Source organism: Pristiophorus japonicus, chromosome 5 (genome assembly GCF_044704955.1).
Source record: "Pristiophorus japonicus isolate sPriJap1 chromosome 5, sPriJap1.hap1, whole genome shotgun sequence".
Taxonomy (NCBI): Eukaryota; Metazoa; Chordata; class Chondrichthyes; family Pristiophoridae; genus Pristiophorus; species Pristiophorus japonicus.
Genome location: NC_091981.1, coordinates 178,026,571 through 178,098,659, shown reverse-complemented (window position 1 = coordinate 178,098,659; position 72,089 = coordinate 178,026,571). Strand labels below are relative to the sequence as shown.

The window sequence follows — 72,089 nt, the reverse complement described above, 5'->3', positions numbered from 1 at the left end:
CTGAGTCTACTCCCACTGTGTAAAATGATCATTTCATGTCATTGCCTTTGTCACTGGAAGAAACTTGTTTTATACATAAATGCATACACTACACATCACAAACTGTAATAAATACTCTTTTAAAAGCACTATCTCCAATAAATTCTCCCTTTAACACACACTGCTGGCATTTTCTATTATTAATTGATCCAGTTAAAAAAAAATTGAATCTGATCTTTTGCCGCATTAAAATAAAACTTAATACATTGCCTTAATTATAATCAAGTTATTCAGTGACTAGTTTCATCTATTTGTGGGAATAATAAAGTTTAACAACACGCTAAAGAATGAACGTATTTTATAGCTGCCATCAAATGTGACATTTATTCAGTGTAATAAGGCTGGTTGGTAACGTAAAGATCTGCAGTACAAGTTTAACAGCAGTAACATGGGAACATAAGTGACAGAATAATTTTCTTTAACTTCCCATCAACTCTCTAGGCACTAGTAATGATTACTGTAATAAATACTTCTTTCAAAGGTTTGTATCCATTTTATTCCTTCTTTAACACTCCCCAGTGGCATTCGTTCTCCACTGTTGCGTTTTGTTTCAGTGTTGATGTACCTTGCACACTGTATGTTTCTGCCTTGGTAGCACATTTTCATCTTTTAGAAGAGTTTAGTTTGGACTTTATCTCCCTACCTAGTCCTTGGACTCAACAATCACCCCTATTCCATCATACGGCCTATTTGACATCAAGCCATGGATAAGCCTGAAGGTGGAAATGGTCGTGTTCAGCACTTATACAGAACCAGACCTGAGGACAGCACAGCCCTGGAATGAGTTGGCATCAGGGGCGGCAGTACTTAAACTGAGCGGGATCCAAGGACAGCACGGACTTGGAAACTTAACGAGATAAACTAATTAATATAACTATAAATAATCGTTTGAATAAAGACTTTAACTAAGAGAGCGGGAGAAGCGGCCAGAGATAAAGGTAGGCCCGAGTTTTAAGACTCTTACGGGGAGAAATTGACCTCCTTTGCACCTCCTGTTAGCGCCTTCAGGGGGCGATAATGGGGCCCTAACGGCTTTCCAACCGGGCGCGACGCAAGTACCGACGCCTTCAAATTTCTCTTGCAGGTTAGCGCTGGCGGTAAACCTTAACGCTTCAATCTCCTGCACCCAGAATCGTGATATTATTCAGTGCGCAGCGCCCTGTAAACGTCACAGATCCTTAATTCGCTTCCACCCCCTGCAGCATCGCCAGACATCAACAACAGCAGCTGCAATTCTGGGCACCACACTTTAGGAAGGATGTGAAGGCCTTAGAGATGGTAGAAAAGATTTACAAGAATGGTTCCAGGGATGAGGAACTTCAGTAATGTGGATAGACTAGAGAAGCTGGGGTTGTTCTCCTTGGAGCAGAGAAGTTTGAGAGAAGATTTGATGGAGATGTTCAAAATCATGAGGGGTCTAGACAGAGTAGATGGAGAGAAACTGTTCCCATTGGTGGAAGGATCGAGAACCAGAGGACACAGATTTAAGTTGAGAAAAAAAAATTTAACGCAGTGAGTGGTTAAAATCTGAAATGCACTGCCTGAAAGGGTGGTGGAGGCAGATTCAATCATGACTTTCAAAAGGGAATTGGATAAGTACCTAAAGGAAAACAATTATTCAGATCTCACCTTGCCCCAACCCCACCCACATCCCTGGCTGCTTTCTTAGCATTAACCAGACAGAATGCAACATGGGTGACCTGTTCAACCTTGAGCTGAGCGTCAAGCCCCATATCCTATCCATCACCAAGACCACTTAGTCCTATCTCCACAACATTGCCTCCCACTGTACCGACGTTGCCGCCATCTCTGCTGAAATCTGAATCCAAAGTTTTGTTATCTCATGATTTGACTTCAGTGCACTCCTTGTCGGTTTCCCAAGATTAGAACATAAGAACATAAGAAATAGGAGCAGGAGTAGGTCATTCGGTCCTTCGAGCCTGCTCCGCTATTCAATAAGATCATGGTTGATCTTCAACTTCAATTCCATCTTCCTGCATTTTTCCCATATCCCTTGGTTCTTTTAATATATATAAAAATCTATTGATCTCTGTCTTGAATATACTCAATGACTAGATACCAGGAACATGCTGGTAGCTCTCTAGGGTAGAGAATTCCAAAGGTTCACAACCCTTTGAATGAAGAAACATCTCATCAGTCCGAAGTGACTGACCCTTTATTCTGTGACTGTAAACCTTAGTTCTAGACTCCTCAACCAGAGGAAACATACTGTAAAGCTCCTTAAGAATTGTATATGTTTCAATAAGATCACCTCTCATTCTTCTAAACTCTAGGGAATATAGGCCTAGTTTATTCAATCTCTCCTCATAGGACATAGAAACATAGAAAATAGATGCAGAAGTAGGCCATTCTGCCCTTCGAGCCTGCACCACCATTCGATAAAATCATGGCTGATCATTCCCTCAGTACCCCTTTCCTGCTTTCTCTCCATACTCCTTGATCCCCTTAGCCGCAAGGGCCATATCAAAACTCCCTCTTGAATATATCTAATGAACTGGCATCAACAACTCTCTGCGGCAGGGAATTCCACAGGTTAACAACTCTCTGAGTGAAGAAGTTTCTCCTCTTCTCAGCCCTAAATGGCCTACCCCTTATCCTAAGACTGTGTCCTCTGGTTCTGGACTTCCTCAACATCGGGAACAATCTACCCACATCTAACCTGTCCCGTCCCATCAGAATCTTGTATGTTTCTATGAGATCCCCTCTCATCCTTCTAAACTCCAATGTATAAAGGCCCAGTTGATCCAGTCTCTCCTCATATGTCAGTCCAGCCATGCCGGGAATCAGTCTGGTGAATCTTTGCTGCACTCCCTCAATAGCAAGAACGTTCTTCCTCAGATTAGGAGACCAAAACTGAACACAATATTCCAGGTGAGGCCTCACCAAGGCCCTGTACAACTGCAGTAAGACTTCCCTGCTCCTATACTCAAATCCCTAGCTATGAAGGCCAACATACCATTTGCCTTCTTTACAGCCTGCTGTACCTGTATGCCAACATTCAATGACTGATGAACCATGACACCCAGGTCTCGTTGCACCTCCCGTTTTCCTAATCTGCCACCATTCAGGACAATCCCCCCATCCCAGGAATCAGCCTAGTGAATCTTCGTTGCAGTTCCTCTAAGGCAAGTGTATCCTTCCTTAGGTAAGGAGACCAAAACTGTACACACTACACCAGATGTGGTCTCACCAAGGTCCTATATAATTGCAGTAAGACGACTTTACACTTATACTTCAATCCTTTTGTTATAAAGGTTAACATACCATTTGCTTTCGTAATTGCTTGCTGTACCTTCATGTTAACTGTCTGTGATTTGTGTACAAGCACACCCAGATCCCTCTGCATACCAATCTCTCACCATTTAAAAAGAACTTCACATTTCTTTTCGTTATATTTCATCTCCCACTCACTTAACCTGTGTATATCCTTTTACAGCCTCTTTGCTTCCTCCTCACAACTTACTTTCCTTCTTGGCTTTGTATCATCAGCAAACTTGGATACATTACATTCGGTCACCTTATCTAAGTCATTAATATAGATTGTAAATAGCTGAGGCCCAAGCATTGATCCTTGCGGTACCCCACTATTTATAGCCTGCCAACCTGAAAATGTCCTGTTTATTCCTAATCTCTCTTTTCTGTCCATTAATGAATCATCAACCCATGCTAATCATCATCATAGGTAGTCCCTCGGAATCAAGGAAGACTTCTGAAGTGAGTTCTTTGGTGGCTGAACAGTCCAATACGAGAGCCACAGACTCTGTTACAGGTGGGACAGATAGTCGTTGAGGGAAGGGGTGGGTGGGACTGGTCTGCTGCACGCTCTTTCCGATGCCCGCGCTTGATTTCTGCACGCTCTCGGCGTTGAGACTCGAGGTGCTCAACGCCCTCCCGGATGCACTTTCTCCACTTAGGGCGGTATTCGGCCAGGGACTCCCAGGTGTCAGTGGTGATGTCATACTTTTTCAGGGAGGCTTTAAGGGTGTCCTTGTAACATTTCCGTGCCTACCTTTGGCTCGTTTGCCATGAAGGAACTCCGCATAGAGCACTTGCTTTGGGAGTCTCGTGTCTGGCATGCGAACTATGTGGCCTGCCCAGCGAAGCTGATCGATTATAGTCAGTGCTTCAATGCTGGGGATGTTAGCCTGGACGAGAACACTGATGTTGGTGCACCTGTCCTCCCAGGGGATTTATAGGATCTTGCAGAGACATTGTTGGTGAACATAAGAACATAAGAACATAAGAATTAGGAACAGGAGTAGGCCATCTAGCCCCTCGAGCCTGCTCCGCCATTCAACAAGATCATGGCTGATCTGGCCGTAGACTCAGCTCCACTTACCCGCCCACTCCCCGTAACCCTTAATTCCCTTATTGGTTAAAAATCTATCTATCTGTGATTTGAATACATTCAATGAGCTAGCCTCAACTGCTTCCCTGGGCAGAGAATTCTACAGATTCACAACCCTCTGGGAGAAGAAATTCCCTCTCAACTCGGTTTTAAATTGGCTCCCCTGTATTTTGAGGCTGTGCCCCCTAGTTCTAGTCTCCCCGACCAGTGGAAACAACCTCTCTGCCTCTATCTTGTCTATCCCTTTCATTATTTTAAATGTTTCTATAAGTTCACCCCTCACCCTTCTGAACTCCAACGAGTAAAGACCCAGTCTACTCAATCTATCATCATAAGGTAACCCCCTCATCTCCGGAATCAGCCTAGTGAATCGTCTCTGTACCCCCTCCAAAGCTAGTATATCCTTCCTTAAGTAAGGTGACCAAAACTGCACGCAGTACTCCAGGTGCAGCCTCACCAATACCCTGTACAGTTGCAGCAGGACCTCCCTGCTTTTGTACTCCATCCCTCTCGCAATGAAGGCCAACATTCCATTCGCCTTCCTGATTATCTGCTGCACCTGCAAACTAACTATTTGGGATTCATGCACAAGGACCCCCAGTCCCTCTGCACCGCAGCATGTTGTAATTTCTCCCCATTCAAATAATATTCCCTTTTTCTGTTTTTTTTTCCAAGGTGGATGACCTCACATTTTCCGACATTGTATTCCATCTGCCAAACCTTAGCCCATTCGCTTAACCTATCTAAATCTCTTTGCAGCCTCTCTGTGTCCTCCACACAACCCGCTTTCCCACTAATCTTTGTGTCATCTGCAAATTTTGTTACACTACACTCCGTCCCCTCTTCCAGATCATCTATGTATATTGTAAATAGTTGGGGTCCCAGCACCGATCCCTGTGGCACACCACTAACCACCGATTTCCAAACCGAAAAGGACCCATTTATGCCGACTCTCTGCTTTCTGTTAGCCAGCCAATTCTCTATCCATGATAATACATTTCCTCTGACTCCGCGTACCTTTATCTTCTGCAGTAACCTTTTGTGTGGCACCTTATCGAATGCCTTTTGGAAATCTAAATACACCACATCCATCAGTATACCTCTATCCACCATGCTCGTTATATCCTCAAAGAATTCCAGTAAATTAGTTAAACATGATTTCCCCTTCATGAATCCATGTTGCGTCTGCTTGATTGCACTATTCCTATCTAGATGTCCCGCTATTTCTTCCTTAATGATAGCTTCAAGCATTTTCCCCACGACAGATGTTAAACTAACCGGCCTATAGTTACCTGCCTTTTGTCTGCCCCCTTTTTTAGAGGCATTACTTTAGCTGCTTTCCAATCCGCTGGTACCTCCCCAGAGTCCAGAGAATTTTGGTAGATTATAACGAATGCATCTGCTATAACTTCCGCCATCTTTTTTAATACCCTGGGATGCATTTCATCAGGACCAGGGGACTTGTCTACCTTGAGATCCATTAGCCTGTCCGGCACTACCCCCCTAGTGATAGTGATTGTCTCAAGGTCCTCCCTTCCCACATTCCCGTGACCAGCAATTTTTGACATGGTTTTTGTGTCTTCCACTGTGAAGACCGAAGCAAAATAATTGTTTAAGGTCTCAGCCAGTTCCCATTATTAAATCCCCCTTCTCATCTTCTAAGGGACCAACATTTACTTTAGTCACTCTTTTCCGTTTTATATATCGGTAAAAGCTTTTACTATCTGTTTTTATGTTTTGCGCAAGTTTACTTTCGTAATCTATCTTTCCTTTCTTTATCGCTTTCTTAGTCATTCTTTGGTGATATATCTCCAACGACTTGAGGTGTCTTCTGTACATTATCCATGTCTCTGAGCCATACAGGAGGGCGGGTATTACCCCCAATCCCATGATTCCTAATTTTGTGTAATAACCTCTTGTGTGGCATCTTTTATCGAAATCCTTCTGAAAATCCAAATATACCACATCCTCCTAGTTACAACCACAAAAAACTCTTAACAGATTTGTCAAATACAATTTCCCTTTCATAAATCCGTATTGAGTCTGTCCAATCATATTATGATTTTTGAAGTCCCCTGTTACCACATTCCTAATGATTCTAGTATTATCCCTACTACTGATGTCAGGCTAACTGGTCTATAGTTACTTGTTTTCTCTCTCCCTCCTTTCTTGAGTAGCTAAGTGACATTTTCTATCTTCCAATCCGAGGATGTAGGCCATCAGGTCCAGGGGATTTGTCGGCTTTTAGTCCCTATTAATTTCTCCAGTACTATTTCTTTACTAATACTAATTATTTTAAGTTCCTCAATCTCATTAGACCCTTGGTCCCCCACTACTTCTAGAATTTTTTTTGTCTTCTTCTGTAAAGACAGATATAAAGTATTTTTTTAATGTTTCTTCCATTTCCTTATTCCCCATTCTAATTTCCTCTTTCTCTGCCTGTAAAGGACCCATGTTTACTTTCGCTAATCTCTTCGTTTTTACATACCTATAGAAGCTTTTACAATCCGTTTTTATGCCACTTGTTAGTTTACTGTCATATTCTCTTTACTCTCTTTATCAATTTCTTGGTCATCCTTTGCTGAAATCTAAAATCCTCCCACTCCTTAGGCTTACTATTCTTTTTGGCAACTTTATAAGCCTCTTTCTTAAATCTAATACTAACTTTAACTTCTCTTGTTGGACCAATTTTCCCATGGGTTTTTTATTCCTTAAGGAAATGTATATTCATTGCAAATTATGAATTGTTTCTTTAAATGTTTGCTATTGCCCTTTTAATCTAGTTTCCCAACTACATTAACTAACTTGCCTCTCATATCTACGTAGTTTGCCTTGTTCACATTTAAGACCCTAGTTTCAGACTTAACTAAATCATTCACAAACTCAATATAAAATTTTATTATGTTAAGATCATTCTTCTCCAGGGCTGTTTTACTACAAGATAATTAATTAACTCTGTCTAATTGCACAATACTAGATCTAAAATAGCCTGTTCCCTAGTGTGGGGGTAAAAGAAAGGCTTCTCTCCCTCGGGGAAGACTACCTGATATAGATAATCGTGTCCTCGCCCTTCTGTTGGGGTAAAAGGAAGGCTTCTCTTCCTCGGGGTGGATTACCTGATATAGACAATTGACACCTCGCCCTTCTCCTCTGTATAACGACCATGGAGGTAAACACATGAAACCTTAGGTTTAACCGGCTTTATTTCGAGCAATGCAAGGGAAGGTTCAGTCGTGGAACCTTCAAAATACATGAGGTTTCGAGTATAATTTATACAGGTTGTGGAGAGGAGCTACCCTCTTCCAAAATCATTGATAGGTGTATTGCTATCAGCGGAGTTATATTGATTTGTCGACTCTTATCAGACTGGCTCTGAGTGGTATATGCAACTATCCATCTCCCATCATTGTGTTGTTCCATTATTTGCCCTCTGCCCCAGTCTGCATGTCACCTAAAGTAACTGTTCCTCAAAATACTGGCTTTCTTGTCTCTTCCTCAGAGACTTCTAATGAAAATTGTAACTGCTGACTTGTATGTGCTACTAAGGTTAAGGATACAGTTTTAACATGTTCTAAGTGTGCTATACCTACATAAGCAAGTGTTGCATATATAGGCAATTTCTCAGACCCCCTAATACTGATTAGTTCACCACCTTCAGCATTGTGTTCTGACTACCTATTTATATCCCTTACACCTAGTTAGTTCCCCGACATACTGACCTAAAAAACTATCTTGAATGCATTCCATGAACTCGTTCTCCGCACTATTACTGCAAATTTGGTTTGCCCAGTCTATATGAAAATTAAAGTCTCTGTGATTACTGTATTACCCATGTTACATGCGCCGACACAACTACTATTACTATAAATTAAACTTACCAAATTTTCTGCCCCTTGTTGTTTCTTAGCTCCACCCAAAGTGATTCTACATCTTGATTTTCTTAGCTAATGTCCTTTCTCCCTACTGTTCTTATCAATCCTTTATTAGTAGGGCTACCACCGCCCCCCCACCCCCCCCCCGCTCCTTTTTCATTTTGCCTATCTCTTCTAAAAGTCAAGTATCCTGGAATATTTAATTCCCAACCTTGGTCACTCTGCAACCACATCTCTGTAATGGCTATTGGATCAAACCCATTTATTTCTATCTGCTCTAATAATTCATCTATTTTGTTTGGAACTCCCAGCCATGAATGCAGAGAACAGTATCTATCTCCCTGGCTACTCTGTCCCCTACCACTACAACATTCTTGTTCACTCCCCCCCACTTGAATGGCCTCTTGTGCCATGGTACCGTGGTCAGCTTGCTCATCCACCCTGCAGACTTTGACCTCATCCACACAGACAGCAAGAAACTCATACCTGTTGAATAAGGGCAAGGGCTGAAGCTCCTCCAGCACTGCACCTGGGGTCCCTTTACCTGCTTGAGTTGCAGTCACACCCTCCTGTCCCTGACCACTAACCAGACCTGTACCGCAACCTAATCTAAGGGGTGAGACTGCCTCCTGGATCAAAGTGTCCAGGTAACTCTCTCCCCCTCTCTGATGCCCCGCAGCATCTGCACCTCAGACTCCAGCTCAATAACTCTGAGCTGAAGTTCATCAAGATGCAGACACTTATTGCAGATGTAGTTGTTCGGGATTGCGGTGCTCTCCACAAACTCCTACATGCTGCAACTGTGGCTCACCTTCTGCACTGCCATCTCTATCTAACCTTGTTTTATTTATTTAATTCATTAAACAGGGATGCATATTTGGCTCCCTTGCGTCTCTGGTAGCGCTGCGGAGAAGCGGTAAAGGGTGTCTGAAGACATAACAGCTGGTGGGCAGCTTTTACCTTCGGCCGGAAAATTCGGCTCAGGGTTTGCGGCGACCCAAAAACTTACCGCCCCTCCCTCTAGTTTCAATGAGATCATGAGGTCAATCGTCGTGCAACGTTTCACTAGCGCCCCGGCTACAAAATTAGGCCCTAACATCACATTATACATCCATCCCAAGTGACGCCTGAAAAACCAGGCAGTCCCACAGTCGAGTAGGCGGTATTTGCTGCGTATTTAAATTGAGGGAGGAGGATCCAAAATTGCAGATTACATTGACTGCAGCATTTGCGCACATCACGCTGTGTTAGCTCTGATTTTAAAATGGTAGTTTTATCTGCCATCACATTTTCCTTACAACTTCAATGAAAGAATTTAATGGGGGCATTACTAGTTCACCAGCGTATCATGCTCCATGCTATTGCCAGGCGGCATCAAGCTAGAAGGGCTCTTGGCCATGTCAACTCATGGATGACGAGAGGCCAAAGACATTTGGGGAGGAGGCCTATGGGTTTACAGGCAGAAACGCTCATACCTCCAGCTCTCTAAGGATCAGTGTGTGACAAGGCTGCACTTCTGAAAGGAAGTGCTGACAGATATGCCATCTCCTACAAACAGACCTACAGCCTTACAGCGCCAATATGACTGCGCTGCCCATCGCAGTGAAGATGACTGTGGCACTGTTCTTCTATGCCTCCAGCTCCTTCCAAGTTGCATCAGGGGACATATGCAACATCTCTCAATACGCTGCACATTGCTGCATTCGCCATGTCACAAAGGCTCTGTATGTCCACAGAATGGACTTCATAAAGTTCCCAATGAGCAGAGAGAGCCAGAATGAGCGGGCGTGTGGGTTTGGCAGAATTGCGGACTTCCCAAGGGTTCAAGGAGCCACTGACTGCACACATTTGACCTGGTGAGCAACATTACACAATGCAGAGGTATTCAGAAACCGAAAAGGATACCACTCCCTAAACGTGCAATTGATGTGCGACAACATGCAGCGCATCCTCGCAGTGAATGCCCGCTATCCAGAGAGTGCACATGATGCTTTTATCTTGTGTGAGAACACTGTCTCACGATTGTTTCAGCCACCAAGGAAACGGCATGGCTGGCTGCTTTGGGACAAAGGATACGGCCTAGCTACCTGACCCCTCTCCACAACTCCACCACAGAAGCCGAGCAGCGCTACAATGAGAGCCATGCAGCCACCCGCAACATAATCAAATAGACAATTAGGGTGCTCAAGCAGTGATTCGGCTGCCTGGACCACTCTGGAGGCAGCCTTCAATACTCCCCTCAACAGGTGTCTGAATTGTTTGTGGTGTGCAGCATGTTGCCATCATGAGGGGCCAGGCATTGCCAGTGGGGATTGCAGGCCCACCTCAAGAGGAGGAGGATGACAAAGAGGAGCCTGGCAAGGCCCCGATTGGATAGCCACACCATCCACATGGGAGGCAGCATAGAGATGCTGTCATAAGAACATAAGAATTAGGAACAGGAGTAGGCCATCTAGCCCCTCGAGCCTGCTCCGCCATTCAACAAGATCATGGCTGATCTGGCCGTGGACTCAGCTCCACTTACACGCCCGCTCCCCATAACCCTTAATTCCCTTATTGGTTAAAAATCTATCTATCTGTGATTTGAATACATTCAATGAGCTAGCCTCAACTGCTTCCCTGGGCAGAGAATTCCACAGATTCACAACCCTCTGGGAGAAGAAATTCCTTCACAACTTGGTTTTAAATTGGCTCCCCATATTTTGAGGCTGTGTCTCCTAGTTCTAGTCTCCCCGACCAGTGGAAACAACCTCTCTGCCTCTATCTTGTCTATCCCTTTCATAATTTTAAATGTTTCTATAAGATCACCCCTCATCCTTCTGAACTCCAACGAGTAAAGACCCAGTCTACTCAATCTATCATCATAAGGTAACCCCCTCATCTCCGGAATCAGCCTAGTGAATCATCTCTGTACCCCCTCCAAAGCTAGTATATCCTTCCTTAAGTAAGGTGACCAAAACTGCATGCAGTACTCCAGGTGCGGCCTCACCAATACCCTGTACAGTTGCAGCAGGACTTCCCTGCTTTTTGTACTCCATCCCTCTCGCAATGAAGGCCAACATCAATGAATCGCCTTCCTGATTACCTGCTGCATCTGCAAACTAACTTTTTTGGGGATTCATGCACAAGGACCATCAGCCGGTCCAGGCAGTGGGCGGTCGAGGGGGTCGTTCAACCTGACTGCCTGCCTCTCTTCCGCTCTTACATCCGGTCCAGGGTGTCCTTGGAGATGGAGCACGAGGTGTCCACCGGTACGCTCGCGGCCTTCCGCGAGAGGTGGGCACCGGAGGGACTGAAGTGCATCATCACGCCCGCCAACCAAATTTTAATTTGATTTTACGTTTTAAAGTTTAATTTGTTTTAATTGCCGGTGCTTTTAGTGTCCCCCTCCCCTTTTATAGGGGGCACTTGGAAAAATGTGATTTTAGCGCCCAAAAAAAAACCCAAAAAAAAAGAAAAACACAAAAAAAAACACAAAAAAGGAAAAAAAAGGGCCTTGTAAATGTCTGCTGTGTCATCCAGGGCGGGTGGCATGGTTTAATGTTTTTTTATTTTACAGATAAACTCAAAAGAGTTTCATGCACAAGGACCAATTGTGGAGCAGTGGAGGCGTGTCCTGCACAGTTGGAGCTGAGCTGCTGAGAGAGGAGCAGCTACCAACCTTAGCTCCTGCCTGGAGAGCCTTGAGAAAGCCCAGGAAGAGAAGGAAGGAAGGGGCTTCACCACCAACTTTCACCCAGGGGGAGAGGAGGGAAGCAGAAAACTTTCAACAACTTTTACCATTTCTGCAAAGAGTTGGAGAGAGGGGGAAAGACCAACAACAACATCCAGTGTGGAAGGAGGGAGACTCTACCATTCGACAGGTGAGTGTGGGTGCATTCCCCAATAGACTTTGCTGTATCGGTGGGGGGAGGAAAGAAGACCACTGAGGGCCGGAACATCGCGGGGGGTGTGTGTGTGTGGAAGTGTGTGTGGGGGCCTTGCTTACAACTAGGCCCCACACACAATTGAACCTCCCCCGCAATTGCCTAGCCTGGGATAGCTGGAGCTACCAGGCTGAAGAATATTTACCACCTATTTAACATCGTTAGGAGTGTGTGCCTGGTGGTCTAGCTGCCCCAGGTGAAGACATCTTCTCCCCTCACCCGAAGACCACCCCAAAGACTATTTGTGTTTTGCCATCTGGGGATTGCACCCACTCACAGCTGCGAGGGGAGACCTGCCCTCGCAGTTCCCCCCCCTTCCCACCCACCTCTCTCTTTCTCTGTTGCTCTCTGTTTCTCCCCTCTCTCTCTGAGACCCCTTCCTCCTAATTTAAAAAAAAACAAACAAAAAAAAACACAACTGAGCAGAGGGAGCAAGGCCCCTCCCCAATTGCCAACTAGGGGAGGGTGTGCCTCATTAAGAGCTCCTCTGCTCAGTCTTATCAAACGAGGCCTAATTAAGACCATTAAGGCCTGTGACTTTGGGGTGGGTGTAGCCCTTAAAGGGACCCCGTGATGGCGACCCCATCCACGCCGGTGGCAGGGCCAGCGAAGACATATGCGCAGGTGACAACCGCTTCCACGGCACCTCCTGCGCCACCCGCTGCCCTGCCACCATTCAGACTTATCACGAAAAAACACGGGGTCAAGAGCTACACTCACCCCACAATGAGCATCGAGGAGTGCGTGTGGGCGATGGCTGGGGTAGTCGGCCCCTCGGCCATTGTCGCAGCCTCCAAGATGTCTGGGAAGGCCGTGTTCTTCCTGGGGTCGGAGCGGGCGGTGTCCCTGGCCCTCGAAAAGGGGCTCACGGTGGGCGGGACGTTCCTGCCGGTGGACCCTCTAGAGGCCACCGCGCACAGGGTCATCGTGTCAAACGTCCCGCCCTTTGTTCCCGCTGAGCTCCTCCTCCCTCACCTACACCAACTGGGGGAGGTAAGGTCGGGGATCAACCCCATACCGCTCGGCCTCAGGGAGAACAGCCTGCGCCACGTGTTCTCCTTCCGCCGCCAGCTCTTTGTCCGGCTGGCGCGGGAGGACACGACGGAAGGGCATTTTAATGTGGTGCATGAGGGGACTGCCTACCGCGTCTTCTGGACGTCGGACGGCGTGCGGTGCCATGCCTGCAGGGAGGTGGGGCATGTTCGTAAGAACTGCCCCGCCTCCAAGGCCGCCAAACCACCGAAGGCGGCCAAGGCTGGCGCCGCCGCCACCCCTCCCCCTAGTTGCGTCCGCGTGCCGGGAGCCGTAGGTGCGCGGGCATCGTCGGAGGCCTTTGTTTTCGAGGGACTCCTCGCTGGGCTGCGGAGGGAGCGGAGTTCAACAAAAGACTCCGCTCCCTCCCCCACAATAGGTTAAGGTAGAGGTTGCACTATGCTTTTGCCATGAAGATAACCATAGCCAGCCTCAACATCAACGGCGGCAGAGGGGCACGCCGTAGATTTGACAATTTTTCGCTCCTGCGGGAGGGGAAATATGCGGAGTGCTTCCTGCAAGAAACCCACACCGTTCCGGGAGACGAAGCCACGTGGCTCCTGGAATGGCAAGGAGAGGTCCGCATGAGCCACCTCACTGCCATTTCTAGTGGGGTGGCCATCTTGCTGGGCCCGCATTTTCAGCCGGAGATCTTGGGGGTCGAGGAGCCCGTGCCAGGCCGCTTGCTGCACGTAACGGTTTGCCTGGGGGACGTGCCGCTTCATCTCGTGAACGTGTACGCCCCTCAGCCCGGCCCGCAGCAAACGCGCTTCTTTGAAGAGGTGTCCGCTTTTCTTGGCTCCGTCGACGTCGGCGACTGCATTGTCCTCGGGGGGGATTTTAACTGCACCCTCGAGGCGAGGGACCGCTCCGGTGCCCCGCAGTGCATGACGGCGATGGAGAAGTTGAGGGACCTGGTCGGGTCCTTCGACTTGGTGGACGTCTGGCGAAATCTCCACCCCGACTCCAGCGCCTTTACTTGGGTGAGGCCTGGAGTGGGATGGTCCAGAGTCGACCGCCTTTACGTGTCTCGGGCGTACGTTTCCTGCGTCCCGGCGGCCTCCATGTGGCCAGTGCCGTGTTCGGACCACCACCTGGTGTGGGCGGAGCTCGCTTCGCTCCGCGCGAGGACGGGATCCGCGTACTGGCACTTTAACAACCGGCTGCTGGAGGACGTGCGGTTCCAGGACTCGTTCCGTCGATTCTGGTCCGACTGGAGAAGGAAGCAGGGGGGCTTCCCCTCCTTGAGGCTATGGTGGGATGTGGGCAAGGCTCACGTCCGCGTCTTCTGTCAAGAGTACGCGAGGGGGTCGACCAAGAGGCGGGCGGCCAGGGTCGGGCGCCTAGAAAAAGAGGTGCTCGACCTGGAATCCCGTCTCGGTCAAGTCGTCCAGGACCCGGCCCTGCGGACGGTGTACGAAGCGAAGAAGGCCGCGCTGAAGGACCTGCGGCTCGTTGGGTCCCGAGGCGCGTTCGTGAGGTCGCGGATCCGGTTCCTGCGGGATCTGGACCGCGGCTCCCCCTTCTTCTACTCGCTGGAAAAAAGGCAGAGTGTCCGTAAGCAGCTCTTGACGCTGCTGGCCGACGACGGCTCTCTCGTCTCGGATCCGGAGGGCGTCAACAACAGGGCCCGTGAATATTACGGGGCTCTGTTCTCTCCGGATCCGTCCAGCGAGGAAGCGCGTAGAGTTTTGTGGGAGGACCTGCCGAAGGTCAGCCCGGAGGGCGCCGAAAATTTGGAAGCTCCGCTAAGCCTGGCGGAGCTGACCGGTGCCCTCGACCGGCTATCGAGGGGAAAATCCCCGGGGCTGGACGGGCTGACCGTGGAGTTCCACAGGGCGTTCTGGGACGTCCTGGGGGGCGACTACGCACGGGTCCTGGGGGAAAGTCTGGCGACCGGGGAGATGCCCCTCTCTTGGCGCAGGGCAGTCATCGTCCTGCTGCCTAAGAAGGGCGATCTCCGCCTCCTTAAGAACTGGCGGCCGGTCTCCCTCCTCAGCACGGACTACAAAATCTTCGCCAGGGCGATGTCTGCTCGCCTTGGTGCCGTGCTGGACCACATGATCCACCTCGACCAGTCCTACACGGTCCCGGGCCGGACAATCCACGACAACATCCATCTGGTCTGGGACCTCATCCATTGTTCCCAGGAGGCTGGTCTGTCAGTCGCCTTCCTATCCCTCGACCAAGAGAAGGCGTTCGACAGGGTGGATCACGACTATCTGCTCGGAACTCTGCGCGCTTTCGGGTTCGGGATGCATTTCGTCGCCCGGATCCGACTTTTGTACGCCGCCGCGGAGTGTCTGATTAAGGTTAACAGGTCCTTGACGGCGCCCCTTCGCTTTAGGAGAGGGGTGCGCCAGGGATGCCCCATGTCCGGCCAGTTATACGCCGTTTGCGTGGAGCCTTTCCTGCGCCTCTTGCGGACGAGGTTGACGGGACTGGCTCTGCAAGGGCCGGGCGTGGAGGTCGTCCTCTCGGCTTACGCCGATGACGTGCTCCTCGCGGTAGAGGATCCCGCTGACCTGCGGAGGATGCGTGAGTGCCAAGAGATTTACTCGGCCGCATCCTCCGCCAGAATCAACTGGGAGAAATGTTCCGGACTCCTGGTGGATCAGTGGCGGGTGGACTCCCTGCCGGAGGAGCTCAGGCCTTTTGCCTGGAGCACGACCCATCTCCTCTATCTGGGAGTCTACCTTAGCGCAGACGAGGGAGCCTGGCCGGCGAACTGGCAGGAGCTGGAGGCCAAGGTCGCCGCTCGCCTAGGGCGCTGGACAGGACTGCTCCGAGTGCTGTCCTACAGGGGTCGAGCGCTAGTCATAAACCAGCTGGTGGCCGCAATGTTGTGGTACCGGCTGGTCACTTTGACCCCTCCCCCTGCGTTTGTCGCCAAAATACAGAAGAAGCTGGTGGACTTCTTCTGGAACAACAGGAAGCACTGGGTCTCTGCCGCGGTCTTGAGTCTCCCGCTTGAGGAGGGCGGTCAGTCGTTGGTGTGCGTCAGCGCCCAGCTCGCGACTTTCCATCTTCAGACCCTGCAGAGATACCTTTACGTCGAGCCCCCTCCTAGGTGGTGTGCTCTGGCGACGTATTTCTTCCGCCAGCAGCGCGACCTGAATTACGACACGCAGCTCCTGTTTGTGAACTTGGGGGGTGTCAGGACCGCCCTCCGGGAGCTGCCTGTCTTTTACAAGGAACTCATCAGGGTCTGGAACAAAGTCTCCACCAAGCGCAGCTCTCCGCCGGCTGGAGTGGCGGCCGTCCTGCAGGAGCCGCTGCTCGGGAATCCGTACCTCCACGACCGAGGTTTTATGTGGCGGTCGGAAGAGAGGGCTGTGGCTGGTGAGGTGACCAGGGTCAGGGACCTGCTCGATGGCGGAGGAGCGGGCTGCATGGTGCCAGACACGCTGGCGCGGCGCCTAAATTCTGCCAACGTCCGCCACACGGCCGATGCCATCGAGTCGCTAAAAACAGCTCTGGGCCCTGACCCCGTTAGGTGCATCGAGGAGGCTCAAGCACGTGGGGAGATCCCGTCCGAACTGACCCCCGTCCGGACGGAATTCCTCATCGGCGCCAAACCCCGGAACCTCCCTCGGGGGCCGGCGCCTCACAACTTGAGCCGCCTCGGGGAAATCCCCTCCATGCCTTTCAGTTCCGCGCGGAGGGGTTTCCTGTACGGGCTGCTCCTGCACACTCTCAACTTTGCCATCCTCGCCGGCCGTCCGGACACGCCATGGCGTACCATCTTGCCATCCGGAGGAGGCGGGGGTCCCTGATGGAGGGCACTCTACGCAGGGGTCCTCCCACTATTCATCGGGGACTTGGCCTGGAGGGTGGTGCACGGAGCAGTGCCGTGCAACAAATTTTTAAGCCGGTTCATGGACTCCCAGGCCGCCTGCAATTTCTGCGCTCTGGAAGAGTCCGTGTTCCATGTTTTTATGGAATGCACAAGGTTGCAGCCCCTGTTTTATTATTTGAAGGGGCTGCTCCTGAAATTCTGGCTGCACTTCAGTCCCACTCTCCTGATCTTTGGGCACCCTGTGCGGAGGGGAGCGGGTAGGTCCGAAGGCCTCCTCGTAGGACTGCTTCTGGACACGGCCAAGGGTGCCATCAGCCGGTCCAGGCAGCGGGCAGTCGAGGGGGTCGTTCAACCTGACTGCCTGCCTCTCTTCCGCTCTTACATCCAGTCCAGGGTGTCCTTGGAGATGGAGCATGCGGTGTCCACCGGTACGCTCGCGGCCTTCCGCGAGAGGTGGGCACCGGAGGGACTGGAGTGCATCATCACGCCCGGCAACCAAATTTTAATTTGATTTTACGTTTTAAAGTTTAATTTGTTTTAATTGCCGGTGCTTTTAGTGTCCCCCTCCCCTTTTATAGGGGGCACTTGGAAAAATGTGATTTTAGCGCCCAAAATAAAAAAAAACAAAAAAAGAAAAACAAAAAAAACACAAAAAAAGGAAGAAAAAAAAAGGGGCCTTGAAAATGTCTGCTGTGTCACCCAGGCGGGTGGCACGGTTTAATGTTTATGTTTTTTTTCAGGTAAACTCAAAAGAGTTTCATGCACAAGGACCCCCAGGTCCCTCTGCACTGCAGAATGTTGTAATTTCTCCCCATTCAAATAATATTCCCTTTTACTGTTTTTTTTTTCCCAAGGTGGATGACCGCACATTTTCCGACATTGTATTCCATCTGCCAAACCTTAGCCCATTCGCTTAACCTATCTAAATCTCTTTGCAGCCTCTCTGTGTCCTCTACACAACCCGCTTTCCCATTAATCTTTGTGTCATCTGCAAATTTTGTTACATTACACTCCGTCCCCTCTTCCAGGTCATCTATGTATATTATAAACAGTTGTGGTCCCTGCACCGATCCCTGTGGCACACCACTAACCACCGATTTCCAACCCGAAAAGGACCCATTTATCCCGACTTTCTGCTTTCTGTTAGCCAGCCAATTCTCGATCCATGCTAATACATTTCCTCTGACTCCGCGTACCTTTATCTTTTTCAGACCAAGACCCGCACGTCGGCAGCTGTTGGATCGGTTCTCTTGAATGGAGGAAACTGAGGGATGGAGCTAATCTTGGCCACGCCATGTGCCACCATAAAGGAACATCTCCGGTGAACTTTGTAATGATACACAAGACATCAATGGCAAAGGATCAAAGTCACATTTTACTGGAACAAACTAACAAACACTCCCCCCCCACCCCCCACAAGAAAACATACAATATACAACGTTCTGTTGCAACGCACTCAACAACAATGAAGTGCATCAATTCACTTTAACTATTTACAGGCGGCATAAAGAAAAATCACTGCACCTCTCCATAGTTGTCCTGCACCTTAATCGGACTTGGCCTGAGTTTTGACCCCTCCCATGCCTGCTGCTCCTCCTCAATGCCTACAGCAAGGCTACTTGAGGGCTGCTTTGTTCGTGGGCCAGACAGTGCAGACAGCCTTGCCTTGCTGCATGCAGGCATGGACTGCTTCATTTTCTGAGGAGTTGCGAATGGCACTGAACACTGTGCAATCAACAGCGAACATTCCCACTTCTGACCTTCTGACCCATTGTACCGGCTGTGGTTCAGTGGGTAGAACGCTCACCTCGGAGTTAGAAGGTTGTGGGTCCAAGTCCCACTCCAGGGTCTTGAGCACATAAATCTAGGCTGACACTCCAGTGCAGTGCTGAGGGAGTGTTGCACTGTCAGAGGTACCATCTTTCAGATGAGCCGTTAAAACCGAGGCGCCGCCTGCCCTCTCAGGTGGACGTAAAAGATCCCATGGCATTATTTCGAAAAAGAGCAGAGGAGTTAACCCCGGTATCCAGGCCAATATTTATCCCTCAATCAACATAACAAAAACAGATTGTAAATTGCTGTGTGGGAGTTTACTGTGTGCAAGTTGGCTGCCGTGTTTCCCACATTACTACACTCCAAAAGTACTTCATTGGCCGTAAAGCGCTTTGGGTCGTCTGGTGTCATGAAAGGCGCTATATAAATGCAAGTCTTTTTTTCTTTTCTTTGTTGCCCCTTAAGCCCTATGTTATTATACCCTTGAGTCTACTGACTCTGAACTCCCCCCTCCTGAGATACCTTCATCAGTTACAGCACCTCTGACAGTGTTGCATTTCATTAGTACTACACCAAAGGGTCAGCCTAGTTTATATAATCACATCTCTGGAGTTGGGTTTGTGCCCACAACCTTCTGATTCAGAAGCAAGAGTTCTACCAACTGAGCCAAGGCTGACACATTGATGATGACACCTAGATGGATAAACTGAGAATAATTGAGTGGTCATCCTCATCTGTATCCATCTTCTGACCTCGTGACCAAGATATGGTCAGTACACTTTATGAAATCACTGAGCAAAATCTTATTTTGATAAAATCATGACTTAAAAGGTAGAATAACAACTTGTTGGAAGTTTGACTGCATCATTAAAGGCCACAGTGATTACTGTGTGAATGAGGCTAATCTTTCCAATATATTGGTCAGGATTTTCAAATTTGGAAAAAATTCAGTGTAAAGTTGATTTGTATCCACCTGACTTTATCACTAACAGCCTTGTGGATTTTACAGGGTCAGTCTAATTATCAATGGGTCAATCTAATTATCATTGTTACAGCAAGCTTCTGGCAAGCATTTAAAATTTTCGAACTTCTCCTGCTAATGCAATGCTGGATACCACGAACATGCTGGCATCCCCTGAATCAATTATTCCTATAATAATGATCAAAATTTTGATGTATGATATTACACCAATCCATTTTGGGTCAACGTATACTTAAGCTCATCCAAAATTCTGCTGCCTGTATCTTAACTCACACCAAGTCCCATTCACCCATCACCCTTGTACTCGCTGACTTACAATAGGTCCTGGTCTGGCAATGCCTCATTTTAAAATTCTCATCCTTGTTTTCATATCCTCGCCCCTCCCTATCACTGTACTCTCCTCCAACCCTACAACCCAGCTGATTGTGCTCCTGATTCATGGGCCTCAATAATAACACCCCCACAATGGGCAGGAGAGGATCAGGGGCGGTCGATTCAAGACATAAATATGGGGAACGTATCCCCATCCCACCACACACATGCCCCCCACCTTTTTTCTGGCGGCAGATATCGAGATGTCTGAGTGTCCCGTCGTGGACAGGCGGGAAAATGCATTAACAAATTTAAATTGGGCTCACATAGTGCAATTGGCAGCCCAATTTAAAAAACACTATCACTGAATGAGTATCCCTGGAAACCTGGCAGTGAAGGGGAGGCCAAGGTAAGCGCCCTCCTCAGCACCCCTTGTGGGCCGGAAAGGGCAGGAGTGCTCCTGCGGCCACTCAAGGAAACCTTTGGCCCTACCCACGGCCAATCGCTGACCTCTCTTCCCCCCACCCGAATCTTGGCCTTTCTCCCTCTCCACATTCTCTTCCCCGCCTCCCGATTGCCTGGACTGTCCACAATTGTTTCATGTTGTTGGTGTTCCCGCCCAGCAGCTGGCTAGACTGTCAATTTGGCCAGCGGCCAGGTGGGAAATGGAACAAAAGAATGTGAAGTTCAGCAAGACTCCACCTTCGGCCGTTTTCGTCCTCCCCCGCACCCTCCCCACAAATATTGTCTCTAAAGGAGTAGTAGGCTGTTCAATCTGTGACAGAGGGCCAGCTCATATTGAGTTTAAGTTGCATCCCTATTAGTAAAAAGAAAAAGAACTGCATTTATATGGTGCTCTATCATGTTCTCCACATAGCCAATGAAGTATACTTGAAGTGTCGTCATTGTTGTTACATAGGCAAACACAAAAGTCAATTAATGCACAGCAAGGTTTTACAAACACCAAATAAGATGAATTACCAAATAATCTGTTTTGGTGATGTTGGTGAGAGCCTCAGTTTGATGTGTCATCCAAATACTTTGACAATGCAGGAATCCCTCAACAGGGCATTGAACTGTCAGTCTAGATTAGGTGCTTAACTCCTGGAGAGGGGTTTGAACCATAGCCTTCTCACTCATGTGAGAGTGCCACCACTGAGCTAAGCTGAGACTTAAGTTCCAGCTTTGTATACACAGCAAAATCAGGCTGCGCTTGCTTGTGGTGTGGATAGACTCATGCAGTGAAGACTGGCTCTGAGCCCAGGGACACCTCAATCAATTTTAACATGCCTACCACAGCCCCAACTTCCCCACTTTGCTAGCATTGTGCAAAACTCCAGAAATAGGAAATACCTGAATCCAGTATGCTGATCTTCAGTACATAAAAATAGAACATATTAGAAATCTCAGCAGTCAGGCAACATCTATGGAGAGAAAAACAGAGTCAATGTTTCAGGTTGATGGCCCTTCGTCAGAACTGGTGAATGTTTGAAATGAACAGATTCTTAAGGAGCATTGAAAGGGGGAGAGGAAGAAAGAACAAAAGGGAAGGTCTGTGATAGGGTGGAAGACAGGAGAGATTAGAGAGACAGAGGGGATGATGAGCTGACTTGTGATGGTAATGCCAGAAGTTAGAAAATGATTAGTCTAGATAGGGTCTGAATGGCAGAATAATTACAAGCTATCATGGGAGACAGAGAGAAAAAAATTACGTAAGATCGGAGGGAGGGGGGGCGGGCGGGGGAGGGGTTCTTTAAAAAAAAGGAGGGAAGAGAGCAAAATATGGGCAGAGGTTATGGTCTGAAATTGTTGAACTTGATGTTGATTCCAGAAGGCTGTAAAGTGCCTAAACAAAAGATCAGGTGCTGTTCCTTGAGCTTGCGTTGAGCTTCGTTGGAACAGTGTAGGAGGCCGAGGACGGAGCGATCAGAGTGGGAGTGGAGTGAGGAATTAAAGTGACAGGCGACAGGAAGCTCAGGGTCACGCTTACGGACTGAATGGAGGTGTTCCACAAAGCAGTCACCCAATCTGCGTTTAGTCTCCCCGATGTAGAGGAGACCACATCGTGAGCAGCGAATACAGTATACTAAATTGAAAGAAGTACAAGTAAATCGCTGTTTCACCTGGAAGGAGTATTTGAGGCCCTGGACAGTGGGAAGTGAGGAGCTAAAAGGGCAGGTGTTGCATCTCCTGTGTTTGCATGGGAAGGTGCTGTAGGAAGGGGAGGGGGTGCTGGGGGTGGCTTTGGAATAGACCAGGATGTTGCGGACGGAGCGGTCCCTTCAGAATGCTGAGAGGGGAGGAGAGGGGAGGGGATGATGTAATTGGTGGTGGGATCACACTGGAGATGGCGGAAATGGCAGAGGATGATCCGTTTAATATGGAGGCTGGTGAGGTGAAAGGTGAGGACCCTGTTGTGTTTCTAAGAGGGAAGGGAAAGGGTGGGAGCAGAGGTGTGAGAAATAGAATGGGCCATGTTAACCATGGCGGAGGGCAATCCTCGATTGAGGAAAAAGGAAGACACCTCAGAGGAAGAACATAAGTAGAAGGTGACATCACCAGAGCAGATGCGACGGAGACAGAGAAACTGGGAGAATGGAATGGTGTCCTTACAAGATATGGGGTGACAAGAAGTGCAGTCCAGGTAGCTGTGTGAGTCAGTGGGCTTATAGCGGATACTGGTCAATAGCCTATCCCCAGAAATGGAGACAGAGAAGTCAAGGAAGGGAAGAGAAGAGTCGGAGATGGACCATATGAAGGTGAGGGAAGGGTGGAAATTGGATACAAAGTGAATGAAATTTTCAAATTCAGGGCGAGAGCAGGAAACAACACCAATAGTCATCAATGTACCGGAAAAAGAGGTGAGGGAGGGGACCCAAGTAGGACTGGAACAAAGAATATTCCACATATCGCACGAAAAGGCAGGCATAGCTACGACCCATGCGGGTTCCCATAGCAACACCTTTAATTTGGAGGAAGTGAGTGAAGTTAAAGGAATAGTTGTTCAATGTGAGAACAAGTTCAGCCACCCAGAGGAAGATGGTGGATGGGGACTGGTTGGGCCTCTGCTCAAGGAAGAAGCGGAGCGTCCTCAGGCCATCCTGGTGGGGGATGGAGGTGTAGAGGGATTGAACGTCCATAGTGAAAAGGAGATGGTTGGGGCCAGGAAATTGTAAACTGTTAAAGTGATGGAGGGCATTGGAAGAGTCTCGGATGTAGGTGGAAAGAGAGTGGACAAGGGGAGAAAAAAATAGAGTCAAGATAGGAAGAAATAAGTTCCGTGGGGCAAGAACAGGCTGAAACAATGGATCTACCTGGGCAGTCCTGTTTGTGGAACTTGGGAAAGAGATAGAAGAAGACTGTGCAGCGTTGGGGAACTATGAGGTTGGTGGCTATGGATGGAAGATCTCCAGAGGAGATGAGGTCAGTGACGGTCTGGGAAATTATGGCTTGATGTTCAGTAGTGGGGTCATGGTCCAGGGGGAGGTAGGAGGAGGTGTCAGAGAGTTGGCGATCAGCCTCTGCAAGGTAGAGGTCGGTTCGCCAAACAACAACAGCGTCACCCTTGTCAGTAGGATTAATGAGAAAGTTGGGGTTGGGTCTGAGCGAGCGGAGTGCTGCAAGTTCAGAGAGAGGTCGGTTGGAGTGAGTGAGGGAAGCAGAGAAATTGAGACGGCCGATGTCCCATCGGCAATTTGCAATGAAGAGGTCTAGAGAGGGTAAGAGGCCAGAGGGAGGGGTCCAGGTAGAGTGAGAATTCTGAAAATGGGAGAAAGGGTCAGCTGTGCAGGGGAAAGACTCCCGGCTGAAGAAATGGGCACGGAGGCGAAGGCAGTGGAAAAAGAGCTCAGCATCGTGCCGAGGTCAAAACTCATTGAGGTGGGGGTGTAAGGGGTTGAAGCTCAGGCCTTTGCTGAGGACTGATTGTTTGGGATCAGAGAGGGGAAGGTCAGAGGGGATAGTGAAAACACGGCAGGGGATGAGATTGGAAGGAATGGGATCAGAGGGAAGTGAAGGGGAAGAAGGTTCCAGAAGGGCGTTGGGGTCCAAGAGTTGTTGGAGCTTACATTCCTTTACACCTGAAAGGAAGGAAAAAAGTTTTTGTTAAAGCGTCGGATGAGGCGAAGGATTAAATGGAACTGCAGGTCAGGACAGCTTAGAGATAGAGTGAGTTGGTGAGGCCTATAAAGGCTCAGCGGCAGCGAGAGGCGGCGGCAGTCCGAGAGGCGGGAGTTCCTGGCGTTGGTGAGGCCTATAAAGGCTCAGCGGCAGCGAGAGGCGGCGGCAGTCCGAGAGGTGGGAGTTCCTGGCGTTGGTGAGGCCTATAAAGGCTCAGCGGCAGCGAGAGGTGGCGGCAGTCCGAGAGGCGGGAGTTCCTGGCGTTGGTGAGGCCTATAAAGGCTCAGCGGCAGCGAGAGGCGGCGGCAGTCCGAGAGGTGGGAGTTCCTGGCGTTGGTGAGGCCTATAAAGGCTCAGCGGCAGCGAGAGGCGGCGGCAGTCTGAGAGGCGTACCTGTGCAGCTGCAGCGGGGAGAGAAGGCAAAAAAGAAGTCGAAAGAAATCAAAAGGTGACGTCACAGCCAAGGGGGTAAGTGATTGGCTGGTGATTGGTGAGTAGTTTTTCTTTTTTCTCTTCTATAACAGTGAGTAAACTTTAACATTGTTGTTGCCTATCTAAGGGTTAAGTCATGACAGGAGAGCTCAGTCGGGTGTTATGCTTCTCCTGCACCATGTGGGAACTCAGGGACGACTCCAGTGTCCCTGACGACTACGTGTGCGGGAAGTGTATCCTCCTCCAGCTCCTGACGGACCGCGTTGCGGAGTTGGAGCTGAGGGTGGATTCACTCTGGAGCATCCACGATGCTGAGAATGACGTGAGTAGCACGTGTAGCGAGTTGGTCGTACCGCAGGGAAAGGGTCCACAGCCAGATAGGGAATGGAAGACCAACAGGAAGAGCAGTGCAAGGAAGGTAGTGCAGGGGTCCCCTGTGGTCATCCCCCTGCAAAACAGATACACTGCTTTGGGTACTGTTGAGGGGGATGACTCATCAGGGGAGGGCAGCAGCAGCCAAGTTCATGGCACCGTGGCTGGCTCTGTTGCACAGGAGGGCAGGAAAAAGAGTGGGAGAGCGATAGTGATAGGGGATTCAATTGTAAGGGGAATAGATAGGCATTTCTGCGGCCGCAACCGTGACTCCAGGATGGTATGTTGCCTCCCTGTGCAAGGGTCAAGGATGTCTTGGTGCAGGACATTCTAAAAATGGAGGGAGATCAGCCAGTTGTCGTGGTGCACATTGGTACCAACGACATCGGTAAAAAAAGAGATGAGGTCCTACGAAACAAATTTAAGGAGCTAGGAGCTAAATTAAAAAGTAGGACCTCAAACAGTAATCTCGGGATTGCTACCAGTGCCACGTGCTAGTCAGAGTAGGAATCGCAGGATAGCGCAGATGAATACGTGGCTTGAGCAGTGGTGCAGCAGGGAGGGATTCAAATTCCTGGGGCATTGGAACCAGTTCTGGGGGAGGTGGGACCGTACAGACCGGACGGTCTGCACCTGGGCAGGACCGGAACCAATGTCCTAGGGGGAGTGTTTGCTAGTGTTGTTGGGGAGGAGTTAAACTAATATGGCAGGGGGATGGGAACCAATGCAGGGAGACAGAGGGAAACAAAAAGGAGGCAAAAGCAAGACAGAAAGGAGATGAGGAAAAGTGGAGGGCAGAGAAACCCAAGGCAAAGAACAAAAAGGGCCATTGTACAGCAAAATTCTAAAAGGACAAAGGGTGTTAAAAAAACAAGCCTGAAGGCTTTGTGTCTTAATGCAAGGAGTATCTGCAATAAGGTGGATGAATTAACTGTGCAAATAGATGTTAACAAATATGATGTGGCTCCAGGATGATCAGGGCTGGGAACTCAACATCCAGGGGTATTCAACATTCAGGAAGGATAGAATAAAAGGAAAAGGAGGTGGGGTAGCATTGCTGGTTAAGGAGGAGATTAAGGCAATAGTTAGGAAGGACATTAGCTTGGATGATGTGAAATCTATATGGGTAGAGCTGCAGAACATCAAAGGGCAAAAAACGTTAGTGAGAGTTGTGTACAGACCTCCAAACAGTAGTAGTGATGTTGGGGAGGGCATCAAACAGGAAATTAGGGGTGCATGCAATAAAGATGCAGCAGTTATAATGGGTGACTTTAATATGCACATAGATTGGGCTAACCAAACTGGAAGCAATACGGTGGAGGAGGATTTCCTGGAGTGCATAAGGGATGGTTTTTTAGACCAATATGTCGAGGAACCAACTAGAGGGGAGGCCATCTTAGACTGGGTGTTTTGTAATGAGAGAGGATTAATTAGCAATCTCGTTGTGTGAGGCCCCTTGGGGAAGAGTGACCATAATATGGTGGAATTCTGCATTAGGATGGAGAATGAAACAGTTAATTCAGAGACCATGGTCCAGAACTTAAAGAAGGGTAACTTTGAAGGTATGAGGTGTGAATTGGCTAGGATAGATTGGCGAATGATACTTAAGCGGTTGACTGTGAATGGGCAATGGCAGACATTTAGAGACCGCATGGATGAACTACAACAATTGTACATTCCTGTCTGGCGTAAAAATAAAAAAGGGAAGGTGGCTCAACCGTGGCTATCAAGGGAAATCAGGGATAGTATTAAAGCCAAGGAAGTGGCATACAAATTGGCCAGAAATAGCAGCGAACCCGGGGACTGGGAGAAATTTAGAACTCAGCAGAGGAGGACAAACGGTTTGATTAGGGCAGGGAAAATGGAGTACGAGAAGAAGCTTGCAGGGAACATTAAGACGGATTGCAAAAGTTTCTATAGATATGTAAAGAGAAAAAGGTTAGTAAAGACAAACGTAGGTCCCCTGTAGTCAGAATCAGGGGAAGTCATAACGGGGAACAAAGAAATGGCGGACCAATTGAACAAGTACTTTGGTTCGGTATTCACGAAGGAGGACACAAACAACCTTCCGGATATAAAAGGGGTCGGAGGGTCTAGTAAGGAGGAGGAACTGAGGGAAATCCTTATTAGTCGGGAAATTGTGTTGGGGAAATTGATGGAATTGAAGGCCGATAAATCCCCAGGGCCTGATGGACTGCATCCCAGAGTACTTAAGGAAGTGGCCTTGGAAATAGTGGATGCATTGACAGTCATTTTCCAACATTCCATTGACTCTGGATCAGTTCCTATGGAGTGGAGGGTAGCCAATGTAACCCCACTTTTTAAAAAAGGAGGGAGAGATAACCGGGAATTATAGACCAGTCAGCCTGACATCGGTAGTGGGTAAAATAATGGAATCAATTATTAAGGATGTCATAGCAGTGCATTTGGAAAAAGGTGACATGATAGGTCCAAGTCAGCATGGATTTGTGAAAGGGAAATCATGCTTGACAAATCTTCTGGAATTTTTTGAGGATGTTTCCAGTAGAGTGGACAAGGGAGAACCAGTTGATGTGGTATATTTGGACTTTCAGAAGGCATTCGACAAGGTCCACACAAGAGATTAATGTGCAAAGTTAAAGCTCATGGGATTGGGGGTAGTGTGCTGACATGGATTGAGAACTGGTTGGCAGACAGGAAGCAAAGAGTAGGAGTAAATGGGGACTTTTCAGAATGGCAGGCAGCAACTAGTGGGGTACCGCAAGGTTCTGTGCTGGGGCCCCAGCTGTTTACACTGTATATTAATGATTTAGACGAGGGGATTAAATGTAGTATCTCCAAATTTGCGGATGACACTAAGTTGGGTGGCAGTGTGAGCTGCGAGGAGGATGCTATGAGGCTGCAGAGCGACTTGGATAGGTTAGGTGAGCGGGCAAATGCATGGCAGATGAAGTATAATGTGGATAAATGTGAGGTTATCCACTTTGGTGGTAAAAACAGAGAGACAGACTATTATCTGAATGGTGACAGATTAGGAAAAGGGGAGGTGCAACGAGACCTGGGTGTCATGGTACATCAGTCATTGAAGGTTGGCATGCAGGTGCAGCAGGCGGTTAAGAAAGCAAATGGCATGTTGGCCTTCATAGCAAGGGAATTTAGTACAGGGGCAGGGAGGTGTTACTACAGTTGTACAGGGCCTTGGTGAGGCCACACCTGGAGTATTGTGTACAGTTTTGGTCTCCTAACCTGAGGAAGGACATTCTTGCTATTGAAGGAGTGCAGCGAAGGTTCACCAGACTGATTCCCGGGGTGGCGGGACTGACCTATCAAGAAAGACTGGTTCAACTGGGCTTGTATTCACTGGAGTTCAGAAGAATGAGAGGGGACCTCATAGAAACATTTAAAATTCTGACGGGGTTAGACAGGTTAGATGCAGGAAGAATGTTCCCAATGTTGGGGAAGTCCAGAACCAGGGGACACAGTCTAAGGATAAGGGGTAAGCCATTTAGGACCGAGATGAGGAGGAACTTCTTCACCCAGAGAGTGGTGAACCTGTGGAATTCTCTACCACAGAACGTTGTTGAGGCCAATTCACTAGATATATTCAAAAAGGAGTTAGATGAAGTCCTTACTACTAGGGGGATGAAGGGGTATGGCGAGAAAGCAGGAATGGGGTACTGAAGTTGCATGTTCAGCCATGAACTCATTGAATGGCGGTGCAGGCTAGAAGGGTCGAATGGCCTACTCCTGCACCTATTTTCTATGTTTCTATGTATGAGTCAGTGCTGCTGAAGGGAGAGGTCGAAAGCGTGCACATGGCGACACATAGCATTGAGTGTGGATCCCAGGATGCAGCGAGATCCAGACCTGATTGGCTCTCCATACTGGCACTTCCATCAAGTGAGACGCCACACCAGCAGCAAAATCTTGCTAAATTGATCCTATTGCCTGTAAATGTTGCAGTGTGATATTATCATACAATTGCTTAGCACATTCGGATAAAATTCATCTGTCTAATGTTTTAAGCAGATTAAAACCTTTGTTCAAATAGCAGAAAAAGGAACTTGATATAACCGAGTCAAGTATTCGCGTGATAATATACCACAGGGTAATTGCCAGGCTTATATTCATATATTCAGGCATCCAGAAACACTTAATAAAAATGTATGTGTGATAGGTATTATTTTATTTACATGTTGCAACATTGCGACTGTCACATGGTACGCTCAATAAAAAAATTCTAAAGCACTCAGGTAAAATCTACTTTTCATATAAAAATCTTTACTAGAACACCAAATGAAGCAATCTCCAGAGGTTGCGAGACACAATTTCTCCAGTCAGCAGACAAGCTGTAAATGAATGAAGAATTTTGGCTAGTATTTCCTTTGCCAACAAAAAACTACACTGTCTGCTGAATACATTTTGCCTTATCTACATGAATTAGAAACACAAGAACCTGGTTGTGTTCAGTAAGCATATCACCAGTGGAATAAGAAGGGGCTTATTTGCATGAATTAAATAAAACAAAAGTAATTCCTGTTCTGGTCTTTGTTATACAACCTCTCTAATCCTAATGTAATTTACTATTTAAAATTCACTGTGTGCACTGACTTGGAAGAGATATGTGTTGCATATTTGCAAATGATAAATTTAACATTTTGGTGTAAACTCAAGTCAAAACCAATTCTAAAAATGTAGTTAGTCTAAGCCCGACAATTCTTCACACAGCAGGTTCTAATCTGAATCTAGTGTCAGAGAATTGCTGTGTGACGGCCAGGCAATGGAGGAAAGTTAGAGAACAATTGAATCTGTGCTACTCTTGCCCAGCTCAGTAGTCAGTTCTAGAGTAACATTGGTGGCGATCTGGGAGCAGAGTAATTGCCTGCCTTTTTCATTAGTGAATGTTGAGGGGAAGGGGAACTACTTCGGCAATGAGTGCATCCCCAGCTCTGCACTGCAGAGACAGTCACTAATAAATCCAATAGGGAATTTAGGAGCAATGTCTTTACCCATAGAGTGGTGAGAATGTGGAACTTGCTACCAGATGGAGTCGGTGAGGCAAATAGCATAGATCCATGTAATGGAAGGTTAGATAAACACATGAGGGAGAAAGGAATGAGGGTTATGCTGATAGGATTAGATGAAGTCAGGTGGGAGGGGGCACATGTGGAGCATAAACACCGGCATGGACCAGTTGGGCTGAATGGCCTGTTTCTGTGCTGTAAATTCTATGTAATTTTATGCATACAATCAAAAAAAGTCAATCCACATGTAGTTATTTAATGATAGCTGACATCAGTTCAACACCTCTATTGCAAGTTTGAAATTCACAATAACATTACTGCAGTCTGTACAATTAATGTTAAAGTTCTGAGCCTGGATACTCTGGTGGTGCCTATCGCTGCATACAGAAGCACCTGCTCCACAGAGACATCAGAATCTCCATCTGAGAGAGTCAGAGGCCCATCAAGCTGAAGAAGATACATTAGAAATAATTTTATTCATTTAAATCCAGAAATAACAGGTCCTTCTTCCAATGGCATTCTATCCTTTTGTTTGTTTTGGTGACTGCGATATCCAGAATGCAATCTATGCCTGCTTTCAGCAGACATAGGTTCTACTGGGCCAATCTGGCAGGATTCCCAGGGTACTCCAGAATTGGTACCAAACTGCTGCCAGTATGTAAGGGTTGTGGGTTGAAATAAACTAAATATTGGGAAGACCGAAGCGACTGTCTTTGGTCCCCGCCACAAACTCTGTTCCCTAGCCACCGACTCCATCCCTCTCCCTGTCCACTGTCTGTAGCTGAACCAGCCCGTTCGAAACCTTGGCGTCTTATTTGATCCTGAGATGAGTTTCCGACCCCATAGCCGCTCCATCACCAAGATTGCCTATTTACATCTCCATAACATTGCCTGTCTCCAGCCCTGCCTCAGCTCATCTGTTCCTAAAACTTACATCCTTGCCTTTGTTACTGACGCTATCTATGTTGAAATTCATTTTCCAATTACATGCCCAATTTTCCAATTACACGCCCAATTTTCCAATTACACGCCCAATTGATAATTTTGTAGAAACCATTGGTTAAGCTGCAGTTTTTAAAAATTCATTTTATTATTCATTCTTGGGATATAGGCTTCACTGGCAAGGCCAGCATTTATTGCACATCCCTAATTAGCCTTGAGAAGATGGTGGTGAGCAGCCTGCTTGAACTGCTGCAGTTCATGTGGTAAAGAGACTCCCAGTGCTTGTTCGGTAGGGAGTTCCAAAAGTTTGACCCAGCGACAACAAAGGGACAGTGATGTATGTCCAAGTTGATATGGTGTGTAACTTGAAAGTGATAGCATTTCCATGCGCCTGCTGCCTTGTCCTTCTAGGTGGTGGAGGTCGCAGGTTTAGGGGTACTGTTGAAGAAGCCATGGTGAGTTGCTGTTGTGCAACCTGTAGGTAGCACACACTTCAGCTATGGTGCACCGATGGTCGAAGGAATGGATGCTTAAGGTAGTGGATGAGCTGCCGATCAAGCACACTGCTTTGTCCTGGATGGTAAAGAGCTTCTCGAGTGTTGTTGGAGCTGAACCCGCCCAGGCAAGTGCAATATTCCATCACGCTCCTGACTTGTGCCTTAAGCGTACTGTGTACAGTTTAGGGTGCCCCATTATAGAAAGGACATTAAAGCCATAGATCATAAAGGAGTAGATTCACCAGGTTGATGCCATTTATAAAAACATAGAACATAAGAAATAGGAACAGGAGTAGGCCATAAGGCCCCTCGAGCCTGCTCCGCCATTCAATAAGATCATGCCTGATCTGATCATGGACTCAGCTCCACTTCCCCGCCTGTTCTCCATAACCCCTCATCCCCCCATCGCTCAAGAAACTGTCTATTTCGGTCTTAAATTTATTTAATGTCCCAGCTTCCACAGATCTCTGAGGCAGTGAATTCCAGATTCGCAACCCTCTGAGAGAAGAAATTTTTCCTCATCTCAGTTTTAAATGGGCGGCCTCTTATTCTAAGATCATGCCCTCTAGTTCTAGTCTCCTCCATCAGTGGAAACATCCTCTCTGCATCCACCTTGTCAAGCCCCCTCATAATCTTGTACTTTGCGATAAGATCACCCCTCATTCTTCTTAATTCCAATGAGCAGAGGCCCAACCTACTCAACCTTTCCTCATAAGTCAACCCCCTCATTCCCGGAATCAACCTAGTGAACCTTCTCTGAATTGCTTCCAAAGCAAGTATATCCTTTCGTAAATATGGAAACCAAAACTGCACGCAGTATTCCAGGTGTGGCCTCACCAATACCCTGTACAGCTGTAACAAGACTTCCTTGCTTTTATACTCCATCCCCTTTGCAATAAGAAGAAACTTATTGGAATAATTTCCTGGGGAATAAAGGCTGAGGTTTAATCAAGGTTTCTAAAATTGTGAAGAGGTTTAATAGTGACTAAAGAGATTATTTCCTATGGTTGAGTCGGTGATGAGAGTTCAACAATTCAAAATTGTTACTAATAGAGGTTAGGAGAAATTTCTTTACATGGGTTGTTGGAGTATGGAATGCTTTTCCACAAGAGGCAGAGACGATTGTATCTTTTCAGGGAAAATTAGATAAACATTTGTTAGAGAATGAAATACAGGACTATGAGGAGAGGGTGGTGCAGTGGGATTAGTTTTGGATTTCTCTCAAAAAGATCCAGCACTCATTCATGATGAGGCTAATAGCTTAATTTTGTGCTATAAACTTCTATGGTTCTTCTTTAATTCTACAATATTCCAAAAATGCCTGCCAGATATGTACATAAGTAGGTGATTTTGAGAATTAATGCTCATTGTTAGGGAATGGAGAATTCAGTTTGATTCCCTCATTCCACTCAGTTTCTGATCTGTGCTATTGTGAGTGGAGAGTGCCCCAGGGAAGGGAATGTGGATGTGAGTGCATCACCAGGTTGCTGTTGCATGCCTCCTGGCAGCCAGTTAAGGTGGATATTGGTGGAGTTTTGTAAACAGCCCACGTTCCTGTCCTTTCAATGACAAAGGCCCAGAACCCAGGTGAGATATGTACCAAGGGAAAAGATGAGGGTGCATACCCTTAGAAGGTGGGTAACTTTCACAAAATCCAGGAAGATTTCTTTGACCGCCCATAATGCACTTTACAGTCAAGAGCCCAGCACAAATTGGTGTCAATGACTGGGATATAGATGGATCGCAGCTACAAATCAGATTTCACCCTGTTTAATTATGCTAGGTAGGTTTACAAGAGAGGATAGTGATAGTTTTATGTTGAGTTTAATTTTAAATGACATTCCTATTGCCAAGACTAATAAAATATTGAAGCTTCTCTACTTCTTAGGCAGTAGAAGTTTTATTTTGCCAACAGTTGGAAGGTTCCATACATCCATCAACATTCTGGGGATTTTTTGCCCCTTTCGGGGGCCTTGCATTAATACACCAACAGAACTGTGGTGCCTACCATTGAATGTAAGTGAATCTTTAAAATTAACAGGTTTGCTTGATTGACAACAATGAAGGCAAAGGTTGGTCAAGGATGTTCAACAAGAACAGCTGGGAGCCAGTCACCTCAACAAATGTAAGAATTTAGATGAGATAATTATAATAGTGTTGAATAACATATAATTGAATAAGCCACAAAGATTCATTGAGTGGAAAACAATAATAGCACCTCTGCTGGGTTAAGGAAGAGTGACTTTGCTATGGTCTGGCACTAACCCAACTTATTCCTAGAAAAATTCATTAAAGTTGGATGAATTCTCAACAGGCGTGCTTCTAACTCAGCCAAAATAAACAGTGGCATCTGGTTGAATCCATGTTTTTTTTAAAGTGAGTTCACGATTGTAAGACAGAAATTGTAGCTTAAGTAAGAATTGAAGCACTTGTGATTGTTCCTATGCTTTAAAGTAATGACAGGTTTTGTATAACAGTACAGTTGACACATTTCAAGACAAGTACTGACAAAAATATCACACTACTGCATGTCCATGGAATTCTTCAGCTTACAAAACATCTCAGAAAATTTCTTGTTTACTATTTGTATTGAAATCTTAAATGTTTGCATTAAGAATTCTCATCTTTCCAGATAATTTGCCAACATTTTTGCCACTTACAACACGAGTAAACCAGGAGGCACATCTCCACCTTCCCTCACCTCCACTTTCCAGAGGGACCATTTCCTGTGACACTCTGGTTCATTCTTCCTGATCCCAACTTCCCTTTTCCTGGTACCTTCCCATACAACATCCTTCCATGCAAGACAGTAATTTACATGTACCTATCTATATTCGTAAATATAGAAAACAATTAAAAACTATGTTTTTTCCGCAGTCACGTTGTCAGATTTCACGTTGTATTGTACAAAAAAATCGGCAGTTAACATTCCCGCTGTTATTCTACACTGTAGTGATTTTCATTGTGTTAATTTGCATATATACTGATATAACTGTTCTTCAAAGGCATCTGTAGAAAATGTTCGAAGAACTCGACTTCTTCCAGCGTCTCCCATTTTTGCCCGTAAATCGGGATTCCTGACAATTGTCTCCATGGCTTCACCGAAAGAGTCTGGCGACGGCTGCCTAAGAAACCCGGTGACTCGGTCGACCACGGACTCGAGAGGTCCGCCTGAATTCACGGCGATGACCGGACAACGGGTGTACATGGCCTCCAAGGGCACGATCCCGAAGTGTTCGTTGCTCGGTGTGTACAACACGCAGCCACTCCGGCGGAGCAGGGAAATCTTCTGCTGGTCCGTGAATGACCTGACAAAAGTCACGGTGTCGGACAGCTGCAGTCGGCTCGCCATCTCCTCCAGCTCCCTGTAATGCTCGACATTCTCCACCACCCTTTCGTCGTAGCCTCCGGCCATGACCAGGTGGACCTGCTCCCAGTCCGCACAGGCCAGCCGGCCGCGGAGGTCGTGCAAAGCCTCCAGCGCCAGGGGCAGATTCTTCTTCCTCTCGAATCGGTTGATGGACAGAAAGACAAACTTCTTGCCGGGCGGGACCGAGTCACTGCCGCCCGCGGGCTCGCTGTCGAAGGCGGTGAAGTTGAGAGACGGATAAAGAACATCAGGCTCCAGGTGGGACAAGGACTTGAAAGTCCGCTTGAAGACGCCGGCCGTGAACTTGCTGTTGACCACGACCAGATCGGCCAGGCCGGTCGTGTACTCCTCCAGCCAGTCAATGGGCAGCCGGTACAGCCGCTTGACGGCCGTCAGCCTGTGGGTGAGCAGCTGGTCGGGGAAGTGGCAGTAGAACAGCACCCGCTTGGCTCTGCGGCACAACTTGAACACGGGGATGCAGGCCGAGACCTGGTCGCAGAACACCACGTCGAACTCCTCGCCGCTGAGGAAGACCAGGTAGCAGGCGACGTACAACATGCGCAGGTAGGCGCACAAGGCCAGGCCGCGGCCCAGCACGGCGCGCGGCAGCCAGCCGCCCACACTGCGCACGCCCAGGCCCGGCTCGCGGCTCTCGGCGAAGCAGCGCGCGGGGTCGTGGTGAGCTGTCCAGATCTGCACCTGGCAACCGCGCCTGCGCAGCGCTGCCGCCGCGTCCAACACCAGCCGCTCGGCGCCGCCGATCCCCAAATCCGGGTGTAGGAACACCACCTTCACCATTATTGCTGCCGCCGCGCTCAGGCCACTCCGCACCACGGACCGTGTCCCGGCCGGTTAGAGAGCGCGGCCCACACTCACCGGAGCCCCGGCACCAACACAGTGGCGCGTCATCGCCACCCGGTCAGGCTGCCCTCAGCGGGGCCTGAGTGCAAAATCCCTCTAATTGTGTGCATGATAGCAGCTTGAGAAAAATATATGCGATCACCGTTAAAAATTTAACGGGGTGCGGATTTTTTTTTTTACAATGCTTGACTATTTCTTGGTGTTTTGTTGTTGATTTCTGCCAGGCGGCGTAAGGGCGCAACGCTGTCGGAGGGGTCCTGAGTTGTGTGTCGTGGCTACATTAGGGCTGGTCAGCAGCAGGCAATCGTTGTTCAGCTGTCGGGCGGCGGACCTGGGGAGTGAGAGAGTGAAGGACTGAGGCTTGACAGAACAACGGCGCTAACATGGTAACGGCCCTGTCCCTGGTGTTCCACCGCGCGGGAACCTCCAGGGACAACTCGCTCGCAATGGGACACAGTTCCAGGGAGGGGAGGGGAGGGCGAGGCCGGCTGGCAATTTAGAGACTAGTACAAACCAATGGAGACCTGGCAGCCGCATCAAGGCCTTCAGTGTCTGACTGCTGCAAATTCAATATTTCAACTTAATTGTGTATCTTCCAGGATGGAATGATTCCCCCCCCCCCCCCGTTTGTTATGCATGGGATAAACCTGCACGCTCCAGCTGGCATTTCAGTTTGTTTGTTTGAACTCATCATAAGATTTCGGGGTTGCAATAAAGCCACGTCAGCAATAACCAAAATAGGTTATATTTGTTTATAGTACACTATATATTCTGCAGTGCGACTTTTTTTGTTTGAATACTCCTTGAGGTGAAACGGGCTTACAACATATTGAACAATATAGTATGATTTTATTATTGTAAATGTGGTTGTGGTTATTTGAATTATCAGAATTTTGTGTTTGGAAAATGCTATTTTGTTTGTAGCTATTTATAACAGTGAAATTCTCTGCTTTTGTTACCTTCACAGAGTTATGGAAATAAAAAGGTCGGATAGGGAGAGAGACAGATGTGAGATGGAGAGAAGTCTGAATCTTGTTTTGAGCTCCATAATTTGCATGTGATAGATTCCCAAGTTTGCCAAATAATGAATTGGATGATTTATTTGAAAGCATACAGGAGAGGGACACTTGACTCAGTTTTGCTCTACTATAGTCTTGAGTACATAATCTAGGCTGATATTTCAGTGCAGTACTGAAGGGGTGCTACATTATTAGACATGCTATCTTTCAGATGATTCATTGAGACATCTTCAAACACCCCACAGCACTATTTGAAGAGCTGGGGCATCATTGTCCACATTCCTTACACTCGCAACACCACCATAAACAGATTGTCCTATCGTTCATTGTTTGTCAGAAATTAGTTGACATATAATAGTGACTACTTAGAATCATTAGAAATTTACAGCATGGATGGAGGCCATTTTGGCCTATCGTATCCACGCCGGCTGACAGCTATCCAGCCTAATCCCACTTTCCAGCTCTTCGTCAACATAAGAAATAGGAACAGGAGTAGGCCACTTGGCCCCTCGAGCCTGCCCATTTAATAAGATTATGGCTGATCTGATCATAGACTCAACTCCACTTCCCTGTTCTCCCCAACCCTTTATTCTCATCGCTCAAAAATCTGTCTATTGCCGCCTTAAATATGTTCAATGATCTATTGCGCTCCAGGGCAGAGAATTCTGTAGATTTACAACCCTCAGAGAAGAAATTCCTTATCTCAATTTTAAATGGGTGGCCCCTTATTCGAAGACTATGTCGCCTAATTTTAGTTTCCCCGATGAGTGGAAATATCCTCTCTGCATCCACCTTGTCGAGCCCCCTCATTATCTTATATGTTTCGATAAGATCACCTCTCATTCTTCTTAACTCCAATGAGTATAGGCTCAACCTATCTTCATAAGTCAACCCCCTCATCTCCAGAATCACCCTAGTGAACCTTCTCTTAACAGCCTCCAATGCAAGTATATCCTTCCTTTAAATATGGAGACCAAAACTGTATGCAGTACTCCAGGTATGGCCTTACCAATACCCTGTACAGTTGTAGCAGGACTTCTCTGCTTTTACACTCTCTTTCCCCTTGCAATAAGGCCAACATTCCATTTGCCTTCTTGATTACTTGCTGTACCTGCATACTCACTTTTTGTGTTTCATGCACAGGGACCCCCAGGTCCCTCTGTACTGTAGCTCTTTGCAATTTTTCTCCATTTAAATTATAATTTGCTTTTCTATTTTTTCTGCCAAAGTGGATAACCTCATTTTCCCGCATTATCCTCTATCTGCCAAGACTTGACGTCTCGACGCTGAGCACCTCGAGTCTCGTCGCCGAGAGCATGCAGAAAGCAAGCGGAAGGAGCGTGTGGCAAACCAGACTCTTTACCCACCCTTTCCTTCAATGACTGTCTGTCCCACCTGTGACCGAGACTAATTCCCATATTGGATTGTTCAGTCACCTAAGAACTCACTTTGAGTGGAAGCAAGTCTTACTCGATTTCAAGGGACTGCCTATGATGATGACTCTATCTGCCAAATTTTTGCCCACTCACTTAGCCTGTCGATCGCCCTTTGCAGATTTTTTGTGTTCTCACAATTTACTTTCCCAACCCATCTTTGTATCATCAGCAAACTTGGCAACATTACACTCAGTCCCTTCATCCAAGTCATTAATATAGATTGTAAATAGTTGAGGCCCCAGCACCGATCCCTGCGGCACCCCACTAGTTAGTGTTTGCCAACCGGAAAATTACCCATTTATCCCGATACTCTGTTTTCTGTTAGTTAGCCAATCCTCTATCCATGCCAATATATTACCCCCAACCCCGTCCACTTTTATCTTGTGCAGTAACCTTATTGAATGCCTTAAGGAATCCAAATACACCACATCCACTGGTTCCTCCTTATCCACTCTGCTCATTACATCCTCAAAGAACTCCAGCAAATTTGTCAAACAAGATTTCCCTTTCATAAAATCATACTGACTCTGCTTAATTGAAGTATGCTTTTCCAAATGCTCCGCTACTGCTTCCTTAATAATAGACTCCAGCATTTTCCCACGACAGATATTAGGCTAACTGGTCCATAGTTTCCTGCCTTTTGTCTGCCTCCTTTTTTTAAATAGGGGCATTACATTTGCGGTTTTCCAATCTGCTGGGACCGCCCCAGAATCCAGCGAATTTTGGTAGATCACAACCAATGCATCCACTATCTCTGCAGCCACTTTTAAGACCCTAGGATGTAAGCCATCAGGTCCAGGAAACTTGTCCGCCTTTAGTCATTATTTTACTGAGTACTACTACTTTAGTGATGGTTGTATTAAGTTCCTCCCTATAGCCCCTTGATTATCCGCTATTGGAATGTTTTTTAGTATCTTTTACTGTGAAGACCGATACAAAATATTTGTTCAACGTCTCTGCCATTTCCCTGTTCTCCATTATTAATTCCCCAGTCTCATCCTCTAGAGGACCAACATTTACTTTAGCCACTCTTCCTTTTTTATGTACTTGTAGAAACTCTTACTATCTGTTTTTATATTTCATACCTAATCTATCTTCCCTCTCTTTATCATTTTTTTAGTCGTTCTTTGCTGGCCTTTAAAAGTTTCCCAATCCTCAGGCCTCTCACTGGTCTTGGCCACATTGTATGCCATTGTTTTCAATTTGATACCATCCCTTATTTCCTTAGTTAGCCATGGATGGTTATCCCTTCTTAGTCTTTCCTTCTCCATTGGGATATATTTTTGTTGAGAGTTCTGAAATATCTCCTTAAATGTCTGCCACTGCTCATCAACTGTCCCATACCTTAATCTATTTTCCCAGTCCACTTTAACCAACTCTGCCTTCATACCTTTGTAGTTTCCTTTTATTTAAGCTTAGGATTCTGGTTTGAGATCCAACTTTCTCACCCTCCAACTGAATTTGAAATTCAACCATGTTATGGTAACTCATTCCTAGAGGATCCTTTACTAGGAGATCGTTTATTAATCCTGTCTCATTACACAGTACCAGATCTAAGAGAGCCTGCTCCCTGGTTGGTTCCGCAATGTACTGTTCAAGGAAACTATCCTGGATACACTCTGAACTCTTCCTCAAGGCTACCCTTGTCAACTTGCTTTGTCCAATCAATATGAAGGTTAAAATTGCCCATGATTATTGCCATCCCTTTTTTACAAGCCTCCATTATTTCTTGATTTATACTTTGTCCAACAGTGTAGCTACTATTAGGGGGCCTATAGACTACAGCCACCAGTGACTTTTCCCCCTTATTATTCCTTATCTCCACCCAAACTGATTCAACATCTTGATCTTCTGAGCTAATAGCGTTTCTCACTAACACACTGATCTTATCCTTTATTAACAGTGCTGCCCCACCTCCTTTTCCTTTCTGTCTGTCCTTCCAAATTGTCAAATATCCCTGAATATTTAGTTCCCAGTCCAGGTCACCTAGCAACCACATCTCTAGTGGCTATCAGATCATACCCATTTTCATCTATTTGTGACGTCAACTCATCTATTTTGTTACGAATGCTATGTGCATTCAGATTAATATAGCTTTTAAATTTATTTTTTCCAACCATCTTTTTTTCCTGCGTTGATCCTACTTTCTGATTCACCTTGATGTTTATACATTGTGTCCCTTCCTTCCTGTCATGCTCTGGTTTTCATTTCCCCCAGTGCTGCCCTGCTCCATTGCCTTCTCCTTATTAGTTGACTTTTTAAATTTTCGCTCGCCTGAATCCTCTTTCTCCTCCCCACCGCCCCCATTAATTAGTTTAGTCTGTTGCCTTGTAGGTTACAGCACTTCAAGTGCACATCCAGGTACTTTTTAAATGTGGTGACGGTTTCTGCTCTACCACCCTTTCAGACAGTGAGTTCCAGACCCCCACCATCCTCTGGGTGAAACCATTTCCCCTCAAATCCTCTCTAAACTTCCTACCAATTACTTTAAATCTATGCCCCCTGATTGTTGATCCCCTCTGCTAAGGAAAATAGATCCTTCCTATCCAATCTATTTGGGCCCCTCATAATTTTATACACCTCATTAAGGTTTCCCTTCAATCTCCTCTGTTCCAAAGAAAACAAACTCAGCCTATCCAATCTTTCCTCATAACTAAAATTCTCCAGTCCAGACAACATAGTCGTAAATCTCCTCTGTACCCTCTCTAGTGTAGTCACATCTTGTAATGTGACCAGAACTACATACAGTACTCTAGCTGTGGCCTAACTAGTGTTTTAAACAGTTCAAGCATAACCTCCTTGCTCTTGTATTCTATGCCTCGGCTAATAAAGGCAAATATTCCATATGCCGCCTTAACCACTTTATCAACCCTCAAAACCTCCTTGATAAAGTGCAATTTCCCCATCGACACCTGGGAATTCCTGGCCAAAGACCACCCTAATTGGAGGAAGAGCATCCGGGAGGGCACTGAGAACCTTGAGTCTTGTTGCCAAGAGCATGCAGAAGCGCAGGCAGCAGATGGAACGTGCGGCAAACCAAACTCCACACTCGCTCTTTTCTCCAATGACTGTCCCACTTGTGACAGAGACTGTCATTTTTATATTGGACTGTTCAGTCACCTGAGAGCTCACTTTTTGAGTGGAAGCAAGTCTTCCTCGATTTTGAGGGACTGCCTATGATGATGATAATTATCTACCTGGCCTGTTACCGTCAGGGATCTGTGGGCATGCATTGCAAGGTCCCTTTGTTTCTCTACACTTCTCCATGACCCTTGCCTCACACTTCTCCAGATTGAATTCCATTTGCCACTGTTCTGCCCACCTGACCATTTTATTGATATCTTCCTGCATTCTACAGCTTTTTTCTTCATTATCAATTTTTGGTAATTCACAGTCAATTTTTGTATCATCTGCAAACTTCTTAATTATATCCCCTACATTCAAGTCTAAATCATTGATATATATCACAAAAAGCAAGGGATCTAGTACTGAGCCCTCCAGAATCCCATGGAAATGTTCTTCTAGTCACAAAAACGCCCATCAACCATTACCCTTTGCTTCTTGCCTCTAAGCCAATTTTGGATCCAACCTACCACTTTGCCTTGGATCCCATGGACTTTTACTTTCGTGACCATATGGGACCGTATCAAAAATCCATATTTACTACATCAAATGCACTAGCATCATCGACCCTCCTTGTTACCTCCCCTCAAAATTTAATCAAGTTAGTCAGATGCAACCACCCCATAACAAATCCATGCTGACTGTCCTTGATTAATCCAGGTCTTTCCAAATTAAGATTTATCCTGTCATTCAGAATTTTCTCCAATAAATTTTCCACCACCGGGGTTCGGCTGACCGGCCTGTAACTTTTTCCCTTGTAAACAAAGATACAATGTTAGCAATCCTCCGGCACCACACCTGTAGCCAGAGAGGATTGGAAAATGATGGTCAGGGCCTCTGCTATTTCCTCTTGTGCTTCTTTTAACAGCCTGGGGGATACATTTTATCTGGTTCTGGGGATTTATCCACTTTCAAAGCTGCTAAACCCCTTAATACTTCGTCTCTCTCTCTGTTTATTTCAACTAATATTTCACACTCCTCCCTGATTGCAGTGTCTGCATTGCCCCTCTCTTGTGAAAACAGATGCAAAGTATTCATTAAGAACCATACCCACATCTTCCGCCTTCACACACACATTACCTTTATGGTCTCTAATAGGCCCTACCCTATCTTTAGTTATCCTCTTGCTCTTAATGTATTTATAAAACATGTTTGGGTTTTCCTTGATTTTATTTACCAAAATTTTTTTCATGCTCTTTCTTTGCTTTCCTAATTTCCTTCTTAATGTCACCCCTGCATTTCCTATACTCCTCTTGGCTTTCTGCAGTATTGAGACCTCGGTATCTGTCATAAGCCTCCCTTTTTTTACATAACATAAGAAATCTGAGCAGGAGTAGGCCAGTTGGCCCCTCCTCGAGCCTGCTCCGCCATTCTATAAGATCATGGCTGATCTGATCCTGGCCTCATCTCCACTTTCCTACCCGCTCCCCATAACCCTTGACTGCCTTATAATTCAAAAATCTGTCTATCTCCACCTTAAATATATTCAAAGACCCAGCCTCAACAACTCCCTGGGGTAGAAAATTCCAAAAATTCATGACCCTCCTGAGAGAAAACAATTCTCCTAATTTCCATTTTAAATGGGTGACCCCTTATTCTGAAACTATGCCCCTTTGTTTCTTTATCCTACTTTATGGTGATGGTAGTTACCCCATTTTGTTTCATTACTGTTTTCTTTTAAGACCCAAAATCAAGAAACCATTTCATTCACAACTCCTGTACTGATATCATGTCCTGTGTGTGTAATATATTGCTCAAATTCAATGTACTTTTGGAACCAAAATGATCAGTCCCAATTGATAATACTTTGGATGTGCACTTTTATCTGTGGTATTGGTAGGTTGTGCTTCATACTTTGGGTTTCTGTGATGTTTACTGCTTATAATGTATGAAAAGAGCATTTTATTCCCTTTGTGCTAATATCTTGTTTTGCCCTTTTTAGCCTGGACCTGCTGCAAGTGCAACAAATGTCGGTGCCTCTAGCCGATCGCCCAGTAAAGCTGTGGCACCCCGAGCTGCTGGTGGTGGATCCACAGTAAGACAGAGGTAAATAATTTGGAGCAGGCACCACATCAAAGTGATGTAGTACTTGGAGGCATTGTTGCCTGGCATTTGTTCTTTGTAATATCCAACATGATACGGGACTGCAAGTTGGATACAGTTAGATCTTTACATTGATAATATGATTACTACTGGTAATATAGCTTGGGTTATTCTCAGCAATTAACAACTGCTCATTTCGCTGAGCAAGGCAATGCCTGTTAAAAGATGGCCTTTAAACCCTTTGAAGGTCGAGAGTTATGGTTGAGCCAAACAAGTACAAAATAATCTGCACAATCTACTGTACTTGAATTGCAGTACATTTCACCCATTTTTTTATTTTACTAATTTTAATGCAAATGTGGGGTTAGGAGATCATTAGGTTGAGTATTATAAAGTAAAGTTTAACTTCAAAGTCATCTCTTGCATGCAAGTGATTGTTAATTATGTTACTGATAATTTAGATTTTTTTTCTTGCGTTGTGATTGCAATTGCCTTTTTGCAAGACAAAATTAACGGAAAGATATCAACAATGTAGCAACAGAAAAATATGGGAAATGAACAGGGCAGGCAGCATCTGGAAAAAGGAACAAAATTAATGTTTTGGGTGTAACTTCGTTCGATCTGATGTAGTTTAGTGTTTGGTTTGAATAAATATTATTGTAATGAGCAATTACTATTTCCTCTTATGACAGTGAGAAGTAGGGGCTAAAATTAATATACTTGATGGCAGTGTGGAATATGTTTCTCTTTTACTAGTTATGTGAAATGAGGAGACCAAATGTTTTTATATGAAAGTATTAGGTTCCCTAATTGCATAAGGTATAAAAACATTGTTCAACGTAGTAGTAAGCCACGCAGAGCAGAAGATCTTTGGTTTGAGTCTTGGGCTGTGCTAAGTGAAGCAGTTTCAGCAGTTGGGGTGGTACAATTGGCTTCTACCTGCGTGCCAGAGAAGTGGGTAAAAAATCAGGGGTTCCATTTATGATTGCCATCATGTAAGTCGAGCGGAAATTATGCATGTGGACATCTGATGAAGGAAAGGTTGGGTTTGCTTATGGCACACCACAGTCTGCTGACAAATCATTATGTAGGCTCACATGTGAAGAATGTATATTTGCGCTCAGTGATGGAGTTTTGCTGGCATCTGTGGAACCACACCGCTTTTAGGAAAAACAAAAAAAGTAGATTTGTGGACTCTTCCTGTTTAGAAAGCAGTTGCTACTTTGAGCTTTTTAGTATGTATACATGAGGTGGGCTATTGGACACAACGATGTGCATTGAACTTATTAAGATCATGTGTATGTTGGAGTCAGGTTGGATTCATAGAAAATAGGTGCAGGAGTAGGCCATTCGGACCCTCGAGCCTGCACCACCATTCAACAAGATCATGGCTGATCATTCACCTCAGTACCCATTTCCTGCTTTCTCTCCATACCTCTTGATCCCTTTAGCCGTAAGGGCCATATCTAACTCCCTTTTAAATATATCCAATGAACTGGCATCAACAACTCTCTGGAGTAGAGAATTCCACAGGTTAACAACTCTGAGTGAAGAAGTTTCTCCTCATCTTGGTCCTAAATGGCTTACCCCTTATCCTTAGACTGTGATCCCTGGTTCTGGACTTCCCCAACATCGGGAACATTCTTCCTGCATCTAACCTGTCCAGTCCCGTCAGAATTTTATATTTTTCTATGAGATCCCCTCTCATCCTTCAAAATTCCAGTGAATACAGGCCCAGTCGATCCAGTCTCTCCTCATATGTCAGTCCTACCATCCCGGGAATCAGTCTGGTGAACCTTCGCTGCACTCCCTCCATAGCAAGAATGTCCTTCCTCAGATTAGGAGACCAAAACTGAACAATATTCCAGGTGAGGCCTCACCAAGGCTCTGTACAACTGCAGTAAGACCTCCCTGCTCCTATACTCAAATCCCCTAGCTATGAAGGCCAACATGCCATTTACCACCTTCACCGCCTGCTGTACCTGCATGACCGCTTTCAATGACTGATGAACCATGACACCCAGGTCTCGTTGCACCTCCCCTTTTCCTAATCTGCCGCCATTCAGATAATATTCTGCCTTCGTATTTTTGCCCCCGAGTGAATAACCTCACATTTATCCACATTATACTGCATCTGCCATGCATTTGCCCACTCACCTAACCTGTCCAAGTAATCCTGCAGCCTTTAAGCATCCTCCTCACATCTCACCGCCACCCAGTTTAGTGTCATCTGCAAACTTGGAGATATTACACTCAATTCCTTCATCTAAAATCATTGATGTATATTGCAAATAGCTGTGGTCCCTGCGGCACCCCACTAGTCACTGCCTGCCATTCTGAAAAGGACCCGTTTATCCCGACACTCTGCTTCCTGTCTGCCAACCAGTTCTCTATCCATGTCAATACATTACCCCCAATACCATGTGCTTTAATTTTGCACACCAATCTCTTGTGTGGGACCTTGTCAAAAGCCTTTTGAAAGTCCAAATACACCACATCCACTGGTTCTCCCTTGTCCCACTCTACTCGTTACATCCTCAAAAAATTCCAGAAGATTTGTCAAGCATGATTTCCCTTTCATAAATCCATGCTGACTTGGACCGATCCTGTCACTGCTTTCCAAATGCGCTGCTATTTCATCTTTAATAATTGATTCCAACATTTTCCCCACTATTGATGTCAAGCTAACCGGTCTATAATTCCCTGTTTTCTCTCCCTCCTTTTTAAAAAAAAAAGTGTTGTTACATTTACTGCCCTCCAGTCCATATTATAGAAAAGTTAGTGAATTGTGACAGTTATGTGGAACTTGATTTACTGGTGTGTTATACAGTTGGAACTAAATGCATTACTGTTTAACAATTAAAGTGATCTGAATAGCTAAACCAGTTCTTTGATAGAAGTGTAAGAACATTAGTATGTTGTGTTAAAGCATTTTAGCTTTGAGGAAAATCAATTTATATAAAATGTTGACTTGTAGAGGACGATACTGTGAAATAGAGAAAACATTGATATATCAATAAATGCCGATATTGTTTTTTTGAAATTAGTGCATGATTTTTTTGGAATACTTATAAATGTTTGAAATTGTGCAACTTGTGATATGTTAATATTTAGTTGGATAAAATACAAATTGTAGAATGTCTGTCTGTAAAATCAAACTTTAGAACCATTGAAAAGTTTGCAAATCTTTTCAATGTTTCTCATCCCTCGCAGATGGACCTGAACTTCCTCCCTCTTAATTTTGATGAAAATTTTCATACAAGTAAAAAGTAGTCTAGAGAAAATACTAATTGGTGATTCGTGCACATTTCTGAGAAGAAAAGGCCTAATTTATACTTATTAAAAATCCTTAACAATGAACTTGTGTAGCATTTCGAACTACACAGTGAAATCAAAAAGTGATTATTTTACTTCAGCTCAGCCCAGCATTTAATGAGCTTAATGAGGGGGAAACTTAATGATCATAGAGCTGATTCCGGAGATGAGGGAGTTGACTTATGAGGAAAGGTTGAGTAGGTTGGGCCTCTACTCACTGGAATTCAGAAGAATGAGAGGTGATCTTATCGAAACGTATAAGATTGAGGGGGCTTGACAAGCTGGATGCAGAGAGGATGTTTCCACTGATGGGCAGACTAGAACCAGAAGGCATGATGTTAGAATAAGGGACCGCCCATTTAAGACACAGATGAGGAGAAATTTCTTCGCGTTGTAAATCTGTGGAATTTGCTGCCTCAGAGAGCTGTGGAAGCTGAGACATTGAATAAATTTAAGACAGAAATAGACAGTTTCTTAAACGATAAGGGGTTATGGGGAGCGGGCAGGGAAGTAGAGCTGAATCCATGATCAGATCAGCCATGATCTTATAAGATGTAGTTCAGGATCTGGAATATTAGGTCCTTCATTGAAACACCTGTGAACTCATCCCTTTTTGGCGTGGAAGCAAGTCATCCTCGCTTCGAGGGACTGCCGATATTGAATGGCGGAGTAGGCTCGATGGGTCGTATGGCCTACTCCTGTTCCTAGTTCTTAGAACATAAGAACATAAGTAAATAGAGCATAGGAGTTTTCTGATCTGAGAATATGGATGTATTATCTGTTTGTATATGTGGAGGCCATAAGAGGCATACGACTCAAGTTATAGCTGTATTAGCCCAGGCACTGGGAATCCAACAACACAGTTACGTTACTGCATCAGAGTTTTCCAGTGATTTATAGGCACTTATCATTGAGTCGTGCTTTGCTTTGTTGATCTTTAGTTGTTTTAACCACAAGTAGTTCACTCAATGGTTGGATTAACAAGTTTCAACAAGTGGTTAGTTAGCTGCTTGAAGTGTTAAAGGATCATTAATATTGTACATTGTGATTAGCTTTTTTTTCATTGCTGTTAACAAAATTGCATTGTCAGAAATTACATATTTTAATTTTGAAAACCAGGCATTTTTCGGTGAACTCCTTGTCTTGTAGAGGCTTCAATGTCAAAATTTGGCACAAATATAATTATATTTTTTAAAAAAACACATTTTGGTCTCGTCAGTCCTTTTATTTAAAAAAAAATCTGCTCAAAGATTCAATAAAACAAATATTAATTTCTAGCTACAAGTCAAGCAAGCCATTGTACTTTGAATTACAGAAATGCCCCATAGTATGTAATAAAGCCCTGCAATGTTGGGTATTGTAACTCTTGGTCATTTCTGACACCATTTACTCACTACGTTTGCTGTTTGGTCCTCCAATACAGGCCGTATTAATTCAGTTAACGTGCTTCATAATAGGAAGAAGCCTCAGGCTTCAATTTATACCTGCAGACAATTTCCACTCCCTTGAAAAGAGCAAAGAGCTACTGAAAACTGACTTCAATTAGTTGAATATCCATTCTCAATTTTAGTGCACAATGTGAACACTATTAGAATTTGTATTGAACTCTGGAAATATGAAGCTGGCATTTTTTTTTCTCCAAGTATATGTATCCCTTTCAGGAATTTAGTCTTTCTCAACACCCTTCCCCCTCCTCAGTCTGCCTTGCTTGGCCATGTACCAACTGCTGGCTGGGCTGGGAGGTGATGCACCACCATCACCAATACTGCTCTTAGCCACTAGGAGGTGTTTGAGTTGCTTGGCAGTGACTTAGAAACATTATAGAAATTTACAGCGCAGAAGGCGGCCATTCTGGCCCATCCTGTCCATGCAGGCTGACACAGAACCACACGGCCCTTGGTCAGCAGCCCTAAAGGTTACATATAAACTTATGAACAATGACGGAAAGGCAAAGAGCACCCAGCCCAACCAATCCGCCTCACCAAAATTGCGACACCCCTTATACTAAAACATTCTATACTCCACTCCAACTGGAGCCATGTGATCTCCTGGGAGAGGCAAAAATCAGATTTTAAAAACCCAGGCCAATTTAGGGAGAAAAAATCTGGGAAAATTCCTCTCTGACCCATCCAGGCGATCGAAACTAGTCCAGGAGATCACGCTAGATGTATTCTATTCCCTGCAGTACTTACCATTATATCTGCTCCGTCCAACAAAAGGTCATCCAGTTTAATCCCGGCTACTAGCTCTAGGTCCGTAACCCTGCAGGTTACTGCACTTTAAGTGCCCATCCAACCATCTCTTAAAAGTGGTGAGGGTTTCTGCATCCACCACTCTTCCAGGCAGCGAGTTCCAGATCCCCACAACCCTCTGCATAAAGAAGCACCCCCTCTAATCCCCTCTAAACCTTCAACCAACCACCTTAAAACTATGCCCCCTTGTAATAGACCCTTACTATCCACTATGTCCAGGCCCCTCAATATTTTGTACACTTCAGTGAGGTCTCCCCTCAACCTCCTCTGTTCCAATGAGAACAAACCCACTCTGTCCTCATAACTAAGATTCTCTATTCCAGGCAGTATCCTAGTAAATCTCCTCTGCATCCTCCTCTAGTGCAATCACGTCCTTCCTATAATACGGCGACCAGACCTGCACGCAATACTCCAGCTGTGGCCTAACCAAAATAGTATACAATTTAAGCATAACCTCCCTGCTCTTGTATTCTATGCCTTGGCCAATAAAAGCAAGCATTCCGTATGCCTTCTTAACCACCTTATCCACCTGGCCTGCTACTTTCAGGGATTTGTGGACAAGCACTCCAAGGTCCCTTTGTTCATCTACACTATTAAGTGGCCTACCACTTAATGTGTATACCCTTTCCTTATTGGCCCTCCCAAAGTGCATCACCTCATACTTCTCTGAATTAAATTCCATTTGTCACTGCTCTGTCCACCAGACCAGTAGATTGATATCCTTCTGCAGCTCATGACTTTCCTCTTCATTATCAACCACACAGCCAATTTTAGTGTTGTCTGCAAACTTCTTAATCATACTCCCTATATTCAAATCTAGATCATTGATGTATACCACAAAAAGCAAGGGACCCAGTACTGAGCCCTGCAGAACCCCACTGGAAACATCCTTCCAGTCACAAAAACATCCATCAATCATTACCCTTTGCTTCCTACCTCCAAGCCAATTTTGAATCCAACTTGACACTTTGCCCTGTATCCCATGGGCTTTAACCTTCATGACCAGTCTACCATGTGGGACCTTATCAAAAGCTTTACTAAAGTCCATCTATTGACCCTCTTGGTTACCTCCTCACAAAATTCGATCAGGTTAGTCAGACACGATCTTCCCTTAACAAATCTGTGCTGACTATCCCTAATTTATCCTTGCCTTTCCAAATGCAGATTTATCCTGTCTTTCAGGATTTTTTTCCAATAATTTTCCCACCACTGAGGTTAGGCTGACCGGCCTGTAATTGGCCTATCCCTTTCTTCCCCCCCCTTAAACAAGGGTACTACATTAGCGGTCCTCCAATTCTCCGGCACCATGCCCAGATCCAAAGAGGACTGGAAAATAATGGTCAAGGCCTCTGCTATTTCTTCCTTTTACTTCGCTCAACAGCCTTGGATGCATTTCATCCGGGCCTGGGGACTTATCTACTTTCAAAGCTGCTAAATCCCTTAATATTTCCTCTCTCTCTATATTTATTTCATCCAGAACATCACACTCCTCCTCGATAGCAGTATCTGCATTGCCCCTTTCCTTTGTGAAAACAGATGCAAAGTATTCGTTAAGAACCCTCCCAACATCTTCTACCTCCACGCAAAGATTACCCTCATGATCTCTAATAGGCCCTACCCTTTCTTTAGTTACTCTTACTCTTAATATATTTATCGAACATCTTGGGGTTTTCCTTAATTTTACTGGCCAAGAATTTCTCGTGTTCTCTGTTAACATTCCTAATATCCTTTTTAATTTTGCCTCTTAACTTGGCCTCCTATCTTTATCTCTTTTTTTTACCACCCTTTCCTCACCCCCCCCTCCCCACTTCCAAAAAAATGATGCCTTGCCTGTGCTTGGGAGTTTAGTATCATATCTGTGGCCCTCCACTATGCTATGCTGCAAGAAAAAGCACTGTGCTGTCTGTCACTCTCTTCAGTTTAATAATTGCTCATAATAGATTTTGCACTGTGCAAACAATTCCAAAATACAAAATTGATGGAAATTGGTAATTTGAGCTTCATCTTTTATTACTTGCTGATCTAAAGCCTGAACACCTTATGACAACAATGTAATCAAACTTTTCTGTTTGTATCAGTAGCGAACTTTGAATAGGGATTGCGTTATTGTACCCCAGCGGAATGTGTGCAGGTGATACAAGATTAGTTTAGATTCACAGGACTCTTGGAATGCCTGTCACATTACAGGGAGCTTCACATCGTGCAGACTATTTTTTTTCTTAGTTTCTTCCAATGTTGTCTGAAACACAGGTGCGCAAATCAATTGATGCAGCAGCATTTTGGCAAGCTATTCGTGCAAATTTTATATGCTTGATAAATGCATGCCACATTAGACAGAGTTTAAATATGTTGTGTGCTATTTAGTCACTGCACTTCCACATGTTCTTGGTGTAAATTACTGAACAGCAGCAAATCCTGATGCAAGTGACTGTTGGAGAAAGGAGGATGAGTCCTGGGTGGTTGACACTCAATGGCCCAGAAATTGCAGTCAGAGGCTTCCTGCGGGCGGATGCCTCCGACTAACTTTTTTTTTTAAACGAAAGTACCGATGGTCCCGGAGGAATGTAGACTTGTGCTCCAAGGCCTCCATTCGCAGTCTAGCGTAGGAGCCCACGTATTCCAGGAGAGTATATGCAGCCTGGGATCACGTGGGCCAGACCACCATTTAAAATGGAGTATTCCCATTCACTGTATTGCTGATCACTATTTCTATGAATAGGGATAACCCCAAAAACACACTATTTTAAATAAATAAGAAAAACACTTCACATATTTTAAATTAATTTCAATTGAATTTAATTAAATGTTTTAGACAGTATTTTTTTTAATGTTTTAATAGGGGGAAAAATAAACTTACCTTAATGGACAGGATTTTTAATAAAATTATTAATTTTATTTTTCTATCTTTTAAAACTCTCATGCTGGTAAAAGCAGGCTATATGCCTGCTTTTCTCAGGCGCAAGAGTTTGAAGGACATTCGCTGGGCAGGAGTTGGGACAAAAAGCCCACGACTGTCCTTCTCCTGGGGATGCGTTGGAACTGTCAAAAGACATTTTAACAGATCGCAAGTGCCAGTTCTTGGCGCATGCGCATCGCGTGCCGAGAACCGGCACTTGTGGGGCCTCTTTGGATGCGTGCGCACATTGCACACACCAAAAGAGGAGGCAATTTCAAGGCATTATGTCTGCAAAGTATTGCAGGGTTCTGGAGATGGTGCTTCATCTGCTGATAGTGGTCTTTGTCATGCTGGGAATGGAGGAATTTGCCTGTTAGGTGATGGAAAGGGATAACCAGGCCCTCCCTAGAGGATCTGAACTAACCTGGTGATCCCTTTGCGACACCAGGCTGTGAATATCGCTGAAGTAAATCTTCCTGGGATTGAGGAGGTAGGTATTCGACCCAGTGGGATCGTCCAAGGCACAATCCTCCCTCCAGATTGAGAGGGCTGCAGTGGCAATGGGGTGTTTTTGGTTTGCTTTGGTATGTTGTGAATGGTAAGCTGTACAGTGTTGATGGGGAGGTCCCGATCTCCATTCCCGCCATGACCTTTACTTGGAAGCTAGCGACCAGGCCACAATTATTTGGATCTGGGTGTAGTAGGGGAATGACTTCAACCAACATGACCACCAGTATGCAGGGTCTTTCCCACTCCTTGGTCCCCAGGCCTAATTGACCTCTGGAAACCAGACAAAACCAGCTGCCTCAACCCTGTGACCCACATTACTCCCAGAGTAAGCAGTCACAGAAACCTGGACCTATCAATGTCATCCATCTGCAAACATCATACAGTCAAAATGTTATCATCATCATGGGCGGTCCCTCGTATTGAGGATGACTTGCTTTCACGCCAAAAAGGGATGAGTTCACAGGTGTTTCAGTGAAGGACCAAATATTCCAGGTCCCAAACTAAATCCTGAAGGGTGGAAGATGCCGGTGCGTGGATTTTTTTAACGTGTGATGGCCATTGCACACCAGCCACCACATGGGCTTGACAGAGCTAGGTCTTGGTCCAGTGGCAAGGATTACCCAAGACGACTGGAGACCAGCTCTACTGCACGGACCAAGTGCGCACACATATTGCAATGTGGGCTGGCCTGTCCTGCCCCTGGGCCAATCACAGTATACAATGGCTGCCACACATGCATGTGGAAATATACAGTTTCATAAAATATGTGAATCTATCTTGCTGAGAATTCAAGTTTTTAAAAAGAGAAAAATACAGATTAAAATTTACATTCACACACATTAAAAAGGTATATTATAAATAAGACAACAGGGAGTGTTTTCAAGGCTGTGTTAAGATGATTGTTCTAAACCACTAGGACCCTCAATATTGCCTTCTATCCAATACCCAGCGGTCTATTCCTAGGTCTTAAACTGCTTAATATTGTTGACCTGCTACATCATTTTGTCTAAAAATGTCGGTCCCTAATGTCATCTTGAAATAGCAAACTTGTCACACGATCTGCCCATAAATTTTTATTTTTCATTATAAAACTGAGTTTTAATGAGGATATTTGGGTGGTGCCCCCCCCCCCCCCAAAACCTGGTTTCTTTTTATATTTTTAATCCCCATTTCTTCATTAGCTTCGCCAAATACCTGCAGTCGAGTGGGTGGCCTGGACGGGACTGCACTTGCCCCATTTGACCCTACATGACGGAAAGTGACGAAACTACCCAGGTGCCACATTCTCCATGTCCAAGATGGGAATAGAATGAAGCCCCATTCAAATATACCCCATCTGGCTCCACTGCACTGCATGTGAGAGCACGGCTGTTCAGCATTGTCATCTGTTCTTGCACTTGCAAACTTTTAGCTTTTAAGAGTCTTGAGCTTTAGTGCCAACCTCTGTTCTTAAAATAGTGTTTTGAGTAGAGCTTTATTTTTATCCAGAAACGGGGGCTACTTGTTAGGGGGTGAAGGAATATTCCATGTATGTGTTTTTACATTTTCTACTGTACTATTTGGGTTGGGGAGAAAAGTTTTAAGAAAAAGACAGTTTGTGAAGATAAGGATTCTGAACACCCAGTAAGGAAATTCACCTTCTACTGCCAGAAATGATTTTAATTGGATCTGTTTAAAATTATTATAATCTTGGGTAAAAGGAGGTTCCTGCTAACAAAATACTGTCCCTGATTGCAGTGCATAGTAAGGGGTTTATAGTATGAAATGCAGCTAATGTCTGTTTTCCCCCTCCCTCACAGGAAAGCTACCAGTAGTGCAGTGAGCCGTGCTGGTCGAACCACCTCGACGGGCACTGGGGGTATGTGGCGCTTCTACACGGAGGATTCTCCTGGGCTTAAAGTGTAAGTGCACCCTATGGACACTGAATCACAGCACAATTTTCATTCTTCTAGCTATGTGTGATTGCATTACTGTAAAATCGGTCAATGTGTGTTATTAATATCCTAATCCCTATAACATCCTTCACATTTCACACTCCATTTTTTTGATTGTTTATTAAACAGTGATTGCTGATGACATCATTGCGTGTACTGGCTTTGAATAATTCCTGAACCTGATGGTATGACGGAGCTGCATTAATATACCCATTGATGCTAAAGGCACTCAGGTTAATGAGTGAATTTCACTAGTGTTCATTCAGATTCCCCTCACTGTTGTGTTTATGCTAGTGCTGTATTGTACAGTAACTCACCAGATTTATGCCTTGTTCTGCATATTTTACCTTCATTAGAAAATGAAGATCCCCTCCTTTTTCTCTTTAAAACAAACACATTCTGAGCTGAGCTGCTTTTTCGGTAGGTCCAAGACCTCTGATAATCTCTGGTGCTTTAGTGAAACACAATAGGCCCACCTGGTAGTTTTTCTACTGAGCAAAATCAAATTCCGGTCTTGATGTTCCAAAGTGAAGTCAAAAGTGTTTGCAGTGGGAAGTAGCCAAGATATGTCTTTATTGGTAACGATTTGATATTTTTGTTTTCTTTAAATAATTGGAAGAGGATGGTGAACAGTGTAGCCTGTAGTCATGGTCACTAGCTATAAAGAAAAACTCTTTCTGATAATGCTATTCCCAACAGATCTGTCCTGTGCCCATTGTTTCCCCCTTTTTGTGAGGAAGAACTACTCGAGGTTGCTGTAATTGAAGTTTAGTCACTTACGTGAAATGTTTCATTTAGAAAGTAGAGGGATATATTGACTTTCTTGCATGTAATAGTACTTTACAGTGCACGAAGAGGGGGTGAATTGAAGTTCTTGAGTCCCATTGGATATATTGATGAGATAATGGCTTATGGTCCTTAGTTAAAAGTGTGACCTGTTGATATCTGCACATACTGCTCTAGAGTAGCCTCCAATAGGAGACTGCAGAGAATGCCATAATTAAAATGTAGTAAATGTCAGATCAAACCGAAATCTGCAGGAGTATATTTTGTTTGTGTATATATAAACAACTTAGTTACAGCATTAAACCGTCAGCTTAGAACGCATAAAATCTAATGATACTCGAGTTTGTAATTGGAATAGAAACACACAAGCACAAGATCAAAGAGAAGCAATAGTGAATAGTTACTTTTTAGATCCACCCACTCTTTGTTATCTGAAGTGCATTGTCCCTGTACATTTATCTCATGATTTCGCTGTGCAAGTAAATTTGCAAGGGTTTGCCTCTGGTACTGCAGAGCCTGTGCTCTCAAACTGCTAATGCAACTTTTTTTTAAAAATCACACACACACTTGCATGTGTATAGCGCTTTTCATGACCTCATGACGTCCCAAAGAGCTTTACAGCCAATTAAATACTTTTGAAGTGTAGTCACTGTTGCATGGCAAGCGAGCCAAAGGTGGGCAGAGGAAACATTACAAGGACACCCTCAAAGCCTCCCTGATAAAGTGCAGCATCCCCACCGACACCTGGTTCATCTGGGAGGGCGCTGAGCACCTCGAGTCTCATCGCCGAGAGCATGCAGAAATCAAGCCCAGGCAGCGGAAAGAGCGTGCGGCAAACCAGTCCTGCCCACCCTTTCTCAACGACTATCTGTCCCACCTGTGACGGGGATTGTGGTTCTTGTATTGGACTGTACAGCCACCTAAGAACTCTCTTTTAGAGCGGAAGCAAGTCTTCCTCGATTTCGAGGGACTGCATATGATGATGTAGGAAAAGTGGCAGCCAATTTGCACTTAACAAATAGCAATGTGATAATGACCAAATAATCTCTTTGTGATAAATATTGGCCAGGACACCGGGGATAACTCCCCTCTCTTCGAAATAGTGCCATGGGATCTTTTACGTCCACCTGAGAAAGGAAATGGGGCCTCGGTTTAATGTCTCATCAAAAAGACAGCATCTGCAGCAGTGCAGCACTCCCTCAATACTGCACTGGAGTGTCAGCCTAGATTTTTGTGCTAAAGTCTCCTGGAGTGGGACTTGAACCCACAACCTTCTGACTCGGGCAAGGGTGCTACCAACTGAACCATGGCCGACACGGCTAATCACAGGATAATTATGGATGAGGAAAACATTCTGCCTTCTTGGCTCATCCATATCAGAAAACCTTCTGTCAGAATCCAATTGTTGTAAGTGATCTTCAGGTTTGTGCTTCCACTACCCTACCTGGAAATGAAGGACAACTTCTTGGCATCTGTAGCCCCTTGTCCTGCTGTTGGGTTACCTTGAAGTAGTACTAGGTTTACCTTTTTTATATATTGTTCATCATATTCTGTACCTCCCAAGGTCCCCCCTCAGTTGCTTATTTTGAGAGTTGAAAAGCCCAAGCTTTTCCAGTCTTTTCTTAGAATTCTGTTCTTTCATGGATCTATCTTGGGTCTCTTCTCCGCAGCACCTCCTGGACTTGAAATGTTTTAAATGAAAACAAAATGTTGGAAGCTCTCAATGACCGTAGTTGTGTCTCAGCAGCCAAAACTGGACACAGCGCTGAAAATGTGGACTGACCAAAGCACACTAGTTTTTAAATGATGTCCTACTTTACTGAGTTAGTAGTATAATTCAGTATTTTATTTGCTTTGTCGATCGCTATTAAGTGCCATATCAGCTCCTACAACTCTTTCAGCTTCACTTTTGTCTAACTCAGTGCCATTCAATAGGATACATAAGTTTCGTATGCAATAACTCTCACTTATCCATATCTGAAGGAGTATTGACTGCTGTTTATTAGGTTATCAAATGAATTATCCTTGAGCTTCCTCTTGATTAGTCCAATAATCCTTCCTCTGCATTCTTATATTTATAATTGCCAATGCACTGCTGTTTAATTGGATTTTAATTATCAATGTTTACACTTGTTTGCTTGCTCGCTCTTTCCCCTGTGCCTGCCCGCCCTTGTTTATATACTAAATGTTACATGCTTAACAAGCTTCATCCCCTCGCCATTTAATCCCCTGGTATGACTCGTGTATATAGCAATCTTATTCTGGCTTACAAATTGGAAGTTCTTGTGGTTGACATTAAAAGGCTGCTGGAGTTGGGAGCTTTTACTGCAAACAAAGTGCATAACTGCACGGGATGTCTTTCTGTAAACCAAAGAGTGAAACTGTAACTGTGGTGTAAATGGGAAGGATGAGACACATTTTAATTGGTTGTAATACATTATTAAAATTATTGCAAGGTGTTTTAGCTTGGGATAGCACAGGAGGAACATTATAATGGCATTAGCATTAAAGCCCCAGCTTCTGGAAAATAAAAACAAAGATTCACAGTAAACCTGCTCTGTTTACACTTTAAAAAAAAATACCCTACCATACAGTTCAGTATAAAGGAATATACAAGAATGTTGTGATGTGGTGTAACCTTATTTCCCTGGGAAGAATGTACAATTCTGGAGCTGTTTAAGTTACTTCAGTTCCCTTGCAAAGTCAGAAACCGTAACCTTTCAAGGTAAATAAATACCTTGGTATCCTCAAAATTTGACTGTTTAAGCAATCTTTTTTTTTAAAAAGAGAGGCAAACAAATCTAGATTTAATTCTTGCAACTTTTTTTTTAAAAGAAAGGAATCTTGGAGTGAGACACTTTTTAAAAAACATTTATCTGTAATACTCAGATTTTGCTGTTCTCTTTACAATTGTTGACTGACCTCTCTTTCTATCTTGAATTTTTAGGGTTTTTTTCTTTTTGTTTCTTTCTCTGATACTTCAAGTAGCTTGTTGATTTTGGGTTTTCATGTGTATCTAGGATAGTACAAGTACCAGCTTTTGTTGACTAATTCCACAAGTATTCCTTTACAATTTAAAATTGTTCTTTCCTGCATTGAACACCTCCATGCCATTACCAACTTTAAAAAAAAACAGCTGGTCATTTCAAGTCTTTGCTCCTTTTGAGTGAGATGTTGTTGAGGGCAGCACAGGGTGACTTGTTATCTTTAATAATTGCCTTGCGTCCCTTGTGTAGAAACGTATAGCAAATCAAATCACATAATACAACTTGTTATACAGTGGTGCTAGCTTAGTGTAAAATAATACTCTCCTTTGAAAACATAATGGGTGAGATTTGTGGGTCCATTGGTATTGTTAGTTTAAAAAAGAATTGTTTGAAAGTAAAGGTAGAACCAGTTTTAAACGAGGTGACCAATTCCTCTCTCGCTTTGTGAGGAATGAAATTTCACATTTATGTAAAGCAGTGCCAAGCAGTTATTTTGAGCACTGAATATTCTATTGATTTTTGTTGAATGTCTCGTTCTTCAAGATGGTTCAATGTGGCAGAATATTTAAGTTTGCTGGTTAGAGGTGCATCAGTCAAGATCCTGCTTTTAACATCCTGTTGGCCCTGTTGATTGATCTAGTGCATTGTTGCAAGTTTACCATACACAATACTGAATGGATATATTATACAGGTTGAATTAATTTATGATTAAATGATCAGCATTGCAGGATGAAATGTATGTAAAATAGAGTTGCGTAAGCAATCTACCTTTTTTAGTTTGACAACTAAATTGCAGAATAATTACAAATAAATGGAGTTATTATTTTGCATTCTGAACTTTGTAACCATGCAGCAGGTTGTGATTGGGGCAGTAACCTAAATGCAGTCTCGTGAGTTTCAAAGGATGAAAAATAGGATGCTGTGCAAGCTGAAATTTAGAATACAGCCTTTTTGATGAACAGAAAAAACAATAACTGTCTCTTGACTCCCACATTTAGTGACCTTTTAAATTTGGTCTTTTTATCTCTTTTTTAAAATAAATTATCTCCTACGCGATGCCTACCTTAGGTTCTCTACAGTGAGATAAGATGCACAATGATAAGCTGATTAAATCACATCCTATGCCATTTCTTTAGGGAGTTGGGCTACATAAATGAGAATTCAAGACAATCAAGAAAACTAAATGACATGTGTCCACATCAACTGTGTTAACTGGACAAAATTCACCTGACTTCTACAGAGCCAAACCAAGGCCACCACTACTGATTTGTACCAGAAAGCATGACTGCACTTTACACTAAATTTATTTGACAATAATAACTGATGATGGAAGTATTGTATTTATTTATTGGCCTCCATTAACTCTCTACTCCGTCTCGCATATGTTATCAGTAAGTACTGAGGGCTAGATTGGAGAGAAGTAGCCCTCGGTAAATATGGCTTTCCCAATTTTATAGTTTGAGTGAAATTTCTTTTCTTGTTAAACAGTTCAATGCTTTAAGTAAAGCTTGACGTGGTTAAAGGCCAGTTATTGACTGTGAAACTTAGTCAGTGCTGCAGAGACTGGGAGAAGAAGGGAAAAGGTTTCACATAACTAGGGTTTAGATGATTTTAACTTCGTACCAGATTTCTGTAGCTAACTTATCTGTAACTATGTTGTAACTTTAGAGCAACTTGACTAGGATGTGTAGCTTTCTGCTCAGGGTGATCGGAGCTATTTTCCTTGCCTATATTTGGCAACCACAGGTACGAGGAGAGTGCGTATAGTCTTTTTTATCAGGTTTTAATTGATTAAATCTGATAACTGACTCTACTTCAACAATAATTTATATTTATATAGTGCGTTTAATGTAGTAAAGACATCCCAAGGTGCTTCACAGGAGCATTCTCAGACAAAATTTGACACGAACCAGAGATATTAGGACAGGTGACCCAAAGTTTGGTTGAACAAGTAGATTTTAAGGAGCGACTTGAAGGAGAGAGGCGCGAACAGGGAGAGAATTCCTGAGCTTAGGGCCTAGGCAGCTGAAGGTACGGCCACCAATGGTTTACCGATTTTAAAAATTGGGGATTCGCAAGAGGCCAGAATTAGAAAACTGTGGCGTGCGGGTTGTAGGGCTGGAGGAGATTATAGAGATTGGGGTGGAGGGATTTGAACACATGGATGAGTATTTTAATTGAGGTGTTGCTGGACCGGGAGCCACTGTAGGTCAGTGGGTGATTGGGTTTTGGTGCAGGTTAGGATACGGGCAGTACTGTTTTGGATTAGATTAAGTTTACGGAGGATGGAAGGTGGGAGGCCGGCTAGGAGAGCATTGGAGTAGTCCAGTCTAGAGGTAACAAAGGCATGGATGAGGCTGTCAGCAGCTGAAGAGCTGAGGCAGGGGATGGAGACGGGTGATATAACAAATGTGGAAGTAGGTTAAAGGAAACCGTTTAGGGGTGCATTATGTGTGTGTTATCAGCATCGTGTATTGAAGGGCTTCTGTGCAGCTCACGGGAGTTGTACCCTGTGATTGTGTACATGCTTCATTAGGCTCCCTTGCCTATCATCAGACTGCATCAGTAAGTGGGGATGTTCCCACATTGAGGCTATAACAGAGAAGATCTTCAAAGTCTTATTGTAATATAAGTTCTTCAACAATAAACCTTTTCAAAATAGCTGTCTGTCTTCAGGACTTGGTGGGGGGCGGGGGGTAGATGCGATATTCATTGCTTTTTACTTCAATCTTTTTGGCTAAAATGAATGAAGGTGGGAATTTCATCTTGCAAGTATGTTTTTAATGATGCACTCAGCTGCTACATTAATGTTCCTCTTTTAAGGAGTAACAACATTTGTTCATCCTCAACCCTTTTTCTTTCCATGCTTCATCTTTTAAATTTGGTTAGGGTATTGCCGTTTAGGGTAATATAGGGTGTCACTCTGGTATTTTCACCCATATTTCTTTGAAGGTCAAATAGTACCTTGGTTATGTATGTCAGTGGTAGATGAGTTTATCAGCTTTGACTGTGTTTCAACGTATATGCACACATTGATCTGGGGCTTTCAATACCTTGTGCTCATTGTACACATGGGAAATGAAACCAGAGCTTTATGTCAAAGTCCATTCTTCATCCAATAACTGCAATGAGACAGATGAGCTCAGACTTTTAAGGATTTTGGGGGGGGGGAAATTCAATAGTCAAGACTGTGACTGCCTTTATTTTAAAAGCCAGAATATTTTTAGTCCCTAACTCTAAAAAGAAAGTTCAATTTAAGTAAATGGTTTGAAAGTAAAAAAAAGTCCAATGAATTCCACCTTAATTAAACTATTTCTCTTTGATTTATCCAAAATGTAAGTATACAGGCTATTTGTTTTAATATAGCTGAGCTTTTTATATAAATCAATTTTCTTTTATAATATCTTCATAATTCTGAGCTGGCTGTCATGTACGAGAGTTTTTAAATGTCTCCTGCAAATTCTTCTTGCCCAGATCAATAGAAGTAATATTGTGTTGACGATGGTCTGATCTCTGTTTCACTGCTCTCTGTCCCAGTCCAATTTGTACTGTGTGTGGCATTAATAGCCAATTAGATTGGATAAATTGGGAATTAGATAAATACTTGAAGGAGAAAAATTGCAGGGCTATGGGGAAAAAGCAGAGGAATGGGACTAATTTGATAACTCTTTCAAAGAATTGGCATAGGCACGATGGGCCAAATGGCCTCCTATGCTGTCAGATTCTATGGGCTAGAATTTGATAATCTGCCACTGCCAGATTGTCACCCAAAAAACCGCTAAGATTATTAAATTAACGCCGGCGAGAGATTGATAAAATGGAAAAAATTACGCCCGGCGGGAAAAATCAGCGTTGTACGCGGATTCTCGGCAGGAAACGCGAGCCTTGTTAAATTTCGACCGACGCTGCAAGTTGGGCCTAGGGAGGGGGGAAAACACACAATATTTTTCAATAAAACAAAATTTAAAAATTGGAAATTATTCTCACGACCCTTTTCCACTGAATCGCTGCAAAAGAATTTGTTTTAAGACTTTACTTATCGTTTGCAGGATTTCATACCTACCATCCAGCTCCGGCTGGTTTCTCGTGGGTGTTTTTTTTTTCTCCTCGCCTATGGGTCACCGCTGTGACCAAAACTTGGGCGGTAGCAGATTTTCCGGCGGTGCACGCCGGTGGTCCACTCCCCAGCAGTATTTCAAAACCGGCTGCAGAACACTTCAATGAAATTCCCGCCGGGTGGTGGTTTTCTGCTGAAACGAAGAATGCCGCCAAAAAACCCGGCGGAAATGCTCACCAAATTCCAGCTCAAGGATTCTAGATACCAGTATTTAATATTTTAGGGCAGAGGGAGGCTTTCGTGTTCAACTATTTTAAAGGCAGCTTAGCATGAAGTTTGTTCATTTTATGCCTGAGTTGAGCCCCTCTCTAGAAGGGAAGATCAGAGTAAATGGACAATAACAAAACGGAAGCGTGGTTATGCTGTGTGTGTTTTGCTTTGCTTTGTTTTGCTAGGTTGTAAATCAGAAGCTTGTTACTTATAATTGCTGTACATGCCCTCGAGTTTGTTGCTGCTTTTTCCCATTTTCTAAAAATTAATTGCACTTCATATAGAACTCTTGTAAATATTGGAAAATGCTGGTTCTGAACTAGGGAACCACTAGGATCCAGTAAGAGGGATGTTCTGGATTTGCACAATTAATGTAATATCTGTTTAAATTCAATCTCCCCATAAACGGAGTAAGAATCGGCTGTGGACAATTTTGTTTGTGGTTAGAATGTGAATGGGATTTTCTGCTCATGAGCAAAATTCAGAATATGCAATGTTGTGATAACTGTCCTGTATTATTAAGTTGTAATTGAATCTACTCTTTTTTTTTTTGGGGGGGGGGGGGGTGGGAATCTGGATAGCCTGAAGCTTGCGTCAGAATTTGATTAAGATAAAAAACTGCTCTGGGCGTCAGTGCCTGTTGAGGGCAACATAGATCGGTACATTTAGCTTTAACTTCACTGGTGGAGGGAGAAGTGAAAGCAAAGCTGTGAGGAAATTTAGTTTTCCAATCTAAAATGTGCCCAGGTTATAATTGTAGGAGCACAATTTTTTTCTGATATTCTTCATTTAGGTTTGAAATTATTTAGATATGTTGTATTATGTAGATTTTTTAAGTCTATTAAAATGAGAGATATTTAAAGTGACTAATGGGCAGAATGGTGCGTGCTGTGTAGTTCTGGGCACACAATCCTGCCCAAGATGAGGAAGCAGGAATAACTCTGCATGTGTGTTTGATATTTGTTGTTGTTTTTTTCCCCCAACAGTGCTGATAAAACTAGCATCGAGTGGGTGCTCTTGCTGTACCACTAGGTGTCTCTTTTGTTCCTTGTATTACTGTCATTGCATTGACATTGAAACTATAAAAGCCAGCAGTGGTGTAAGTACTGTTAAGTGTGCTTTTATTGATTTTTTTTTTCCCTCTCTCCTCAGTGGACCTGTTCCAGTACTTGTTATGAGCCTGCTGTTCATCGCTTCAGTATTTATGCTGCACATCTGGGGCAAGTACACTCGCTCATAGACCAAACATCAGCAACTTTCCCTCCTTTCAACTTAATGTATTCATTCATCCTGGACCAAATGTCTATTTTTATGGGAACTGAATTCTGACACATTAAACCTCACTTTCCACTCATGGATTAAAGCGAAGATCATCTCTATAGGACTTGGTGTAGCACCTTTTCCTAATTTTCATAAGAAGTGTTGTCTCTGTTGGATTTCTGAAATCTTTGTTGGAAGTTTCTTTCCTACCTTTTTTTTGTAAAACAGCTCACTATTGTTCTGCAATAAAAGTATTACTTATTTCTATGTTGTTTTTTCAGCATAAACAAAACAATTTTACCTACATAATTCACTCTACAAATCATTGTATGTGAAGCACTTTGGAATGTTCTGAGACATTATAAGGCATCAAATAAATGCACATTTTTAACACTGCTGAATAACTCAATTATCACACTGCACCTCCTTTTGATAAGATTCCTGTTTTAAAAAGTACTCTTTGAACTGGGTGACACAGTGGGCTAGACACTGATACTTCACCTATGAGACCTAGGTTCAAATTCAGTCTATATTGATGGGGTGAAAAATATCTCCTTGTCTATTGACTGTTGGTTTCCTATGTGGCAGTAAGGAATCTTCAGGCTGAGGCATGTTGTTGGGGCAGTGTAGAGAGCACTTTACTCTTTTAGAAGTCCTGTATTTGACCTGGGAGTGCTTAATTCTGACATGATGTCTAAAATGGAAAGTTTTCCATTCCCTAGTACTAACCGCCCCCTGTTGAGCACAAAAAACAGGCCATACTGCTCCTCGGGCCTGTTCCACACTTACTAGATCATGGCTGATCTGTGCCTCAATTCCATTTACTTGCCTTTCCTCCATGTCTCTCTACACTTCCCTAACACAAATCTATTGATTTTAGTCTTAAAAATTTAAATTGACCCTGCCTTTTGTGGGAGAGAGATTCCAGATTTCCACTACTGTTTTGTGGGGAAAAAGTGCTTCCTGATTTGTCTCTTAAAGGGCCTTACTCTAATTTTAAGGTTATGCCCCCTGTTCTGGATACTCCCACCAGAGGAAATAGTTTTTCTATATCTACCCATCATTTTAAACCTCAGTTGGATCACCCTCAACAGTCTAAATTTGAGGGATTACAGGCTATGTTCATGGACCCTGTCCTCATAATTTAACCCTTTTAAATCATTATGGTGAATGTGCACTATCCCTTCCAAGGCCAATATATATTTCCTGAAAACTGAACACAGTACTACAGATGTAAAACTGAAGTATCACTTGCTCACTTGTATTCCAGCCCCCTTGAGAAAAAGGCTAATGTAAAAGGCTAATTTTACATTAGCCTTTTTGAACCTGTGCACTAACTTTGTGATTTGTGTACATGGACACCTAAAACCCTTTGCACCTCCACAGCTCCTAGTCTCTCACCATTTAAAAAAATATGTTGATTTGTCTTTGATCCAAAGTGGATGATCTTACTTCCCCACATTGAACTCCATCTGCCATAGTTTTGTCCATTCACTCAGTCCCTTTATAACTGCCTGCTACACCACTTATTGGGCCCAAGTTTCTACATGATTCGCACCTGATTTTTAGGAGCAACTGGTGGAGAATGGACTATTTTAGAAATTGCAATTCTCCACTTTTTTTTCTGCAGTTCTAGTCAGGTAGAACAGTTCTACTTTGGAACAGAATTTTTTCTTCAAAAGGGGGTGTGTCCGGCCACTGACGCCTGATTTGAAAGTTTCCACAGTGAAAATGTACTCCAAACTAACTTAGAATGGAGCAAGTGAAGATTTTTGTAGAACTGAAAAAACCTGTTCTACACATTTAAAAAATCAGGCGCAGGTTACAAATTAGGCGTCCAGAACGAGGGGGGGAAGGGAACTCATTAAATTTGACAATAAATCCTTATTTCTACTTCTACAAATATTATACAAATAAATCCAACCTGAATAAACATTTATAAGCCAAGAAAAGATTAAATAAACCATCTTCCTACCTGTGTGAAAGTGCTTCAGCCAGGGAGAATTCTGCAGCCGTTCGTGCCGCTGAGGGGGGGGGGGGGGGGAGGGAGGGAGGGGGGGGGGGGAGGGAGGGAGGGGGGGGGGGCGGGCGGGGGGGGGAAGGGAAGAGAGGGAGGGGGGGGGGGAAGGGAAGAGAGAGAGAGAGAGAGAGAGAAGGGGGGTGGGGAAGGGAGAGATCGGATCCAGTCCGGGAGTCGGGTCCGGGGGGGGGGGGGAGCTGGCCGTGGGAGGAACCTTATCCATGCAGCCCCAGTGAGGCCATTCAGCCAGGGCTAGGGGCTGCGTGCTTCGGGCCCCTCCCACACAGTTCGGCGCCTGGAGCTACTGCACTTGCGTGCCGACTGTAGCGCGCATGTGCAGAGGTCCCGGCACTGTTTTCAGCGCAGGGACCTGGCTCCGCCCCCCCCACAGCTCGTGCTGGCTGCGCCGAGGGCCAGAGGACCTGTAAGTAGGTGGAGAATACCAAGGATTTTTTTTAGGCGCGAAAAACGGACGCCCAGCTCGGAGGGACGCCCGTTTTTTTTCTTGTGGAAACTTGGGCTCATTATGCCTCCTAACTTAGTAATAACACTGTAACCATTACAAAATGCTTTAAAGCCATTTTTTTAATTCAGCCTGCAAACAAACATGTGACTGCTGGGATTTGCTTGGGTTAGTGGCCAGGAATATCCATTTTAGGGGACCCACAAGAACTGTGGTAGATCTACTGCACTGGAAAACACAACTGCTTCAGTTGAAAACACATTTTTAATTGGATCTAGCTGATTTGCTCTGCCTTAATTCATGTATGTAATCCTATAATAGCTGTTTGCATTTTACCAAACAGTTGAGCAGAATCCAATACTTTGTCTACACCAGCACCTTTCATTTTCACCACTAACATACCAGAAGCTGGCACTACCACTGGTAAATCACTAGTGCTCTATACATTTCTTGCTAGATGCTTGCAAATTTGTGGTAGAAACACTTTTTAAAAAAAAAAACTAATCAGATTACATTTTTCTGAAACAAATTAATACATTGGAGACCTGCAGCTTGCTGTTAGTTCAAATATATCCAGTTCTAAGCATAATTGCCTCAAATCATTTAACTACAAATATAGTTGCACCAACATATCTTTTCCTGCACATTTTTCAAAAATAAATAATCCAGAGGTGCCACTAACTTTGCCTTTTCTTTCAATAATACTTTTTTGATCAGTTGGTTCCCAAGATTTTTACTTCACTACCTAACATGCTTATCTGAAACCACTTCAAGAAAGAACTTGCTATATCATTGGGTTTTCAGCCATGTCGATGGGTTCACAGCCACTGGCTTTCTGAAAAGAAAATTAATTTTTATTTATAAAAGATCATGTACAGAAAATGGAAATGCCTTTAAAGGTTTGACAATGGGTAGGTGAAACCTCCAACTTATGAGGTATTAATAATTGCTGTCTTTAATGGTGCCTGTGGGAACTGCTGACCCATAGGGAAATGGCACATCATTATTGAATAATTGCCATCTTTAGGGGTTGTCTTAAAAGTCATCAAACTATCCTAAATGATGTTTTAATTTGTGCTTGGTTCTTCCTTTGAATGTTAGACTGAAAAACTGGAAGTTCGTTTTGGATCTGGCCTTTTAAGATCAAAAATATAATTGTCAGTCAGTGACATTCCAGGATGATGAGAGATTATTAATCTGTTACTGCAATGGAAGCTTCCCACATGAAAAGAAATGTGAACACTGGGATTCAAGTAAAAACACAAAATACTGGAAATACATAGCATCTGGAAGAGGACGGTCAATGTTTTGGGTGGGTCTCTTCATTAAAGCTGTGATTTTCTTTAAATTGTTTTTTTTCCACCTCGTGGGATGCACCTGTTGCCGTAGGCTTTCCGGCCTTATCCTGCTGGTCTTCAAATGGATCTGGGACAGATGGGGTTAGAAATTTGTTTACGGACACGTATCACCATGTCCTGATTCCACTCTCCCCTTTTACAGACAGTGGGCTGATGGAATAAAATATGCCAGTACATATATGGCACATACAAATGGGATTACAATTTGTTTCCTGCCATCCACTCAGGCTGAATGCAGGATCCAAGCCTCCCTGTTAGGCCCTGAAATCCAATGTTCAGGTGCCTCTGGAGGAGCCCTCTTTTTTTTTGAAAGGGGCTTGCGTGATTGCTCTGACTGTTGCTGTGCTCAGGTCACAGCAGCAACTTTTAACAGACCCTGTAAAGTCTCCCAGGCTCAGGATGCATAAGTGGCTGACAGAAATCCTACCTTGACATAGATGCCTTCCATTTGAAAAATCTTGGTGTAGTGGGTTTGATCGACAGCTGTGTCTGAGACCTTTGAGAGGTACAGGGTGATTAATTGATTATAGTCCCCTTCGACCAGCCTCTGTGTGCAGCTCCAACAACACTCAAAGCTTGGCACCATCCAGGCCAAAGCAACCCGCTTGATTGGCACCCCATCCATCACCTTAAACATTCACTCCCTCCACCAGCGGCGCACCGTGGCTGCAGTGTGTGCCATCTACAAGATGCACTGTTGGAGCTGTACTAGTATGGAAGCTAAACCAAATTGAGGCTATACAACTTCTGTTTAAAGCCTGGTAAGGGTTACGACATGCCTAGTCCCCCGTTACACAGTTCTTGACATCAGGTTTTATAAGAACAAAATTACACATGGCACAGAGTTTTGGCTCAACCAAGATTTGGACGTTTTATTGAACGTACACACACTACCTCCCTAGTATAAATCACTACGAGCTATGTGGGACTAACAAACCCTTACGAAAAGGTAATTTGCATCGGCACAACTTGACAAAATTAAACTCGTACGCAACTTGACTGTTACATATAAAGTTACCCAAACCCAATCACAAAACCCTTCTATGATTTGGCTGGAACAAACATACAATCACCAATTCTGAAATCGATTATACGCCCTTTTCTTGGTTGCAGCTGGTGTCCCGAAGACTGGCTGGCTGTCTGCTTCTGTACTGCTGTGTTCTGCTGCTTTTTAAAAAATATTTCAAAATATACTTTATTCATAAAAAAAATCTGTACAGTACATTCAAAGGCATTTCAATACTTTTAGCTGCGGTCAGCATTCCCATACACTATTATTTGGGTGCTGACGGCAGTTCCGTTCGTTACATTTCCTTGTTTTCCAGTTCAAGTGCAACTCGGTCCAATGCGGGATACCTTGTAGTACATGCAAACAAATTACATTTCATGTGTCACTATACAGTACACGGAATGGGTGACGGTACATTTCCATTTTTTTTTTCTTTTCAACAAGCATTTCGCAACAGACCTTGCATTGTACATGGCACTACATAGGTGTTTACAGATCATGGTGCTCCATGTACACAAAAAATAAATTACAAATACAGCCCGAGGGGGGTTTTGTACTGATTCCTGTCCCCGGGTTTTCCGTGGCAGAAGGGCTTTAAACTGTGGCCCTTCCCCACCGTGCCTTTGCGGCGACTGCACCAATTTTAAGTGCGTCCCTCAGCCCGTAATCCTGGATCTTGGATTGCGCCAGTCTGCAACACGCAGACGTGAACATCTCCTTGCTCTGGAGAACCAGCAAGTTTCGGCAAGACCAAAGAGCGTCTTTGACCGAGTTGATGGCCCTCCAGCAGCAGGTGATGTCTGTCTCGGTGTGTGTCCCTGGGAACAGCCCGTAGAGCACAGAGTCCTGTGTTACGGAGCTGCTTGGGATGAACCTCGACAGCAACCACTGCACCTCTTTCCAAACCTGCCTTGTGAAGGCGCAATCCTGAAAGAGATGGGTGACAGTCTCATCCGCCCCGCAGCCGACTCGGGGGCAGCGTGCCATATTGATGATATGTCGGCTGTGCATGAACGCTCTGACAGGTAAGGCCCTCCTCACCACCAACCAAGCTACGTCTTGGTGCTTGTGTGAAAGCTCTGGTGATGAGACGTTCTGCCAAATAAGTTCGACAGTCCGCTCAGGGAACCACCCGACAGGGTCTACCCTTTCCTTTCGTAGGGCGTCCAGGACCTTACGTGCTGACCACTGTTTTATGGCCTTGTGGTCAAAGGGGTTTTTTGTGAAAAACTTCTCCACAAAGGACAGGTGGACAGGCATGGTCCAACTGATGGGGGCGTTTCGCGGCAGCGTGGCCAGACCCATCCTTCGCAACACCGGGGACAGGTAGAACCTCAGCACGTAGTGACACTTGGTGTTTTCGTACTGGGGGTCTGTGCACAGCTTGATGCAGCCGCACACAAAGGTGGCCATCAGGATGAGGGCCACGTTCGGGGCGTCCTTTCCTCCACTGTCCAGAGATTTGTACATTGTGTCTCTGCGGATACGGTCCATTTTGGACCTCCAGACAAAGTGGAAGAAAGCCCGAGTGACTGCCGCGGCACAGGAGCGAGGGATGGGCCAGACCTGTGCCACGTGCAGCAATCCCGAGAGCACCTCACTCCTGATGACCAGGTTCTTTCCTGCCATGGAGAGGAAGCGCATCTTCCACCATCCCAGTTTTTGTTTGACCTTGGCGATACGCTCGTCCTAGTTTTTGGCGCACGCCCCATCCACTCCAAACCATATTCCCAACACCTTCAGGAAATCTGGCTTGACGGTGAAGGGAATGAAGGCTCAGTTGGTCCAGTTGCCAAAGAGCATAGCCTCGCTCTTGCTGCGATTGACCTTTGCTCCCGAGGCCAGTTCAAACTGGTCGCAGATTGTGAGCAATCTGCGGACCGACTGCGGATCCGAGCAAAAAACGGCGACGTTGTCCATGTATAGGGAGGTCTTGACCTGAGCACCTCCGCTGCCTGGGATCGTCACCCCTCCAGTGCCCGCATCCTTCCTGATGGACTCGGCAAAGGGCTCGATACAACACACAAACAAGACAGCCGAGAGAGGGCAGCCTTGCCTGACTCCAGATCTGATTGGAAAGCTTTGAGTTTCCCACCCGTTGATTAGGACTGCACTACTGATGTCTGTGTAGAGCAGTTTGACCCAATTTCGGATACCCTCCCCAAACCCCATTTTGGAGAGCACGTCCATCAGATACGTGTGCGATATCCTGTCAAAGGCTTTCTCCTGGTCTAAGCTGATTAAGCAGGTGTCCACCCTCCTGTCCCGCACGTAGACAATCGTATCCCTGAGTAGCGCGAGGCTATCAGAGATCTTCCTGCCAGGGACAGCGCAGGTCTGGTCCGGGTGAATCACCAGCTCAAGAGCAGACTTGACCCTGTTGGCGATGACCTTTGACAGGATCTTGTAGTCCACATTGAGCAGCGAAATGGGCCGTCAGTTTTTGATTTCCTCCCTCTCCCCCTTCTGCTTGTAGATGAGGGTGATGATGCCTTTCCTCATCGATTCTGACATGCTGCCGGCCAGAAGCATACCTCCGTATACTTCCAGCAGGTCTGGGCCTATCCAGTCCCACAGAGCCGAGTACAACTCGACCGGTAAGCTGTCGCTTCCGGGAGTTTTATTCGTCTCGAAGGACCGGACGGCCTTTGTCAGCTCGGTCAGAGTTAGCGGGTGGTCCAGACTCTCCCGCTTGCTGTCTTCTAAGACCTCCGAAATAGACGACAGGAAAGAATGGGAGGCCGCGCGGTCTGTGGGCTTGACGTTGTACAGCCTGGCATAGAAGGATTTGCTGATCCTCTGCATGTCAGGCTGCGAAGACGTCACAGAACCGTCTTCTTCCTTTAGGCTGGTGATCACAGAGCTCCCCCTGTGTACCTTTTGGAAGAAGAAACGCGAACACGTCTCGTCCTGCTCGACGGAGCGGACTCTGGAGCGGAAGGTGATCTTGGAGGACTCTGAGGCAAAGAGCGAGGCTTGCTGGCCCTTCACCTCTTCGAGTTCCTCCCCGACGTCGACCCCCATCGACTGAAGCAGGAGCAGGTTTTGCATATTCGTCTGGAGTTGGGACAATTCCCTCTGTCTCCCTCTCGCCTGCTGAAGACCTTTGAGGATGAAGAACCTCTTGATGTTCGTCTTGATTGTTTCCCACCAGTGCATCGGGGAATTGCAGAGGGGTTTTACGGTTCTCCAACCTTTGTAATCCCTCTTGAGTTCCTCAACGTTTTCCAGAGTCAACAGTTTCACGTTCAGCTTCCATATCCCTCTGCCAACTTTCTGGTTTTCCTGTGGGCGACAGTCGGCCAGTAGGAGGCAGTGGTCAGAGAAGAACACCGGCGTGACGTCGGTGGATCTGACCTTGAGCGTGTGGGACACAAACAGGAAGTCTATTCTGGGACGGGCGGACCCGTCTGGTCTCGACCAGGTGTATCTGAGCGGTGCTCCGTCTGCAGGGTTGCTGAAGACGTCGCACAGCTTGGCATCTTTTACCGCATCCATCAGGAGTTTGGACGTGGCGTCCAGTTTGCCGTCGGCTCTGCTGGATCGTCCAGCCGCATCGATGATGCAGTTGAAGTCACCGCACAGAATGACCGGCCTGGATGTTGCCAGTAGCATTGGGAGCTGCTGGAAAAGGGCCAGCCTCTCGTTCTT

At 45.1% G+C, this 72,089-nt stretch overlaps 2 protein-coding genes across 2 annotated transcripts; one reads left to right on the top strand and one right to left on the bottom strand.

Annotated features, from left to right (window-relative positions):
- Positions 1 to 29,163: 29,163 nt before the first annotated feature.
- On the bottom strand, positions 29,164 to 35,747 carry alg2 (ALG2 alpha-1,3/1,6-mannosyltransferase). Its single transcript, XM_070881127.1, has one exon. The coding sequence runs from the start codon at positions 35,635 to 35,637 to the stop codon at positions 34,429 to 34,431; it is 1,209 nt and encodes a 402-aa protein (XP_070737228.1). The 5' UTR covers positions 35,638 to 35,747; the 3' UTR covers positions 29,164 to 34,428.
- A 181-nt stretch (positions 35,748 to 35,928) lies between these two features.
- sec61b (SEC61 translocon subunit beta) lies at positions 35,929 to 63,849 on the top strand. The gene is made up of 4 exons (XM_070881129.1): positions 35,929 to 36,086; positions 43,221 to 43,324; positions 54,094 to 54,195; positions 63,481 to 63,849. The coding sequence occupies exons 1-4, from the start codon at positions 36,084 to 36,086 to the stop codon at positions 63,566 to 63,568; spliced, it is 297 nt and encodes a 98-aa protein (XP_070737230.1). The 5' UTR covers positions 35,929 to 36,083; the 3' UTR covers positions 63,569 to 63,849.
- The last annotated feature ends 8,240 nt before the right edge of the window (positions 63,850 to 72,089 follow it).

Excerpts from the sequence above, each read along its gene's own strand:
- sec61b (XM_070881129.1), top strand. Across the intron at positions 43,325-54,093 it reads GGATCCACAGTAAGACAGAG|GAAAGCTACCAGTAGTGCAG; the intron begins GTAAATAATTTG and ends CCTCCCTCACAG. Across the intron at positions 54,196-63,480 it reads GATTCTCCTGGGCTTAAAGT|TGGACCTGTTCCAGTACTTG; the intron begins GTAAGTGCACCC and ends CTCTCTCCTCAG.
- alg2 (XM_070881127.1), bottom strand. The coding sequence starts at position 35,637 with ATGGTGAAGGTGGTGTTCCTACACCCGGATTTGGGGATCGGCGGCGCC.